Source organism: Tamandua tetradactyla, chromosome 4 (genome assembly GCF_023851605.1).
Source record: "Tamandua tetradactyla isolate mTamTet1 chromosome 4, mTamTet1.pri, whole genome shotgun sequence".
Classification (NCBI taxonomy): domain Eukaryota; kingdom Metazoa; phylum Chordata; class Mammalia; order Pilosa; family Myrmecophagidae; genus Tamandua; species Tamandua tetradactyla.
Genome location: NC_135330.1, coordinates 63,460,305 through 63,514,382, shown reverse-complemented (window position 1 = coordinate 63,514,382; position 54,078 = coordinate 63,460,305). Strand labels below are relative to the sequence as shown.

At 38.1% G+C, this 54,078-nt stretch overlaps 2 protein-coding genes, 1 long non-coding RNA gene and 1 pseudogene across 7 annotated transcripts; 3 read left to right on the top strand and 1 right to left on the bottom strand.

The window, feature by feature from the left end:
- The first annotated feature begins 3,117 nt into the window (after positions 1 to 3,117).
- LOC143680270 (Krueppel-like factor 3) lies at positions 3,118 to 5,782 on the top strand (annotated as a pseudogene).
- Positions 5,783 to 7,810: 2,028 nt separating this feature from the next.
- RAB29 (RAB29, member RAS oncogene family) lies at positions 7,811 to 13,887 on the top strand. 2 transcript variants are annotated; one of them, XM_077157579.1, is made up of 6 exons: positions 7,811 to 8,066; positions 8,186 to 8,432; positions 10,369 to 10,440; positions 11,075 to 11,256; positions 11,559 to 11,680; positions 11,979 to 13,887. In XM_077157579.1, the coding sequence occupies exons 2-6, from the start codon at positions 8,309 to 8,311 to the stop codon at positions 12,091 to 12,093; spliced, it is 615 nt and encodes a 204-aa protein (XP_077013694.1). In that variant the 5' UTR covers positions 7,811 to 8,066; positions 8,186 to 8,308; the 3' UTR covers positions 12,094 to 13,887. The 2 variants fall into 2 exon arrangements, with proteins under 2 accessions (XP_077013694.1, XP_077013693.1); XM_077157578.1 differs by having other exon boundaries at positions 8,181 to 8,432.
- Positions 13,888 to 26,810: 12,923 nt separating this feature from the next.
- NUCKS1 (nuclear casein kinase and cyclin dependent kinase substrate 1) lies at positions 26,811 to 53,156 on the top strand. Of its 4 annotated transcripts, none has more exons than XM_077157574.1 (9): positions 26,811 to 27,127; positions 37,950 to 38,011; positions 38,486 to 38,612; positions 43,496 to 43,545; positions 45,028 to 45,133; positions 48,429 to 48,484; positions 50,504 to 50,656; positions 51,375 to 51,524; positions 52,662 to 53,156. In XM_077157574.1, exons 3-9 carry the CDS (start codon positions 38,497 to 38,499, stop codon positions 52,859 to 52,861), a joined length of 831 nt encoding a protein of 276 aa, XP_077013689.1. In that variant the 5' UTR covers positions 26,811 to 27,127; positions 37,950 to 38,011; positions 38,486 to 38,496; the 3' UTR covers positions 52,862 to 53,156. The 4 variants fall into 4 exon arrangements, with proteins under 4 accessions (XP_077013689.1, XP_077013692.1, XP_077013690.1 ...); XM_077157575.1 differs by lacking the exon at positions 26,811 to 27,127 and adding an exon at positions 27,505 to 27,787; XM_077157577.1 differs by lacking the exons at positions 37,950 to 38,011; positions 38,486 to 38,612 and having other exon boundaries at positions 26,816 to 27,127.
- Positions 33,403 to 40,550, bottom strand: LOC143680950 (uncharacterized). Its single transcript, XR_013174264.1, has 3 exons — positions 40,496 to 40,550; positions 34,885 to 34,930; positions 33,403 to 33,586 (listed from the first exon to the last, which is right to left on the bottom strand). It is a non-coding gene; the product is annotated as an uncharacterized LOC143680950 (long non-coding RNA).
- Positions 53,157 to 54,078: the final 922 nt, after the last annotated feature.

Sequence of the window (54,078 nt, the reverse complement as noted above, 5' to 3'; positions counted from 1 at the left end):
CTTAGCAGATACAATCAGCTACAGCTGCAATCAACTGACTAATTTATTAACCCAGCCTTTTGGTTTACTAGCCAGCCACGACATATCCTTGCAGGATTAGTCAAGCCAGTGTTTGCCTGACCAGACAACTGGGTATCATCCCCTGGCCAAGTTGACACCAGAACCTAACCATCAGATTCTTTAAAAAAAGTCAATGTCATAAAAAACAAAAAGGCAATGCTGCCAAATAGAACTTTCTATAATGATGGAAATAATCTATATTTTCCGTGTCCGGTTGGTATACACTAGACAAATATGGCTAACGCGCACTTGAATTGTGTCTAGTGCGACTGAGGAACGGATTTTCTAATGTATTTAATTTTAATTAATTTAAATTTAAACAACAAAACATGGCTACTGGCTTCTGTATTGTACAACATGGTTATAGATTAAAAGAAACTAAAGAGATATAACAACCAAATGGAATGCCTACAAGTTGATTGGATACTGCATAAGAAAGAAGAAAAAAAGAGATGAAAATATTTCTTGAGGGGGACTATAGGAAATGTAAAACTCAACCGTTTATTAGATGATAATATTGATAATATTGAACTAAAGTTAATTTACTTAGGTTTTGTAGGAGAACTTCATTATTATTTCAGTTGTATGTTGAAGTGTTTAGAGATGAAGGGTCTGCTAGTTACTTTGAAATGGTCCTACCCAGGCACAAAGAGAAAAAGGAGATGTGGCAAGATGTTAGTAATTGGTAAATCCAGCTGATGGACATATTCATTGAACTCTTTCAAGTTTTCTATAGATTTGAAATTTTTCAAAATAAAAGTGTTAAGAAACCTACAACATCCACATGGGTCCCAGGACCAGATAAGTCCTGAAACCTAGAGGATCCAGCATCTCCACAACATCAGCTAGTTCTATTGCTCTACCCTATACTTTGGATAGCCCCTTCCAACATGAAAATGTTCTATCCCCTAAAGAGTGGAATAGAACGAGCAAAGGGGAGTTATACAGAGAAAGTCGGGTTTAACAAATGAGTATGATTGCTGAATCATATTGATATTTCTTTTAGTCTCCAATATCTTAGAGCAGCTAGAAGCAAAAAGTTAAAATTGTTGAATTTTAACCCATACCAAACTCTGAAGTCTGTTCTACAACTAATTGTTGTGCTATACGTTGAAATTTATTGTTTTTTTTGTATATATGTTATTTTTCACAAAAAAGGAAAAAAAAGCCAATTGTGATGATAAAAAAATATTTATTCCTTTTAGCCTCTAATGTTCTGGAGCAGCTAGAAGGAAAAAATTGAGCCCATGACAAACTCTGGGATCTCTCCTGTAACAACTTGTTGAAGAGTACTTTGAAAACTATTGCTTTTCTCTTTCTTTACTTTGTATATATGTTATATTAAATGATAAAAAGGCTAAAAAATCAAAATTTAAAAAGTTGATAAGTAAAGGGTAAAAAAGGGAGAAGCAAATACCGATAGGAGATGTGATAGTAACAGAGCAAGGCTGATCAGTTTCTCCAGTTTCCAACACATTGTGTTTCTAACATGTATATGCAAATCAGTTGTTTGGCACTCTGAATGTGTTTTCTCTCCCTTATTAATAACTGTCTCTCTGGGAAAGTACCATCAGAATTGCATGTTATTATTGAAGAACTATGCCCCCACCTTTACCAAATGAATGGCCATTCCTTTTATAGAAATTCTATGACTTGGGGGCGCACTAGTAATTTGCTAATCTTCCCTCTTACATCTTCACTCCCCACATTTTCTGATTTGGGAAACTAAGGGTGGTTTCTTCCCCCACATGACCAGGGCTAAATCCAAAATTTTGTATTTGAATACCTGCTTTCAAAAAATAACAGAAAAATAAAAAAATTAAAGAAACAAACAACAACCACAAAATGAATCCCTATTTCCTTCTAAATATATTGATAGCTTATGTGAGATAATTGTAAGCTGGTAACATGGTTAAATAACCAAAAGTCAAAAAGATTGTAAATACTACAGGTGATCAATAAGGGAAATGGTCATCCATAAAGTGATACTTAAGTCAGGCCTTAAAGCAGCATTTCTCAAAGTGAAATCTGGCATAAAATTCACCTAGGTACTTGCCAAAAATGTGGATCCCCCTGGGACCTTACCACAGCCCTGTAAAATCAGAATGTCCATATATAGCCAATGCCCCAGGTGAGTCTTAAGCACTTAAAGTTTGAGAACTTAAAGTATGGTGTTTCAGTTTGCCTAAACTGGTAGAATATAATATACCAGAAATGGATTAGCTTTTACAAAGGGAATTTATTAAGTTACAAGTTACAATTCTAAGGCTGTGAAAAGGTCCAAATTAAGACACCAACAAGAGCATACCTTCTTGGAGGAAAGACAGCTGGCATTGGGGCTCTTCTGTCACACCGAAAGGCACATGGTTACATCTGCTGTCCTATCCTGCCTTCTGGTTTCAAATGGCTCTCTCAGCTCCCAGGGGGCCTTCTTCCTTCTCCCCAGGGCATTTTCTTTCTCTCTTAGCTTCTCTAAACTCTCAGTTATCATAAAGGACCTCAGCAAGTGGATTAAGACCAACTTTAAATGGGCAGTGTCACATCTCCATGGAAACAACTTAATCAAAAGTTCTCACCCCACAATAGGTCTGCACCACGAGATTGAATTAGACATGTGGTAAGATCAGATGGGTGCAAAGAAGCTTAAAAGGCATTCAGATAGGCACTCTGGACAAAGAACAAAAAAGCAAAAGTGAGATGGACTTTTCAAGGTATAGGAACCTCAAAAAGCAAATGGCAGAGTGGCATCTGCATCCTGTGACTCCTGGAGTTTGGGCCAGGAGCCGAGGGGAGCCGGAAAGTGAGGCACGCATTGCCGGGGCCCGAGCCGGAACACAGCATAGGCACCTGTGGAGCTGAGCTGTACTGCCCTTGTTGCTCAGGTGCTCATCCTGGTCCCCTGTGGTCACCACAGCTGCTGAGACTGGCATGTGCTGATATTACTGCATTTGCAGGGTTCAAGGAAACCTGGAGCCAGACCTTTATTTCTTGTCTACTACGTTCAGCACCATGGTTCTCAAAGCCAAACACCAGAGCACCCAAGAAGGTTTAACATGAATGGTCATGTATGGCATACTCTCTGTTAAGCAAGAGGCCACAGACTCAGGGGAACCTGCTGCCATCCCCTCCTACATGGGACATGACTCCCAGGGTGTGAATCTCCCTGGCAACGGGACAGAAATTCCAGGATGAGCTGGGACCTGGCATCAAGGGATTGAGAAAACCTTCTTGACCAAAAGGGGGAAGAGAGAAATGAGACAAAATAAAGTGTTAGTGGCTAAGAGATTTCAAACAGAGTCGAGAGGTTATCCTGGAGGTTATTCTTACGCATTGTATAGATAATGCATAAGTTTATGGTGTATTTTCAGTTTATGGTGTATTTGAGTGGCTAGGGGGAATTACCTGAAACTATAGAGCTGTGCTCCAATAGCCTTGTTTCTTGAAGGTGACTGTATGAAGATATAACATTTATAATGTGACTGTGTGTATTAGCTAGGGTTCTCTAAAGAAACAGAACCAGCAGGAACCTCTGCAAATATAAAATCTATAAAAGTGTCTCATGAAACTGTGGGGATGCAGAGTCCAAGGTCTGTAGGGTAGGCCACAAGCTGGCAGCTCCAATGAAGGTCCTCAATGAACTCTCAGGAGAGGCTAGCTGGCTGAAGCAGGAAGAGTGATCATCTCTTCTGAGTCCTCCTTAAAAGCATTCTGATTAGCTTAAGCGTCACTCATTGCAGAAGACACTCCCCTTAGCTAATTGCAAATGCTAAGGGAAAAAAAACACGTTAAAAGCCTTCTGGTGATTAGATTAAGCATCACTCATTGCAGAAGACACTCCCCTTAGCTGATTGCAAATGCTAAGAAAAAAAAAGAGGTCTGTGACCTCTTTTATTTTTCCAGTTAAGCATTTATTTTTGTTTTTGTTCTTTAAAAATTGTTTATTGACAAAACAACATACAAACATAAACATTCTTAACATACAAACATTCCATACATGGTGTACAATCAATGGCTCACAATATCATCACATAGTTGTACATTCATCACCATGATCATTTTTAGAACATTTGCATCACTCAGAAAAAGAAATAAAAAGAAAAAAGAAAAAAAACATACCCATACCATACCCCCCTACCCCTCCCTCTCATTGAGCACTAGTATTTCCATTTACCCAGTATATTTTAACTTTTGTTCCCCCTATTATTTGTTTACTTTTTTATCCATATTTTTTACTCATCTTCCCATATTCTAGATAAAGGGACCATCAGACACAAGGTTTTCACAAGCACACAGTGTCATGGTCAGGTTCATTTCTCAATTTCACCAGATAATGGTGCCCAGTTGTCTGGTCAAGCAAGCACTGGCCTAATCCTTACTACAAGGACGTTTCGTGGACTTAAATCATCGGTTAGTTGATTGCATCTATGGCTGATTTAATCTACAGTTAACAAAGGGGACTGTCTTCTGCAATGAGAAAATCCAATCAACTGGATGTAATCCAATCAGTTGAGACCTTTAAGGGAAAGCTGTCAATTTCAGCAGTCAGAAGACAGAAGTTTTATCTCTACTTCAGCTGGCCAGCCTCTCCTGGGAATTCATTGACCATTGTTGCCAATTCTTGGCCTACCCTATGGAATTTGGACTCGTGCATCCCCACAGTTGCATGAGACACTTTTATAAAATCTCATATTTACCGTTATCTCCTCTTGGTTCTGTTTCCCTAGAGACACCTGACTAATATACCATCTAATCACATTGAGCCGATAAAGCCCAACAAGTATGGAGTCATTTTCTTCACACTGTTACCAGATGAGTTCTTCCAGATATCAGAAGGCCTTTTGCACAGAATACAGTTGGAGCCATTGGACCTCACGGTGAATAAGCAGAGCTCACCACATGTGGCTGGGAGCTCCCTTCTCCCACTGAAATTCCCGTCATCATACAGGGGAGCCTCATCTGGGCTGAGCGTGCCCTCGTCTAGTCCAGTGATGAAGCAGTACTCACCGCCTCCACCTGGAGTGCAAGCCCTTTGGCGTGCCGCTGTCCATGCCATGGTGCTGGCTGCTGCCCTCTCCTGGTATGAAATATGAAGCCCAGTAACACTGCCGGTCATACAGCCTGTCATGGTGCAACCCATGTATTTACATACGCCACTCACCTACAGCAGCTGCTCATGGTCTGCTTGTCGGAGGAGATGGAGAATTTAAATAGTAGCATGTTAGTACCTATAATTGAATTGTACGAGAAGCCTACATTACAGAAAAATAAAAATAAAAATAGAACCTGGGATTGAACCATAGAGGAAAGATTATTATCCTGAAAATATGTCACCCCCTTTAATGAACTCAGTCCCCCACCCCCCAAGCATTGTTGCAAGAGAATCATCCTTCAGTCATTATACAGCCTGGGAGGAGAACTTTACCTGTGGAATCTACAGATACCCAAAGGAAATGGAGGACATACAGATGTGATTATGATGTATGCAACAAAGCCTACATTAAAAGGTCTAAATTGAAAGTACACAGAAGATTATATACAGGAAAAAAAAACCTACAAATGTACATAGGAAGGATGTACATGGAAGGTTGCACGGTCTGATGAACTGACAAGACATTTCCAAAAACATACTGGAATCAAACCTTTGCAGTGTCCAGACTGTCGCCGTAGCTTCTCTTGATCTGACCATCTTGCCCTACACAGGAAACACCACATACTAACTTGAATGCCACCGTCTCCCACCACAGTATGACTCCCCACTCCTGGCTCTCTCTCTGTCCTCCCTCCAGGCATCAAGCTCATTTTTAAAAATTTATATTGTACATTTTATTTTTGGCATTTTGAATAAAATATTATCATTGTTTAAAATATATATATAGGGACCTCACCTTGTTGGCGGGAGGAAATGCCCATTTGAAATCAGTTGAGATGAAGTTAGTTAGATATAGGAGGCCACTGCATAGGAGGTGGCTCAGAAAGGTTGGCCAGTTTTTTGAAGACAGATGGTAGACCTTGAAGGAACAAACAATGCTGTTTCAGGAAAATCATCCTGGCAAGTGGTATAGAATGAACTGAAGAAAAACTTGAGTCAGGGAGACCAATGAACAGAATACTGAAGTAATCCAAAGCGGCACTAAAGCGGCACTGGGTATGGAGTAGAGAGGATGAATGGGAGAAACAGTTTTGAAGGAAGAACAGGTAGGATATGTTGGTTGATTTTAAAAGGGAACATGTGTAAAGGGACATGTGTAAAAGGAAATGTTAATACGCTTGAGGTTTGAAGCCTGAGTGAAGGGAAGAAATGATGAGGTCTGTAACCAAAATAGGGAAGTTGATAAAAGGAGCAGTTTTTGTGCTCAAGATGTAGTGAGAGGGAGGCTATGGCAGGTCCTCCAAGCGGAGAGGCCTTCTTGGCAGTTGGGCATAATTAATTAGAGATAAAGACATAAACAAAGTCAAGACAAGGGCATTTCACTAAAGTAAAAAGTTTTTAGAACAGGTTCAAGGACCAAGAATCAAGCTTTCACCTAAGGAAAGATGGGAGGGTGAGAAAAAACATGAAAGTGAAAGGTGAACATCAGGGAGGAGGAAGGATGACTACGAAACAACAGTGTCACAGAAGCCAAGCGAAAAATCGATTTTAAGGAATGAGTGGTCACAGCAAATAAAAAAGAGAGCAAAGGCCATTGGAAAGAGGCCTGAGACATCTTTAAAGATAAAGTAACCTAGCCTGACCTTATGTATCTGAAGGAACAAACATTTTGGGTTAAATAAGGGGTGAACCAGGCTGATGTTCTTTCCTTGCAGAAGGTAAGTGGTGGCCACTCTACCAAGAGACCTAAGCAGGATTTCGTGATGTAAGGCCCCTGGGCCGTTTTCCCATTGTCCTGCTGCTTCCACTTCTATTCCTGGAAAAAGCATAGAAAATGCAGCTCATTTTGCTTACCATGAAGCTCATGTCCTCTTACCTCCTGCCTAAAGGATAGGCAAGTCAGAAAACGTACAGCTTGAAAATGAAAACTATTTGCAAAACTGTAGTTTAATAGCGATTCATGAGCACATTAGTAAAAAATGGAGCAGGACTCCCAGTGTGCTCCAATTAGCTTTCAGCTCAAATGATATATTCCAGCTCAAATGATATATGTGATATGAGTACTACAGCTAGAATAGTGATTGTGGAAGTGAAAATGAAGAAGTTTCTTGGGGTTTTTTGTCTGTATTTTTGCTGTGGCTAGCTATTAAATGCTACAGCTTTGGGCATTGGATTTTTCTAAGGGTGGGTGTCTTCTCTGAAACTGCCCGGTATTAGGTCATATGGAAACTATGAAATCTAGTCTTCATATTAATACGGTCCTGAGCTTGCTTGTCTATTTGAAGGAATAAGAAATGGACTTCACTCGGAGCATGAGGGATAAAAGGTGAACTTTTATTAGTGGAATAATTCATGGAATTTTTAGAATAAATTTTAAGCTATGTTCCTTAAAGCCTTTCAAAATATGAGAACCATCTCCGGGCAGAATTTAGGCAAGTGAGATCACGTCGAGCAAACAGCCGTGGAAGGATCTTTTCATCCAGAATTAATTTCAAATAAGGTTTCAAGAGGGGATGAGTGATTCTGGGGTTTGTAAGCCACGAAACTTTTCGCAGGCTTTTAAAAACATGAATGGGGCAGAAACTACATTTCCCAGGAGGCTTTGCGGACGAGCGTCCGCACTCAGATAGTTCTCTTCCCGCGAGGTGAGGTGGGAAATGTAGTGCTGCAAGCGACCCTGCACGTGACGCGTGTGCGGAGGGAGGTGGAAAGTATCGTCGTTCCGGGCGGGCCAGGGTCTCGGAGTCGGCGTGTGGGGTGCTCCTTCTCCCGGCTTTTAGTTTATGCACCGAGAGGAGGGCCCCCGTTTTCTGGCCTCAGCCGTGGAATGAGCTGGCTTGTTGCTCTGGGAAGTGCCTGTGGCTGAGGCACCGCGGTGCCCCGTCCATTTCTTGGCAGCCGGGCCGGAGGGGAGAAGGTGCGAACCCGGGGCTCGGAGCCGGCGCCTGCGCCCCACCCAAGTTGCGGCCGCGCGGGGAGGAAGCGCGTATAGGTTGAGTGCCAAGTTTCCTTTTTTTTGCTTTCTCGTCAGAGCAGTCCCAACGGGCGATGGGCGAGAATGCCCGACTTCAGTTTGAAGAGGGTCCGAAGAGAAAGGTGTTAAAACAAACGACTCCCCAACTTCGCGCTTCCCTAAAACGCACACCCCGCTAGCCCGTCATGGGCAGCCGAGACCACCTGTTCAAAGTGCTGGTGGTGGGGGACGCCGCAGTGGGGAAGACGTCGCTGGTCCAGCGATATTCCCAGGACACTTTCAGCAAACACTACAAGTCCACGGTGGGAGGTGAGAGCTCGATGAGGGAAAGAGGGCTAGAGTGAGCGGGGTAGGAGCGGTGGGTGGTGAGTGGCGTCTTTGTGCCCTTCCTCTGGAAGGGTCAGGAAATACGTGTCCTAGATCCTGCAGGAAGTAATTGCTAGATGTTTGATTTGCTTGCTTCATTAAGATTTCCCAGTTAGGTTTTTCCAGCCTGGGCCCGCTGCCCGGAAAGAGACAGACAAGGGGAAGGTGTGAAATTGAGAAATGGGGAAGGGAGGATGCCACTGTGAGCAATTCCTGCGTTTTGCGGGCGAGCCGTGAACTCGAGTCTTCTCCTGCAGGCTTTGAAGCTATGACGGAAAAATCATAGTAAGCAACAGAGGCAGCCGAGACCCTGGGCCTAATTGGGCGCCAGCTGGGACTGTTGTCCTACCTACCATGGGAATTCCCGCCACCTGTTGAAGAAGGAACAGAAAGGTGTTTAACCTGTCCTTGAGGGGAGAACCTAGGACACTAATCTGATCTGACCCTCTGTAATGGAATGCCTAGGCAGGGGCCGAGACCCAGAATCTCTGATGGAGAGCCCCTGGGCGGCAGAATCAGATGCTTGCCAGCCTGAGCTGCCTGTTTGCGGTCCATTTATTGCTTACATTTATTGCTTAGAGACAACCTAGGAATTTTTTGAAGAATGCAAAATATGCCACTTCTCTGACCTATCTTCCCACCCCTTTCCCCTGAAAGGAAGGAAGGGGACACCAAGAGTTAATTCATTCTTTCCTAGGTGAGGCTTTGAACTCAACTGTTTTTTTTTTTCAGAGGTAGAGATGCCTTTTCCTTAATTAAAAGTGTTTAGCTGAAAAGAGATGCTGAAGGGGCAGAATAGTTTAAGCATTTATCTCTGTTAAAAGAACTTTTGTAGAGGAAAAAAAAAGTGTACTAATCTGAATGTTCATATGGAATTAAAATTTTTTCCCAAGCATTTACATTGCAATTAAAACATCCCTCTTTCCCTGGAAGAACATCTAGTAAAATAAAAAGTTTAAAATCTCAAAGAAAATTTCCTAACCACTCTTTGCTTCCCCTTCTAAATAATACGAGTTTCCCTATCTCATGAATTTAGGTTAAAAAGGTCCTACTAATTAACTTTTAGCAGTTGCTCTAGCTTGCATTTAGTAAAGAATATAATTGACTCCACTTTTTTCCCATTGCTTATTCTAAATTTCCTGTAACTTTTATTTCTATCACAGATGTGGAAAAATATATGTCCAAATCTCAGAAAATATCTTACTTCTCTCCTTGTCAGAAAGCTTTCCCCCCTGGATTGCTTATTCAGTCTTAGCTCATGGACTCTTCACCTCTAATGAAGATTGTACAGATATGGTAACAGATTTCAGCACAGCTCGTAAGCAGTATCCATACAGTGGTTTTTCTGGTTTTTTGCTTTTTGCCCCTGAGAATCCTGTCTGGAATAATTCCTACAGACTTATGGAGGATGTAGAATCCCCCAGGTGTGTTTTTCTCATAATAGAGTTGGAGTAGAAAACAACAGTGAAATTGAATGTGGAAGATGCTGCAGTGTCCACACTTACATCATTTTCCCCTCCCTTCCCATCAACCCTTCCATATTTAAAAGAAACTAAATTTCCCAGAAATTGTTTAACCTGAGATTAGGAGTTGTTTACATGATTACTACCACACCCCTGTACCCAGCCTTTGAGACAAGTAGTATCAAATAAATTGGTTTGACAGGAGAGTAAAAGCTGGAGACCCCTTTGGAGAGTGAATAGGAATTATCTGTCCCACTTAATGCCTGAGTGTGGGCTCTCCTTGACCTATTGAGGACTCAGAAATAAATGAGATTGCAGTTGTGTGTCCCTGGGCTTGTAACCGCATATTCCCTGGGTTTTTCCATGGCTTTATTAAAAGTAAATGTTATTAAAGCATAATACATATATATTTTCAGTGGATTTTGCTCTGAAGGTTCTCCAGTGGTCTGACTCGGAGATGGTGCGACTCCAGCTGTGGGATATTGCAGGTGAGCTGGAACAGCTAAATAGGAACAAGGAAAGAAATTTAGTTTACCCAGCAAGCTTGCAGAGAAAAAGTGGAGCAGCAAAGCCTGACTTTTTTTTTTTTTCTGAAACTGGAACGATTGAGTTGCTTTCAGGATACATAAGCTGAAAGTTTTGCCCCTGAACAGAGGTAGAGCATTCTGTGTGTGGCTGGAGCGGTTGGCTAGTAAGGTGGGTGGATTGTCCAGACCACAGGAAATGCTTTCACTGCAGGATAAGGGTACTTTTTCTAAGTTTTCAGCTGACCTTGGTGAGAAACAAGATACCTAGAAAATAGGGACAGTAATAATAGCTAACACTTATATACTAAGAACTCTTCTAAGTATTTTATATTCACTGACTCCTTAATCCTCATAATAACCCTATAAAGGAGCAACTACTTTTATCCCTACTTTATAGATAAGAAATGTGAACACTGAGAGCTTACTTTCCCCAGAGTCACATAGATGGTAAGTAGTAGAGTGGGGATCTGGACTCTTAACCATGATGCATACTATCCCATACCACAATGAAGGTAGAGAAGACAGGTGTCAGAGAAGGAACTGAGACTGGCTCTCAGGATCACCTCCTCCGGAGCCCTCTCCTCTCCCTGAACAGGACAGGAGCGCTTCACCTCCATGACCCGGCTATACTATCGAGATGCCTCTGCCTGTGTTATTATGTTTGATGTTACCAGTGCCACTAGCTTCAGCAATAGCCAGAGATGGAAACAGGACTTGGACAGCAAGCTCACACTGCCCAGTGGAGAGCCCGTGCCCTGCCTACTCTTGGCCAACAAGGTATGTGGTCAGCTTAGGAAAATGGCCCCTGACCTTCATCTGTGGTCAGAGAGTAAATGTATTTAAAATGCTCTCTGGTTCTGGATGCCAATTTCCCCTTCTGAAGTTGACAGAATCATCCCTTTCGCTTTTTGAGGGATGTTAAGGATGGGACTATTTTTGGAAAGAATGTCCACTGTAGATTTTAGATGCTGGTGTTCTTAGCCATTGGTCGTGGAATGTTTTAAAGTCGCAGGTATTTGAGCAATGTTCTTATTCCCAGGAAGTTTATGGGGTTGCCTTTTATTTATTCTCTCTGCTAGTGTGATCTGTCCCCTTGGGCAGTGAGCCGGGACCAGATTGACCGGTTCAGTAAAGAAAATGGTTTCATAGGTTGGACGGAAACATCAGTCAAGGAGAATAAAAATGTTAACGAGGCCATGAGGTGAGTAGTTCATGCTGTTCTGGGCATAGGCATGTGGGCTTATGCACCTTCCATGCCAATCCCATGGACCCTTTTTGTTGGTTGGTTTGTTTCTGAGAAAACGAGAACAGATCAAGCCATTGGAGTGCCAGCTTCTGAAGGTCAGGGATGCTGTCTTCCCTCTTGAGATAACTGGTGACTAAGGGACGCTTAAACCTGTTACTTTTCTGAATGTTGTCTGTGATAAGATGGACAGGGTCTGCCATTTCTCCCTTTTCTCCAGCCAGCTTCTCAGATGTATTTTTTGTTTACTTTTTAGAGTTCTCATTGAAAAGATGATGAGCAATTCCAGAGAAGACATCATGTCTTTGTCTACTCAAGGGAACTATATCAACCTGCAAACCAAGTCCTCCTCCAGCTGGACCTGCTGCTAGTAGTTAGTTTGACTTCTTGTTTTTCATTCCAGTTCTAGGAATCCCTTCTATCTCTTGCCTTTGGTTGCCCATCCGAAGTTTTATTAAGTCCTTTTGAACTGTCTCCTGATTATCCGGTAAAGAGACCCATCAACATTCAGAAGAGACACCTGGGACCCATGTGCATTTCTGCATCTCTTGGATGTTTGCTCTGACCTGACTTTGGTTGATGTGGCCAGTTAGTGCCTTCTGTATAAGGAGGATTATCTCATCCCTCAATTTGTTATCTGGAGTTTTGGTGGAAGGAGTAGATTTAAATTATGACTTTAAAAAATCATATTTTTCAGTTACTTTTGAATTTATTTTTCCATTTGATAGATATTAATATTATGATTAAGATTGAGAGGAAAACAAAATCAAATATCATTTCCCAAATTCCTCGTAACTCATTGCTTTCAGAGGCTTTCTCTCTTGGACTTTGATTTGAACATATGATTCGGGGTTGCAGAGGAGGGGAGCTGGACATCAATGGGTTTTGGGCTACTGTAGGTGACCCAAAAGTCACTATTTTCGAAGCTTCTAAAGTCATAATTAGCTTTCTCTTGTTTGGCTCTAAGAATAGTCATGCTTTTAAGTTACCTGTCTTGTGTGATGAGAGCATTTCTCTCCACATCATGGTTTCTAGTATCTAGTGTGAGGGCAAGGTTTGCAGGTTTCTGGGTTGATGTGCCTGATTCATAGTGCTACAAGTGATATAACTTGGCTATGGTGCCCTGAAATAGATCTTTCCTGGCACCTCTTGGAATCTGAATGGAAGAAGAAGTTAACAGAACTAATTCGTGTGGGATCACTTTGGGTGGCTAGCACTTAACCGCTATGGAAAAAATATATTATCTATAGGAACTGGCCTGGGGATGGAGAATGGATAGACAGAAAATCATTAGGTAATTTAAGTGCTAAATTGGGTAGGGTTTTTAGTACCAAATCACTTTTAGACACTTTAATTTGTTAAATTAACTTTAGAATGGTGATTTATAACCTACCTGAAGTTATGAACACTCTTAGGAACTCAGAGACCTAAGGTTCTCTGATAGACCTTAGATAAGCGCCTTTAGTCAGTGACTTCCAAACCTGGCTGATAAAAACCATCTTAGATGTTTGTAAAAAAAAAAAAAAAAATTAGAAAATAAAATGTTTAAAGTATCCAGGTTCTAACCTCTGAATCAAGTTTCCAGAAGCTAAGCCCATGAATTTGTTTTTTTTTCCCCAAAGCTCCTCAGGTGATTCTGATCAGCCTGGTTAGAAAAACCATTGCTATGTCTTCTTAGTGAAGGCATAGATGACCAGGCTTTTCGCAGTCTCTATAGTCTCTCTTGGTGATTCTGTTACACATCAGACTTTGAAAACCACTGTCCTGTGAGACCGGGTGCAAAGATCAGAAAGGGAATGGGGCCAGACCTTCAGAGTTGTTATTATTTTTAATGCCAAGTATAAATTTTGCACAGTCTTTTGAGACCTTAAAATATCATTTATATTACCATTTTTCAGTTAGGGTTGTTGTATTTTTTTTTTATAAATTACTTGAACAGGTAGAATTTTGACTTGACATTCTCTTTTGTTCTCACAACAATCAAAACTCTGACCTCACCATCAATAACAGTGAAATAAGAGAGCCAGGGCTCAGGTAGGGTTTTGATTATGATGATGCTAAACAGGAGTGGAGAAACTTAACTCCGTTTATGTGAAAAGCCAGCTGACTTTTATGAACTGATGTGGACCCCTGCAAAATCACAAATAAATGAGAAATAAATCTTGTATTCATGGTAATTATTGGCCTTTAATGTGCGTCTGTTGAGGTGCTCATTTATACTGATAGTTCAAGCATATTGTGGAAATAGACTTTTTTTTAAAAAAAATGCCTTCTTTAAAAATGAAGGTAAATATGACTGTCTTTATCTGTAAATTCATTAGTTCCAGTGGCCAAGATCCAATTACCTAGTCCTAATTCATTATTTGATATAACAAGCCAAATACTGCTTAGAAATGTGACCATTTTTAATAAATTGAATCTGCTTTCTTTTCTCATGTGCTGACTCAGGTTTTACCTCCCTTTCCAAGCATTTCTAGCGGCTGGTCTGCCAGCCCTTCTGGATTTTCTTTCCCAATTGGTGAAAATTGTAGACCTGAAACAAATTAAAGAGGGAATTGAAATATAACTAATTCCTCTCTGTCCCTTTTTCCATAAAGAAAAAAAAGGAAAGCGAATCTGATAAGGAAGAAGAAAGTCTGTTTGTAAGTGATAGCATTTGGATGCTACCTCTTTGGTAAAATTATCGGGAACGTGGATATTTTTGTAGTCCTTCCCAGAGAAGTTTCTGTATTTGAAACAAGGTGCTCCTCCAGCTTCTCAGCTGGTCTCTAACCAAAAAGAAAACATACGTATTCCCTACGGGGTGTCAGGGACCAAAAGAAAGGCTGCAAACAGCTGTGGGATCATGACTGCCTTTGCTTTCTACTTTGAACAGAATAACTGACCAGATAAGCAAGGAGAGATCATAGATGCAGGGAAGACTCCTCAGCAGTAAGTAATGGTTTGCTCTTTTATCATTAGGAATGAGCCAGAATCACTCCAAGATTAATTCTTAATTCACTTTCCCTAGCTATTGCTAAAGTGTGATTGGTTTCCTCATTTTTCCTATCTCCAAATTTAAGTAGCCTGTCCTCAGGACACTGTCCCATATCACATGATGCTTTTCCTTCCTTTTGTAGGCAGTGGTGTGATTTAATGACATGACCTAAGGCCTTAGTTAGAGAATGTAAAACATCTTCATGGTATTCTGTAAAACCCAGAATTTGACCAGTTGCTCAAGGAAATGAAGCTCAGTACCATTTTCCCCTCCATCTCTCTTTGTTCAGTATGTACAGAAAGACTCCTCAGTGGTGTGACTTATGTATTAAAAGTAAGTAGCCCCACAGAGTTGCAGGTTGAAATAGATAAGAAGCCACTAGAAAATGATATCGGAAAGAACTCTACATGTATTTTTGATTCCTCCATAAACAATAGAGACTTTTGAAACTTTATCTATACATAATCTTTGTTACGAAAATCCTGCCTTCTCTTTGGCTTTCAAGCATAATCTAAATTATCTTGCTTTACCTGCAGTTTCTATATAAAAATGATATAACTCTTGATAGTATTTTACTATGTGATGTTTTTGATACCTTTTCTTCAGGCTTCCTTTGATTCACACTCAAAGTCCAACTGATTGAAACCAATTATATGCTTTTGGGAATAAAGAAGAGAAAGCAGATAGGAAGCAGAAGGAGATGAAATAAGCATTTTATGATTCATCAAGGAATGAGCAGAGCATCCCAGCAGCATTGATCTTATATAGAGCTCAGATCTGGAATTGGACACTAGCTTTGAAGTAAGGAGGTGACAGAGTAGTTGTTCCCATTTTATGTTTGAGGGAACAAACAAAATTTGACTGATGGAAAGACAGCCAGTTGGATTTGCAGCAAAGCCAAGATGTAACTGCAAGTCTAATTCACTTAGGTTTCTGGAATAAGTTTGGCCTAAAAAACCTATTTTAAAATAAGCCCAGACATTCAGAGAAGTAGAACTGACCCATTTCTGATTTGAAACTCTTGGTTTGTATTAGATAGCTTTTGAGATCATACTCATGTGTAGGAAAGAGACATGCATATAATTAAATTTGGGGACAAATTAGGTACAGTGAAGAGCATGTAGTACAAACATGCCAATTTTATTATTGTAAAAGCAATAAATTTCAAAATACATCGCAACAATTAGTTGTAAAATGAATTTAAGAGTTTGGTATGGATTACAAGTCCACAATTTTAGGTTTTTATTTCTAGCTGCTCTAAGGTACTGGAGACTAAAAGAAACATCAGTATAATTGTTCAGCACTTATACTGATTTGTTAAACCCGACCTTCTCTGTATGACTCCACCATCACCTTTGATCTTTCTCCCACTTTTTAGGGGTATTTGGCTATTCCCATTTTAACATTTTCATGTTAGAAGGGACTGTTGATAATATGGGATAAGGGGATGGAACTAGTTGAAGTTCTGGAAAGGCTGGCCCCTCTGCATTTCAGAACATATCTGATCTAGGGACCCATCTGGAGGTTGTAGGTTTTGGAGAGTTACACCAGTGAATTGTACCCTTGCACAATCTTATATAATGCCCTTGGTATTCTTTTTTTTTTTTAACATGGGCAGGCACCAGGAATCAAACCCGGGTCTCCGGCATGGAAGGCGAGAACTCTGCTAGTGAGCCACTGTGGCCTGCCCCCCCCCCCCTTGGTTTTCTTTAGGATTAGCAGGAATGGTTTTGGTTGGGATTTGGCAATTTATGATAGTAGCAATGTCTAACTGAAGCTTGCATAAGAGTGACCTCCAAGTAGCCTCTCAACTCTATTTGAACTCTCTCAGCCACTGAATCCTTGTTACTCTTCTTTATCCCCTTTTGGTCAGGATGGAATTGCTGATCCCAGGGTCCCAGGGCCAGGCTTATCCCTGGGGGTCATCTCCCATGCGGCCAGGGAGACTTTCATCCCTGGAGTCATGTCCCATGTAGGGGGAAGGGCAATGATTTCACTTGCAGAGTTGAGCTTAGAGAGAGAAAGGCCACATCTGAGCAACAAAAGAGGTCATCAGAAGGTGACTCTTAGGCATACCTATTGCTAGGCTAATATTCTCCACTATGTATGTAAACTTTACAAGCCTCAAGCTCAAGGGCTGAGCCTGTTGATTTGGGTGTCCCTAATGTTTAGCACAGTATCCAGGGTTTCCCCAGTGGTAAAGTTTAATAGTCCCGTAATTTTTCTCCCATCCTTCAAGGGACTTTGCAAATACTTTTGTGTTAGTGTTTGTGTGTGTGTGTGTGTGTGTGTGTGTGTGTATTCATCACCATGCTCTTTTTTTGAACATTTCAATCACTCCAGAAAAAGAAAAAAGAAAAAACTCATACATACCATACTCCTCATTGCTCCCTCTCATTGACCACTAATATTACAATCTACTCAATTTATTTTAACCTTTGTTTCCCCTATTGTTTATTTTTTATCCATATTTTTTACTCATCTGTCTATGTTCTAGATCATCAGACACAAGGTTCTCACAATCACACAGTGATTGTAAAAGCTATATAATTATACAGTCTTTTTCAAGAATTAAGGTGAAAAAAAAAGAGGAATATCTATTTAATGCCTAAGAATAATCTCCAGAATAGCCTTCTGACCCTATATGAAATCTCTCAGCCACCAAAACTTTATTTTGTCTTGTTTCTCTCCTCCCCCTTTTGGTCAAAAGTCTTTCTTATTTCAATGATGTCGGGTCCCAGCTCATCCCCCAGAGTCCTGTCCCATGTTACCAGGGAGACTTACACCCCTTGGAGTAATGTCCCACATAGTGGGGAGGGCAGTGAGTTCACCTGCCAAGTTGGCTTAGAGAGAGAGGCCGTATCTGAGAAACAAAAGAGGCTCTGCCGGGATGACTCTGGCATAATTATCAGTAGACGTGGCCTCTCCTTTGCAGGAATAAGCATCATAGGGGCAAGCCCCAAGATTGAGGACTCAGCCTATCGAACTGGTTGTCCCCACTGCTTGAAAGAATATCTGAATTCCCCAGATGGGGAAGCTGAATATTTCCTCCTTTCTCCCCAGTCCCCCAAGGGGACTTTGCAAATACTTTTTTATTCTCTGCCCAAATTACTCTGGGATATATCAGGACATCACACTAACCTGTACAAGCCCACAAGATCTCACCCTCTAGTCAAGATTTCATATAATTATGGTGTTCAAGTAAACCGAGTATACAAGTTAAATTAGATAATGTGCTACCCAAAATATAAATTTTGCACCAAGTAAACATCTCTCCCTTTGATCTCACACAGACGTTGAAGTTTGAAAATATGTGCCATATCATCCTTTACCCAGTATTCTAATTTACCTTAGTCCTATCCAGATCACAGGGTCTTTATTTTAACAGCCATTCCATTTTCAACAGTTGCTGCCAGTAGCTACATCTAAATTGCAAGTACTCTCCTAAGCACTTCACATGGACGATTTTATTTTCACAGTGACCCTATGACGTGGGTATATGTGGAAACTGAAGTACCCAAAATTAAGACTGCTCATGATTAGGCAGCCAGTAGCCAAACTGCAATTTTTAACACTAAGCAGCGACTCCAGAAACAGGACCCTTTACTTACACTACACTGCCTTCCGTTTTGTATGTATGTGTTTTGGTGGTGGCATCCTTGGAGTCTTTTCATGTAACATATTTTCAGTATGGTGGAAATAAAGAGTAATTTATTAAAGAGGTATAAAAATGTTCTAATACTTCTATAATGAAAGATGACAAATCAGCTAAGGAAAATGGAGAAAAGAAGAAAAATCCAAATCATCCATAGCCCCACAATCCAAACAAAACCTGTATTTACAATTTGAAAAATTTGCTTTCAGCCCACTTTTTTTTTTTTTTTTTGCATGGGCAGGCACTGGGAATCGAACCTGGGTTTCCAGCATGGCAGGCGAGAACTCTGCCTGCTGAGCCCTCGTGGCCCACCCTCAGCCCACTTTTTTTAGTATATTTTTATTGACAAATATTCACAAGCATACAGTCCATACATGGTATACAATCAGTGGCTCACAATATCATGACATAGTTGTGTATTCTTCACCATAATCATTTTTTAAGAAACATAACCACATACAAACACAAATATTCTTACCATATGATCATTCCATTCTTGTTAATATAATCAATAATTCACAAAATCATCACATAGTTGTATATTATTCATCATGACCATTTCTCAGAACATTTGCATCAATTCAGAAAAATAAATAAAACGTATCATGATCATTTCTTAGAAATTTACATCAATTTTAGAAAAAGGAATAAAAAGAAAACAAAAAAATTCATACATACTATACCCCTTACCCCTCCCTTTCATTGATCACTAGCATTTCAATCTACTCAATTTATTTTAACATTTCTTCCCCCATTATTTATTTATTTTTAATCCGTATGTTTTACTTGTCTGTCCATAAGGTAGATAAAAGGAGCATCAGACACAAGGTTTTCGCAACCACACAGTCACATTATACAATCATCTTCAATAAACATGGCTACTGAAACACAGCTCTGCATTTTCAGGCAGTTCTCTTCAGCCTTTCCATTACACCTTAACTAAGCAGGTGATATCTATTTAATGCATAAGAATAACCTCCAGGATAACCTCTCAACTCTGTTTGGAGTCTCTCAGCCATTGACACTTTATTTTGTCTCATTTCTCTCTGCCCCCTTTTTGTCGAGAAAGTTTTCTCAAACCCTTGATACCAAGTCCCAGCTCATTCTAGGATTTCTGTCCCACATTGCCAGGAAGGTCCTCACCCCCGGGAGTCATGTCCCACGTAGAGACGGGGAGGGCAGTGAGTTTGCTTGTCATATTGGCTGGGAGAGAAAACTTTTTTTTTTTTTTTTTTAACATGGGCAGGCACCGGGAACTGAACCTGGGACTCTGGCATGGCAGGTGAGAACTCTGCCATTGAGCCTCCTTGGCCCGCCCCTTCAGTCCACTTTTTAACACAAAGATTGTTTTTCATAATTGTATTCACATTTAAAGAAAACACTTTTGATGCCACACCTTTTGTGTATCCAGTGTTGCAGTAGGAGTTGTGGGAGATGTAAACCCATATGCCATAGAAGGTCAAAGAAGGAGGAGGTCAAGGAAGGTTTCTTAAAGAGAAGTAGGGCCTGAGTTGGAAAGAAAGTGAGGAAGGAATGGCATTGCATTTCAGGTTAGGAAGAAGGCAGGTGTATTAGTTAGGGTTCTCTAGAGAAACAGAATCAACAGGGAACACTTGCAAATATAAAATTTATAAAAGTGTCTCACGTGACTGCAGGAATGCAGAGTCCAAAATACACAGGGCAGGCTGTGAAGTCGACAACTCCGATGGATGGCCTGGATGAACTCCACAGGAGAGGCTCACCAGCCAAAGCAGAGATGGAAACTGTCTCCTCCGAGTCCTCCTTAAAAGGCTTCCCATGATTAGATTTGGCATCACTAATTGCGGAAGACACTCCCCTTTGGCTGATTACAAATGGAATCAGCTGTGGATGCAGCTGACTGACGTGATCATGATCTAATCCTATGAAATGTCCTCATTGCAACAGACAGGCCAGTGCTTCCCCAATCAGATAAACAGGTACCACAACTTGGCCAAGTTGACACGTGTCCCTAACCATGACAGCAGGTCTAGAATTATTAGGGAGGCTTGGGAAGTAGCCTGTAGACCAAATGGTTCATGTTGTGGAGCAGTGGGAAATCAGGTAAGAAGATTTGTTGACAAGCATTGACTGAGAGATCAGTGATTAATCAATAGTGTATACCTATCATTTATGAGGTACTTTATCAGTAGTAGAAGAAGAGGTCCTATCCAGGAAGAGCAATTGAGAAAGAAGGGAGAGAGATGTAAAGAACTGCATCTCAGTACACCAGGTACCAAGTTTTATAGTGATGGAGGACAAGGAGGGAGGTCAGGGAAGTCCTTATGGAGGAGAAAGAACTTGAATAAGAGTTTGCCAATTGAGGACTGCAGGAAGGAGTGTATTTCAGACAGATTTAAGGTGAACAGAAGCTTGGGGGCATGTAACAAACAGCAGAGCTTGCTTAGAAAACAGTGGGTGTTCATAATGGCTGGAGCTTGTGGGGGTGGGCAGGCACCCTAGGATAGAGGGGCAAAATGTGGTTGGAGGGAGGGCCAAATTAAGGAGAGCTCTGTATGTCATACTGAGGCATTTGGACTTGATCTTATAGTGAGGAACTATTAAAGGACTTTTTTTTAATCTTTTTTTTTCCTTATTGTTTCTTAAAACAAATTCATTATTTTTCGGTTCTGTAGGTTAGAAGTCTGACAGTGATCTCACTAGGCTAAAATCAAGCCCCACAGCAAGGCTGTGTTTCTTTCTGGAGGCTCTAGGGGAGAGTTTTCTTGCCTTTATCAGCTTCTCAAGGCCAGCTTCATTCCTTGGCACATGGCCTCTTCCTCCAAAGCCAGCAGTGACTGGTAGAGTCCTTTGCACATCTTATGGCTTTGACCATTTCTGCCTCCTTACACTTTTACTGTGATTATATGTGACCCACCAGATAATCTAGGTTAATCTCCCCACCTCAAGGTCCACTGATTAGCAACCTCACATACTCACAGGTTCCAGGAACTAGGATATGCACAGTTTTGGGGAGCCATTGTTCTGCTTTCCACAGATGGGAAAAACAAGGATTAGAGCAGTTAAAGGTATTTGCCCAGGATCACAGAGCTGGCTGGGAGTAGGGCCAAGACTAAACATAATTTTTTGGGGTGGTGGTGGTACATTGTCTGGGAATCGAACCCGGGTCTTGCGCGCGGAAAGCGCTAAATGTAATTTTAAAAATCAAAATAATACATTTTTTTTAAAGGAGATTGAATTCTCTTGTGATTTCATCTCTCAAAGATAACATGACAGAGATTTTGAGTATTTTTACAGATTTTTCTCTACATAAACAGTCCCAACTTTGTGCAACCCCCTTCCTGTCTCTTTTAAAAACAAGAACAGACTGGTATATGAATTCCTGGAAATTTTTTTTTCCTCTTTAATATATTTTCTTATCTTCCCACATACCGTTCTCATTCCTTTTCATCACCGCATAAGAGTCCATTGTATGGCTATATCATATTTATGTAGCCAGTCCTCTATTAATTGATATTTGGGATATTTCCTTTTTCTCTACTGCAAATAGTACTACAAATTAACATCTTTATATTAATGAAGTTGTGTGAAAACTTCCTTAGGAATTCCTAGAAGTGAGTCAAAGAGTATACACACTGTAAGTTAAAATATAGTGCCACATTTCCCTCCAAAACTGTACCAATATATACTCCCACCAATAGACATGAGGGGCCAGTTTCCTCATGTCCTTAGCAAGACTGTTTTCAATTTCACCAATATTAGAAGTAAAAAAATAAAAAAATAATCATTTTTTCTGTTCTTTTTCTTATGGATGAACATATTTTTATTTGTTTTGATTTTTTTATTTCTTCTGTGAGTCACCTATATGTATCCTATGTCTGTTTTTATTTTTTTCTTTTTCTTAGTGGTTTTATAACAGCTCCTTTATGTATTAAGGATATTGCAAATGTATTGCAAATACATCTGTCAAATGTGTTGCAAATATTTTTCCAAGTTCATAGAAAGATTTTAAGGAGTGTTATATTTGTGGTGAGAAATTTCTCTGTTGGTAGTTTCAACATTAGAATAAAGAGGTTAGACTTTATTATGGAGGCTGTATGGAGCTACTGAAAATGTGAGTATGAGAATGACATAATGAAAGCAGTGCTTTAGGAAGTTAGTGATATCTGTGCATCTAGCACAGATTATAGAAAAAGGAGAGAGAAAGGCTGTTATGACAGCTTAAATATCAGTGATGAGCGTGGCTATGGCAAGACAAAAATGTAGTTAAGAAATGTGATGAAGAGAAATCAAGACATTTACACGTTAAAAACTAAAATAGAGGCATGGTGATAAAAATGGTAGCAGCACCAAGGATTTGAGCTCAGGTTACTAGGGGGAGGATGATATTGCTGATAGGGAGGGTGGGGTCAGGAAGAGAATGTAGGTAGGGAAGATGATAAGTAGTGCATACATAAATTTAGTTTGTGGGTATCCCAGAGGAAACATTCCCAATAGAAATGTCTGTGAGGCAGGTAGGGATGCTGGGCTGGAACCCAGAAGAGGCAGAGTGGCTGATGACAGTTGATGGAATCACACCCATATTGGTGATAGCTGGAGTAGATAGATTCTCCTAGGAATAGTTAGGAAGTAGTAGAGAGAGAGACAATACCTTGGACGTCCACAGTGTTGAAATATGATTGTCATCACTTCTCACTGCCTCCTTTTCTCCATCTGTGAGCTGTTAGCAGTCTTTGTTACTGTTGTTCCTAGTGTTCAGGGATAGTTATATATTTTTGGAGGAATAACCAAGCTGTTGAAGTTTGGGTTTTTCCTTCAGTGAAGGCCATGTGATCCCCTTCTACTTCCCACAGTGTTCCGTTTTATATGTACCTACTTTCAGACACAAGCCCATTTGTTTTTCTCTCACTATTATGCCAGCCTAGTGAAGTAGACAAGGGCCAATGTAATTATCAATGTAATTATCTCTCTGTCTCAGAGAGACTTGCTGAAGGTCACCTGGGTAGTAAATCATGGCACTAAGTCTCGGAAACAGATATTCCTGATTACAAGTTTGGTGCTCTTTTTGTTACACCTCAGGGCTTCCCTTTTCAGCAATGTTCACATCATAGTATTTGTCGGTGGCTCACATGTATAGAGCTGTCTTTCCTTCAGTGTTACAATGACAGGTTTTCTGTGGATTTTACTGGTATTGAGAAAAATAGCAAGTGGTTACTCTTTTTTTTCCCCCCTTCAGTTTAAGCTGGATGTCAAGTTGTATATTTTTACTTTCTTTAGTAGCAGAAATTCACCCAAACTTAGTTCTTAGCATTTTTTAAAGTAGAGAGGAAGATTGAAGCTTGGAGTAGAAAGAATTGTAATTGAGCAAATGAGTTTGAAAGTTTAAGTTGACTTTAATACCAAAAAATACCTTTTTAGGCTGTGACCAGAGGAAAAGGGATCATTCTTACTAAACCCAAATGTTATCACCAAGCAAGCAGCTCAGTCTTTGGGAGTCTTAAAGAGGCTAACCAAAGACTCATGGCTGTTTTGCCCCATCCTTTCTTCTGAGAATGGAAGGACAGAGAGAGTCAGCAGGTTGGAGGTAGTAGTTAAAAAAAAAAAAAGAGTAGAAGAAGCTTTTGTTAACTTTCTGAAAGAGTCTTCAAAGGTAGATACTTTTCCGTGCTCCAGTGTGTGGAAGCAGTGTCTGTGTTTAAACCTGTGTTTCAGTTTGCTAAATAAAGCTGCTAGAATGCAATATACCAGAAATGGGTTGGCTTTTACAATGGGGATTTATTAGTTTACAAATTTACAGTTCTAAGGCCATGAAAATGTCCCAGTTAAGGCATCAACAGGATGATGCCTTCTCTGAAGAAAGACCGATGTCATCTGGGGTTTCTCTGTCACATGGGAAGGCACATGACGGGCATCTACTGATATCTTCTCTGCCGGGTTTCGTTGCTTTCAGGTTCTGGCTCTTTCAGTTTCTGTAGGTCCTTGCTTGCTTCTCCTGGGGCTTTTCTTCCTATCTGAGCTCGCTCTCTGGGGTTCTCTCTTAATTTTCTCTGTCCTTTATCTTCTTATAAAGGGCTCCAGTAAAGGATTAAGACTCACCTTGAATGGGGTGAGTTACATCTCAATTGAAACAACCTAATAAAAGTTCCACCCACAACAGGTCTGCACCCACAGAATGGATTAAAAGGATATGGCATTTTCTGGGGGTACATAATAGCTTCAAAGCAACACAACTTGATTGGCTGACTTTCATCAGTTCACATAACCAGAAGTGCCTGACACAAAGTGCTCAAAGATTTTCATAATATTCCCTGCTGCTGTAGCGTAGCCCTTGAAGGAAATGGGTCTTCTTTGTTAGAGATGTGGAAGAATTATCAGCCTTACCAAACAGGCATTTCCACTTAACTGTATTTAATGTTCACAAGAGAGAAGGAAATGTCTACTTCTCAAAGTATAGCTAAAGATCATAGCGGAAATTAAGCATTGGGTTAAAAGGGCCATTAGATTTCCAGGGAAAAGGAACAACTCTGCCTTCCCTGTCTCCTTAGTCATGAGCTTTTTTGTTTTCATAGTTTCTCAAAGTTTAAGTACAGTAGTAAATTGTTCCTTCGGAGTTATCCAACAGTACTTTTAAAGTTTAACCCCTCAGATGACCAGTGTCTTTCTTCCGTTCTAAAAAACTTGCTGTGGTTGAGACAGGTGTCCCAGGCAAATTTTTTGAGGATGGGCTAGATAGAAGGAACTCGCCTCTGAGTATGCATTTCAGGTTCTCTTGGCAGCCAGGGCAGCAGTGCTAGGCTTCTTTTAGGCATAATTCTGTTGTCCACTAAAAAGTAAATTGGAAGTTCAAGTCTCATTTCCTTCCCAGAGATAGTTTGTTGAAATAGCAAGTGAATAAATGAGCAAATGGAGGGAAAATGTTAGTCAAAGCTCAAGGGAGAAGAGAGGTAGGTAGAGCACACACCTTGAAAGGGGGAGGACCTTCATTTAACGGCCATCTGCATATTGGCCTTAAAGCCCCAGGCCAAAGCCTGGAAGACTGTTCTGAACCTTCCATTTGCCTGTACATGCTAACTATGGCGAGTTCCATTCATTACCTAAGAAATGAGTGTAAGAAATCCTCTGCCTATACCACAATACCAAATAACGCTATTTGCTAAAATAATAAAATTTTTTCCTAATAAAACAGCCATCAGTAAAGCCAGTCAGTGATTCCTGCACCATCCCAGTCATTCTGACGGTAATCTGGATGACAATATACTTAGTCAAAACATATCTGGGGGAGAGGAGGTGGAATGACATATAAGGGGCAAAGGATAACTTGTTGAATGCTTCACTGGTAGAATGTGCTCTTCTCTTTCTTAGAGAAGCCAGATTATACAAGGGGACACATTCAGGAAGCAGATAATGGTGTTTAATTTTTGTTGGCTTTTTTTTTTTTGGTTGTTAAGCTGCCCGTGGTTAGGATTGAAGACTGTTCACAATGGTGAGGAGAGCCTTAGTTGCTCTCATAGGAATCAACTGCTAAGACTTTCAGGTAACCAGCAAATGTTCATGGATTTAAATTTTAATTATCTGAGTTACCCTCAGTTATTTGATTTCAAAGAGTCCAAACTATCCCTTCCCAAACCGCCCCTCACCATTAGTTCATTTCAAAATAGAATTTAGCAAACACATTGTGCTTACCATGTGCCAGAGACTGTCCTGAAGGCTTTTCATGTATCAACTCATTTAATCCTAATAATAACCCTGTGTTTAGGTACTATTATTACCCATTTTAAAGTTGAGACAATTGACACACAGTGAGGGAAAGATGCAACTATTTAATGGTGGACCTGGGATTCGAACCGTGACACCTTGTGGCCCCACAGCTCAGGCTCCTAATCTGATACTGGGACTTTAAATGACCCTGAAAGTGGGTCTCAAAGTACAGACTGGAGGAGAGGCGTGAACGGGGGCGGGGTGGGGGGGTGAAGTTATCCCCTGATTACGATCTCTGTCTCTACTCCAGTAGCTGGTTAGGGCCCTGAGGGGCAGTGCTGGAACCGGGGGAGGGGAGGGGTTTGGGGGTTTAAGGTCAAATTTTTTGAACCTATAGAATTTCCCTCCAATTTTGAAGCAGCCCCCTAGTGACGAATCTGCTGCATATCCCACAGGCTCCGCTCTCTTCGGAGTTTCTGGATGAACAAGGCAGGCAAAATGCAACACCATTAAATTAACACTGAGTGGTACCGAACCCTATATAAATCTTCTTTTCTAGTCGTCCCAAGTTGCGACGCAAGACGAATCTGCAACTGGGGAGTGGAAGCCAGGGGGCGGGCCAAGCAGCGACCATTTTTGTTTTGCGGCCGTGCGCTCTCAGAACATCTTGACTAACAGGACCCCACGGTGTAGGCGGAGCCTATCAGGGAGCAAGGCGGGGTCGTGAAGACGTGATGATTCAAACGAACTAATGAGCTGGGCGCATCTGGCAGGAATCGCCAATGAGCGGGCGGGTTAGGGCGGAGCGCACATGCTCTAGTGTGTTCGGTTGCACTGCAGCTTTGGCGCATTTTCGGCTGGTTTGATTCATCCATTTTGAAGAGACGGGGGAACGGGGGGCTCGTCTGATCAAGAGGCCCTGAATCAAGGAGCGGCGGAGTTTGAGAAGCCAGCAGCTCGGGGTTCGGCGACAGCGGCCCCATCGGCCGAAGTTCGGGGGGGGTGGGGCGCCGAGCGCGCGGGGTGGGGGGGGGTCCTGGTCTTTGGCTTCTCGACTCGGTCCTGTTTCGACAGCGAACATGTCTCGGCCTGTCAGGTCAGTGCGGAGTCCCAGGCCTGGAACGGGTCGGAGGGGGTTGGGGGAGAGTGGTGAAAAAGCGGGGGCAGAAACCTGGATTCGGCCCTCTGTGGTGCCACGCGCGGCCTCCTCCTTTTCGGGCCCTGCGCGCGCCCTTGAGCGTGGGGGGGCCTTGCTGGCGCGCGGGGCTGCGCGGGGGTGGCGGCCGCGCGCCCGTGCGCCCGTGCGCGCGCTCCTCCCCGCCCCGCGCGGTTGCAGGGCTTGGGGCTGCTCCGCTGCCTCCCCCACCCGCCGCACTGGAGCGGGCGGGGTATTCCCTGAATCGCCAGCGGTCGGTGGGGGAGGGGTGTGAGGTCAGCGCCCCCAATGAGGCTCCGCCTCCTCGGGGCCGGCCCCTCGGACCCCGTGGGGAGGGAGCGGTGGACTAGTGCTCGACTTCCCACCTTAAGTGGAGAAGGGCGGAGGCATTCGTTTTGCCCTGGTCCCCCTCGAGTTGGCGTAGGGTTGGGGAAGGCGGGTTCGGCCCTCTTTCTCTAGCGGACGGGGGTGTTCCAGGCAAAGGGGGAGGGGCGGCTCTGCCACCCCGCCCCGCCTCCGTCCTCCCGGGTCGCCGCAGGGCCCCGCCTCCCGGATCAGGCCGTCCGAGGGCTAAACCCGTTTTTTTCCCCTGCGGCAAAGGTGAGGGTTTGGGACTGAGCCCTGGAAAATAATGGGCTACTGCCTGTCCCCTAACTTCGGAGTTTTGAGAAGGTTAACCCCAAAGTTTGCTCTTTTCCTCCGACTAAAAATGTCCTTCCTCGGCGAAATGTCCTTACTCAGGGAGGTGCGGGTTAACAGCACGACTCAAATCCCGTGTGGTTCTCGTTCCCACTACCTCTTCTCTCCCCCGGCGTACGTGTCGGTATAGTTTTGCAACCATCTCTTTCCCCCTACGAATTTTAATAGTAAAAGGGCTAGTGTTAGTTAACTACCAGGCTCTATTCTCAGAATTTCAACAAGTTTGCTCTTCTCCAGTGGATGGTGGAATTGTCCTTTGCCATCCCCCCGGCCATTGTATGGAATGTGCCGTTTGTGGAGGGGTGTGGTTTGGTCCAGTCTGTTAAGGCCTTAAAAAGGAGAGCTGTTGTAAATAAATAAAAGTTCCTCGACACTTTTAACGTAAGAAATTGGTTACTTCCCTTAGTGTTTGCTAGGTAAATAGGTAAAGGATTAGTTTAACAATGTAGGGGAGAGGGAGTTAAAGCCTAAAAATGTTTCTATTTGGGACGATGGAAAAGTTTTTGGGAAAAAAAATGTTTTAGCAGTTGCTGTTCCCTTTCTTCATTCCAAACTGTGGGAAACAGAAGCATCTTGACTCAGATCTGTAAAGAGAGGATTGGGGCCCCGGAAAGGGTTTTGTTTCACCCAGTTTTACCCTGCCTAGATCATTCAACTCCAATTCCGACTGGTCGTGATGTGGTGCCGCATACTCGTATAGTAGGGTAGGGGGTGGGGATGGGAAGAGTGAGCTAACTACTTGACCTTCTGCCTTCCAATTTCAACCTGCATATCATCGGTCACCATGGCCACCGGGAAAGTTTGCTTGCTTTTTGGTAAGGAATCTGAATAGCTATTTCAGATTCCAGTATGCATACTTTTTATTGGCACATAAATTAACCAATTTATGCCATCAACTTGTGGAATATTTTCTTTAGGATTAAGTCAAATAGACAATATTATAATAAAGATTTGTTTTATCTGGATTAGATATTTTGTCTCTTGAAAGTAATTACTATGTGGTGAAATTGGACGGTTATTTTTCTGTACCTTTTAAACTTCACTAAGTTTTGATGACTTTCTATTTTATTGTAGTGACTTTATTAGACTCATCTGCCTGAATTTGTGTTCCCAAATAGAGGTATTGGCACATGAACGAACCTTTTTATTCAAAAACTTGGATTTTCGTATCACAACGTGGAAATAAATATATTAAGCACATTCAGTTTTTTGTGAGACATTGGGATTTCTGCACAAGCTTATTTCTTACTCTGTTAAAAATAATTTCAGCCTGTTTATTTGCTACTAAGTGAAAAGTGGGCTTTTGTCACTTTCAAATTATTAATTTTCAAAACAATTTGATTTCTGGTTTTCCATATTTTAGTGATAAATTCTCTTCAATGTAACTTATTTAAAGAAGTTTTTAATATACTCATGACCAACAATAAACAAAGCAGAAATAATTAAACTTGAGTTTGGTGGTTTGTTAAATTTTGCAATAAAACAGTCCTGTCTTAGGAAAGTGTTTTCCTTTCAAGGTGTAATTGGAGAATCTATGTATCCTAGGGTATTTAACAAAAAGTTGACATTGACGCGGTTTAAGAACTATCACCCTGGATTTTTTTTTTTTTTTTTAAAAGCACGTTCCTGGAAAATAGTGCCATAGTGCATCTTTGGGAATGTGTTTCTACCCTTAGGCCTATATAATAATGATAGAAAACTTCTGATTTTCATTTTTACTGTATCCTTTTTTAAAAAGCTTAATATTAACCTAAGGATTTAAAGAGCATATAGAAATGTAATAATTGTGCCTTGGCACCAGTTTCCCAATGAAGCAAGTGGTGGACCAATCAGCTACAACATTTCCACAAAAATGTGTGTTCTAGCACGTTATCTATGTAGCTTTGCTCATACAGGATTACTATTTTACAGAGTGCTCATCTGACTTACTGTATTGTATATAGTATGAGTGCAAGTATTTTAGGCCTTGTGTTAAAAATGATAGCATAAAATCGTTTTTGGAGCTAGAAAGAAAAGTAGGCAAACTCATTTTACACGTGACTTAACTGGAACCTGGAGAAGTGAAATGCCTGCATCACACACTAACAGATATCAAGGGTTGGCCTAAGAACCTAGATTCCTTAATTCCCAATCCTGCCCATCCCCAAACCCTGCTTCCCCATAATAATCACTTTACCCATTACCTGATAGATGTTATTATTAATGTTGATTAGAGAACATAGTTTGTGGCACTTTTAACTTTTCAAGTACTTTCCTGATTCTTATTCTTGGAAGGAAGGAAAATACTATTATTTGTATATAAGACATGAGAAAGAAAGCTCAAGAAAGAAATATACTTAACTTGTCCAGACTAGAAACCAAGTTTCTTGAAATTCAGCTTGGTATGTTATCAGATATCCTCCATATCGAAAATGATACAAGTCACTTAGATTAATCCTATTTGCTTCTTTGTAACGTAAATGTGCTTACTGTGTTTTCTTCTTTTGTTTAATGGTTGGGGTAGTAAGAACCTTTAACATTGAAAGTTTCGTTGTAAAAACATAGGCTCTTACGGATTTATTTTAAATTACTTTTATATTTTTCCCATTTATATGTTGAAGAGTAACACATTTCCTGAAATTCTAAATTGTTTTCATAGAGGATATTGTTAGGGATTATTACCTACGTGTCACTTTCTTCCAAAAAGACATAATCCCTTCTATAGACTACCTTTAAAGACCATGCTGCCAACAATATCACTTAATAATTTGCAATATCTGAATAACAGGGAAAGTTAATTTTATAAGAACACTAGAATATTCAGTGTTTCCCAACATTTTAAAATTAGATTGAAAATGATAGTTTCTATCATTTGTTACTGAACAAACATTGAGAATGAATGCAGAATGTAGAGTTAGACACTCTTATGGAGACCTTATCTAGTTTTATCTTCACTACAGCCCTGTGAAGGTTATAGTTTAAACCCCTTTGTGGCATATGACAAAAAAGCTTTAAAAATACAGTATTCAAGGCCATAGGGCCATAAAATAGCAAAGCCAAGATTTGAATCCAGATCTGGACACAGCATTTTTTTTCAATGGTACCACTTTTTCTTTCCTAGTATTTGTCATGAAGATGGTCAAATGTGTTTTATTTAATCTCTTCAATGGTGAGTACCTTCTTTAAACATTGGTTTTGGACTCAGTATAGGAAATATTTTAGGGTAGGAAATATTTTAAGTAAGGCATTGTTGAACTCAGTCTAAAATTATTAAATAAAACTAGAAAGAACTTCAGAGATTTAGTCCATGTCCTTCAGTTTACCAGTGACGACTTTAAAGCCCAAGGAATTGAATGTAGAGCTAATAAAAAAAGCTAGATCTTTGACTGCAAAAGTTTTGGCCATTCTCCTTTCTATTGGATTTATGTTTATTTATTTGTTGCCACACAGAATTACAAGTCCACAGTCCTAGTGTAAAACCCTATGTGCATGGGAATTTTCTTTTTTTGGAAGAAATTTCTGAATTTTAAAGGCAACGAGGTATATATGGTGATGTACCATTACCAGCAAGTCAAACACATTGATGATCATTGTATTGAAACATGAATTTTCATGTTTCCATTAAGGACTAGAAAAAAGCCTTACATTGTTCAAGTCAGCTCAGGTTTTCACACAATATAAGTTATAAAATTTCTGTTTTCAGGCCTTTGGTATTTCTAGATTGTGTAATAGGGATTTTAGGATTGTAGGTATTTAACAATAAAATTCCCTTTCTCAAACTTCAGTTTTTAAAAAATAGATAAAATCCATTCCAAACTCAATAGTCCTATTTACTGAATAATTTATGTGCTAAATGTTCTGCCAGGTGATTTCAAAATCTTGCAGCAACTCTTCAGGCACACTGTAGATTGTCCTTATTTCATGTGTGAGGCAGCTGAGGCTCTGATGAATGATTTAGCCTAAGTTAACATAACTTGTAAGGATTGATGATAGAAGTCAAATCCATGTCTGGCTAACCCAAGGCTGATGTGATGTTCCCTATGTGATTTACTGCCATGGGGTGTTAATCTTTCTCAAAGTGGTAGTGTGCTGTGGCTTTTTTGAGGGGGCCAACAGTTCAAAGTGGAGAGGATTAACTCAAAAATAGAGTGAACATTAGGTGGAAAAATGGAGAAAAGGGCAGTATTTTGGAAGGAATACAAGTTTATGTGAAGAAATTAATGAAAGATACATCTGAGTGGAGGAAGAAACTGAAGTGATTAGTGTGAGGGTATTTTAAAAATGTGAGTAAGTGACATTGTTTTAAAAATTTATATATTTTTAAATGCTTAGGCATTTCTCCCTGACTAAAATGAGTGAATAGACCCAGAAGCCACCTAACAGGACTGTACAAGAAAATTACAGGTTCATTTTGAGTATAAATGTAGATGCCAAAATGCCAAACGAGATAATAGATAGCTGAATCCAATGTATATTGAAATACATCATGATTAATTAGGGTTTGCCCCAGGAACAAACCTTAAGAAGATCCATCACTGTGTTAAATCATATTAAAAAATTAGAAAATTGATGGCATTTAAATAGGCACAATACATTATATAACTCAGTACATTAAGATTAGAATGAAGTTAAGATAAATTAAAATTGCAAGGAATTGATTTCACTTGACAGTGGCTACAAACTAAGATAAGGGGCTGAATTTATAGGTTTAAGTCTCTGTGATAAAACTCGTTATTGGGGAGAAGGTAGCATGGCATAGCAAAAGAAACCCTGGGTATCAAGAGACTTGGGATTTCAGCATCTGCTTAGCAATCGATTTATATGATGATGTTTAATCCCATTAGAAAAATGGTATCTCGCACTTACATGACATTTAAGAAATTTCAAAGCTTTTTCTGAGAAGTTTCTTTCAGCTCTAAAATTACTGTTCTGTAATAAGGAAGAGGAAACTAATTTCCAATAAGGGAACCTTCTTTTTTGTCTGTTTTTCTCAGAAATGTAAAACAAGGCCATAATGTGTAACTACAGAGCACCATTCGTGTTAAAAGCTGTGTGAATTGTGACCTGTTGTATGATTTGCAGTCAGCACAGCTAGATAACTTGCTTTGCAAACTTTAGTTGCTTGAACTTAAAGTTACAGAGTATGCTGTAAAAAGTTGTCTGTTTGCATTTTTTTTTAAATTCTTGCTGCAAAGATAGAAATTAATGTGGCTTCATTACTCCGGGTTCAGAAGTGGTAGCTTCTTGGTCACGTAATCTTGGGTCATTGAGACTAGAGATAGTGCCTCGAAGGCCCCGGTATTGTGCAGAATTGGAGGGATTAATTGTAAGACCACTTGGCCAAATTGTGGCATCCCATTGTTCTGAAAACTCATTATCTAGATTCTAGGAAGTGGAAGTTTTTGTTACAGAATTGCATTGCTGTATTTCTATATAATTACATTCTAAACAGCCATTTGACTACCAAGTACCAGTGTTACCATATTCTACTTTAGAAATATCTAGGTGAAAGGAATACAAGCTGCCCAAGAGTGTTTCAACTGGGTTTAAGCATATTTTCAGATGCTTCTAAGTATATATCTATTTTTTGAATTGGATATGATCCCTGAAACATCGTGTACCTGTTAGTAATCTACTAAGCAAGGTGATCTTCAGCAAGATTTCTTTCCCAGCCACCTTTTGTTGGAGTGTATAATCCTTCATTTATCAAGATCAAATGGCCTAGAAGATGAACGATTTAAGAAATTAAAAAGGAACTCGGACCATGAAAGTAAAAAGCCACCTTACTATTCATTGGGTTGGGATAACAGGCACAAATAAAGACAAGCTATCTTTCTTCCAAAGACACATTGACATCTGTAAAGATAATCAGTCCCCTTCTTTGAGTGTTTACTGCTTTCTTGCTGAGAGATTTGATTCTCCAAAATCAGAGACTATTGGAAAGTTTGCTCCTTAAAATTATATCATAAGAATGAAACTTGTTTTGTCAGGAAGATTGGAGTTATTTTGACACAGAATTAACCTCAATTTGTAAATCAGATGAAGAGCTTCAGATAAGGGGGTTGCTGGACACAAAGTTCACCTACCTTAACTTTGCAAAGAATGGAATCAAGATCCACTTTACAGAATAGACCTAGTGTTCTCCCCTTTTCACACAGTCATGCTTTCCTTTTAGCCTGTTAAAATGCTGCTTCATTCAAATTTCAGCTAAACCCCTTACCCCCAGTTCTGTAATAACTCTTCCTTTGTTTGGTGAGATGTCCTAGACTTCTGGTGTGCTGTCTCCTTAGTTGTAATGAGTCAATAATCCTGACTTTGTAGGATTACAGGTTTATCTCTAATAATTGGGTTGACAATTTGGAAAACCACTGGGATTTCTGACACCCTCTGTGCTGCAGACCAGAATTTAATTCAGCAATAATGTGCACATCTGAGACCCTTTCAGTTTCACCTACTTGAGGTTTCTCTGCACTTAGTTTTTTAGGTTTTGTGCTAAATTGTTGAGGAAAATCTAGCCTAGCACATTTTTTCACCTTACTACATTCGTTAAAAATGCTATGTGTGTGGCTTTGAAGGAAAATACTTTCCTATATGGAGAAAATATGGGGAACTGAATATGGTAAATTGTGAAATAACTTGTCCTGGGAATGAGGAATACCATATAAGAATTAATATGTGTTCATCTGGACTAAAACATTTGGAAGTTGATTAGAAGTGTGGGGGGGGTGGTTGTTACAATTCTCTAATAAACATATGTGCTTGGTTCATTATTCAGAAATCCTTTACTTCCTTCTGCAGAAATTACAAACTTTTCCCATTTTTAAAATGCTAGGAGCCCTTTTCTATATATGTAATTTTTTTTCTTTTTTACATTCTTGTATCTGGTGACTTTGTTTTTGAATTCCATATTTTAAATGTAATTAACAGAATGAATCACAGTACATTCAAAACAACATCTATCTTAGGTAAAAGTAACTTAAGGCTCAAGATAAATGTAACATTTGTAAGAAATTACCTACCCTGAGTTAAGATATCCTGACCTGGAAGAACTGACATTCTTGTATCCTGAAAAAATGGCATAGAAGAATGGAATGATGTGATATTTCAACTTTTAAAGAGGGTGAAATAGTTGATATGCAGAAAATTTAATGACATTGGTCAGTTAGATTTGTGAATACTTCAGAAAGTTTGAGAGGTGGCATCAACAATGATGTTTGTAGTGTATAGGCCTGGTGAGTTTGGGTTGGAAAATCGACGTTACCACTTGTGGTCATAGTACAGTTATTTAGCCTTTCTGAGCATTAGGAGTCTTGTATAAAATTGAAATAATGTCAGTTAGCTTCTCTTGTAAGATTGTAAGTGAAGTATCTGACAAGGTACCTGGCTGCTGTTGTAATTAATATTAATAATCAGTATGGAGTCACAAAAACACAGATCAATAGGTTTCATAAAACTGACAGGGATGTCTCAAACATTTGGTTCAAGTTTTATTTTTAAAAAAATTTAGAGATCAAGGCTAAGCAGATTAGTTTAATGCAGGACTCAAATCTTTTAACATGTGAATATTCTTTTTGAGTATTTAAGGGGATGATGATATCTAAACTGATCTAACCAGGAAACCCATGAAAAACTATTTGACAGATCACAAATTGGAAAATTTTGTAATGAGAAAAATGATTTTTAATTGAGGTTATAAAACAAACTTATACTCTTATAATGATGTTTTTGCTTTTAGTTAACTGTGTTTTATCTTGTGGCTCCTAGGGAGATTTTGTTTGAACATAAAGGGTTTATTGCCTAAAGATTTAACTACTACTGACTTAAATGAATTCATTTCCTTGTTTAAAAAAATATTAGAGTGAAAGTACTGTAAAAGTGCTCTTGTTAGTTTTTCTTTTCAACAGGGCTTTTAACAAAGCCTCACATGAGGTCCTTGTCGGTAAGATAAGAAGTCTTAGGCAGAATGATAGTTCAGTGTGAAGGGTTTCTCTCAGTAGCCATATCTAGAAAGGGCTGATTAATAGATTGATGTTAGTCTGATAGATTGATGTTAGTCTGGAAGCGTATTTCCAGTGGTGCCTTTAAAATGCTTTGTTCTTGGACTGTCTTTTTATTGAAGACTTGAATGAGGACACTGATGGCATGCTGATTAAATTTGCAGATAATATGAAGTTGAGAAAGAAAATGTGTTGAAATCACTGTCAGGATACAAAAAGATCTTAGATTTTGGAAAGGGAGATCCTAGTATTGGAATTGCAGTATCAAATCCAGTGTGTGATGTAATGAGTCCAAAAGCCAAATGAGGTCTTGGATTGCATCAGTAGTAGCATAGCATAGACTCGGAAGAGGAAGCTCATAACCTAATCTGCTCACACAAACCACCAACACCACCTTTTTCTAACCATAGGTTTAGGTTTAGGTTTAGTTTGGGGCCCTTCTTGATAGACTTTACTAAATTGGAGGTAATGTGGAGGAAAGAACATCATATAAGTAGTGTTCAAGGAATTCTAATACTTAGCTTCCGAGAAAAAAGTAGTGGAAATTGTCATTGAAATTTTAAGAGACTCTCTTTAGAGAAGGAATTAGATTAGCCTAGAATCCCAGAAGTTACAACTGTGAGTGGATGTTAGAGGCAGATTTCACTTGTTGTGTAGAACTTGTTAGTTATTGCAGTTTCTTAGAATAGGCAGCCTTGGGGGATCATGAGAGGTTCTCGCGCATTTCTTTCTAGGATTTTTTTTGACAGGATACAAGCTTTCAACATGGATGAATTAGATTGTCTAAGGTCCAATAGTTCTAGTACATTTATCACTCCTGGTGCCATCGTATTTCCCTACCTCTACCCACCTAACTTTGATAGGCCTTATGAGTGCTTAACCTTGAAAAAGTGATTTATTTTAATAAAAAATGCAGTTAATATAGGAAGAGATATCATTCTTTTGGGGCTCTGGGTCAATAACATTATTTTTTTGTAAAGGTAAAACCAAAAACACTCAAAATATTTTTTGCAATTCACTTTTTTTATTCTAAAGCATGGCTCTCAAAACTTTTTCATGAGGTTCCAATAAAATATACACTTTGCATTGCAGTTCACTACACACATGAACAAAGATGCCTAGAACAAGTTTCAGGAATTTATGGTTAATTAGGTGTCATTTTTCTCTCCCTTTCTATTTTTTGGTTTTTCTTTTAAAATGCTGATTATATATCAGTAAATTGGTTTTAGAACCCAGTAGTGGGTTTTGACCTATAGACTGAACATTAGAAGAAATTTTGGTAGGGGAAAAAAAACACTGTTCTACAAGATCCTATAGGATTCTGATGAAGTAAGATGCTTACCACCTAGGTGATTGGTGAAAAGAGCTTTGTTGCCTATTTTGGGTTTTTCAAAACTCAGATTTGGAAAGTGCTTTAATGTCTAATAAGAAACTTGTTAAATTCTAGGACATTTGCAAGGTTTTTTTTTTCCTTCCCCACATTGGCCATAACGATACACCGTCTTCAAAATAAAATGGAAATATAGTTGCCTTAATTGAACTAATGTTCTTTTGACTTGAGAAAGTGATTTAGTGCTGTTAAATAGTTTAAAATTTGGGTGTGTCAATAATTAAATGTGAGTTTGTATTTGAGTTTCATTATTCAGTTTTCTTCCTCTACCTGAAGCTTGAGACAGATCATCTCTCTATATTGTGATGTGAAGAATTGTAAAGAGAGCTGGATTTAGGGTCTCAGTTTTCTCATCTGTAAAGTTAGAGGGGTTAAATGGGATAATTTCAAAGGCAGGGTAATTTCCATTTTACTAAAATTTTGTGATCCTTGACTCTTCCGAGTGCTGGTTTATTATACCTCATTTAACAAGAATATTATTGTTTGGGTCTCAGTTGCTACTATAAGAAAGGAAAAGCATATTTGGTCAGACTTGTCAATATTTAGTGGAAAGAAGCTGATTAAGAGAAGGAAGAAAATATCCTATTGTTTATAAACTATTTCGTAATATAAACTATCCATGTTTAGTGCCAAACAGATCTTGTAGTGTTATTTTTCTAATTTCCCACTTGACCTTTCATTTTTACACTTTAAACAGGTGAGGGCCTCCTATCTCATAGCCCTTGGGGATCATCCAGGATTTGGTTCATGGTGACCAAGGTACATATATAATATAGGTATAGACATTATATTCAGCTTTTAAAATAGGAAACAAAACTGAAGTTTTTTTGTGTTCTGTATTTTGTATTTAAGTGTTTGTTTTCCTTACTGGATTACAGTAGTTCTCTTTTCCAGTGCAACCTTTTAGATGTTTTTAAATCAAGGTCCAGTTGGTTTGAGTGATGGATATTAGTCTAGAATAACTTAAATGATGGCTTTAAAATAACTATTATTGGTGCTTTCTTTGGTTTAAATAATAATTCGAAAATTTTACCATAAGGTCGAAAATAGCTTTAATATAGAAATGAGGTATTTTGATATTGTATGTTAGTGAAGTGAGCAAGAAGCCTTTTAAGATAATCTTTCTTCATGAAAGTAGAACCACTACTTTGACATGCAGCTTTTAAAATTGAATGGCTTACTTCTCATATCCAAATAATTAAGTGTGTTAATTGTGTACATTTGAAATTGCAGTGGTATTCCAGATGGAACAAGTTAGCCTTCAGGCAAATAGTAATAACTGCTGCTTATTGGATAGATGTTCTGCGTCTAGCACTGTGCCGACTACTTTACCTACATTTTCTCACTATAACCTTGAGAGGTAGGTTTTGTTTTTCCTATTTTACAGGTGAGGAAACTAAAGCTCAGTGAGGGGAAGTAACTTGCTCAAGGACCAATCAACTAGTAAGTGGCTTAGCCAGATTTTAAATCTAATCCCCAAATCTGGGTTTCTGACCGCTAGGCTTTATTGAAGTTTTGCGTTGTCCTTCCAGTTTTTGCTTGTTATTCATTTTACACAAAGACCTAGTTTAGTCTTGGCATTTAATTTAAGTAATGGTATTTTGAGAAAGTAAGAATGTTTGCTGGTTTCTGCTAGAAATAGAACTTCCTGTGCTTAGACTCAAATATTACTATTAAGAGTTGTGCTTCTATCCTAATAGAAGCTGAATTTCCAGTTTACATGGCAACAAGTTCCTCAGAACTATTTCAGCCTAAGTAAGGTAACTCTCCAAATAGTATGCTGTTTTCAATAAACAATCTATAGAAGGCAGTATATAGTTTAAGAAATGAAGCACACTATTCTGTCATTTTAATGACACTGGTTACACAGATCATTTATTTAAATTATTTTTTCTTTTCCCGCTTTAGCATTTAAGGATAGGTTTCTTTGGTCATGTACCCTTAGTAAGACAAGATTGCTTTTGCAAGGGGTCATGGGCAAGCTCCAAGAATCGAACCCAGGTCTCTGGCACAGCAGGTGAGAATTCTGCCACTGAGCCACTGACAGACCACCCACAAGATTGTTTTTTACACTCATATTTTGTTTACTCGAATTTTATAGTTCTTATGAAAAATGACATTTGTTATGTAAGATGATTCTAGGCATTTTCAAATAATTGAAAGTTAAAATATTTGTGTTTCAAAGGAAGGACTGGCTTTTCAATTTACCTTCTCATATAATGTCAACACAGTCTACAGGGCATTTCTATAGTTCTTGTTGAAAACAAGCATGGAAAAAAGAAGTACTAAATAGTTGCCTTTTGAATTTCTTAGGTTTAAAAGAACAAGTTATTTAATATGGAAGAAACTAAATTTTCTTTTGTCATGAAGGGCAGTTGAGAATTAAATGTCTGATAGATTCAAGTCTCTAGTCTTGTAACGTCCCTCTCTCTTGCTGCCCCTTCCTGCCCTAATCCTGCACAGATGCCAAGTCCATTCACTCCTCCAACATACTTCTTCAATATGATATTCCTAATGTACAGACCATCTCTGTCCTCAAGAAGCTCAGATTTAGTAGGAAAGACAGACATTGCATAGATTATATAGTATCAATAAAAGATTAAGTGTGTTGAAAAGAGGTGAGGTTATATCTGAGGGGAGTGGGAATGAAAAGAACAACATTTCAGACCAAAAAGCAACTGCATCAAGTGGGAGGAAACAACATGGTTGGAGGAACTACAAACTTCTGGGTTGCTTAAGAGTTAAGTGGCAAGAGGTGATATCTTACAAGACTTTACATAGATTGGATATTATCCTATAAATTAGACTTACGACATCGCCCCTAAATTGGTCCTTTTTTCCTTTCTATCTCGTTTCCTAGGTTTTTTTGGTTTTTTTTGTAATGTTTTTGCCTATATATGCAGTCCATGTGATAAAAATATAGGTAGTCCCAAACTTATTTTGGGTCAGCTGTGAGGCATGGTTTAATGTAAGTGATCTAATAAAGAGGAAATTGGGTTTTTGTTATCCCCCCTTTTCTACATATGAACAAAAGTTCAGAAAATATTTTGTGTCTAGTTTTACTTTGCTTTGAGATAAGATGCAGTAGTCACCTTCAAGAAACTCAGATTAGTGGGAAAAAAAATGATATAGCAATCTATATTAAGATGTGGAGAGTACATAAGGATAATGGACTGCCATTGAAAAATTAATCTTTTATTAAACTTTAATAACAGTTTTATTTAATTTTATAGAGCTACTCACTTTTAGATCTGTGAAGCTGCTTAAGTCATCACTTCCAAAGGAGTAGGAACTGAGGTCCAGAGAAATTAAGTGACATGCTTGAAGTTCTAGAATCAGAATCCAGGATTCCTAGTAGCAAATTTTCTGGTGTTTTTTGTTTTTGTTTTGTTTTGCTATATAATATCATTCTGGAATATTTCTTTTCTTTTTTTAAAGCTTTTTTAAATTGGAAAATCTTCATACACATACTTCCTATACAATGGTATACAATCAGTGGCTTACAATATCACCACATAGTTTTGTATTCATCACCATGATCATTTTTTAGAACACTTGCATCACTCCAGAAAAAGAAATAAAAAAAAAAAAAAAAACAGAAAAATTCATACATACCATACTACTTAGCCCTCCCTTTCATTGACCACTAGTATTTCCATCTACCCAATTTATTTTACTCTTTGTCCCCCCCTATTTCTGGAGTATTTCTGATGATAGATGGTTAGAAAGTTCTTTATGTGGAACCCACACTTAATCTGATCACTAAAGCTAAGCAGTTTCTTCTACTCTTTTCATGTCAAAGCCCTAAAGTAGCTAATATGTTTTCCCTTTTACAAGTTAAAAATTTACATTTACTCAGTTCTTCATATGACATATCCTTCACTGTTGGCTCGCTTACATATTCTCATAGTATATATCTACTTATATGTGGCATCCAGAAATTGAGTAACAGTATTTTAGTTGTGATCCCACCAGCAGATGATAAACTGGAATTTTGTCTCAAGGTCAAAACCTGTTCTTCATTAGAGATTAAGTAGGAAAATGGAAATCAAGATTTGTTCAATATGTTAGATGCCTTACCTGAGTAGGAAGCACTTAAAGATTTTAGAGTCGAATAGACACGTTTGTGAGGCTTTCATATTTTTCCATTTATGCTCTCATTGTTTAAATACCATGAAATGGATTGGCTTAAAAATGGGAATTTAATAAATTCACGGTTTTGAAGCTAGAAGTCCAGAACTGAGGCATCAGCAAGGCAAAGCATTCTCCCCAAAGACTGTTGTGTTCTGGGGCAGCACCAGTACTTGGGTCCTTATCTTTTCTGTCAAGTTGGTAGTCCACATTGTGGCATCTTTTCTTTTCTCTCCTGGAATCCATTGACTTCAGTTCCTCATTTCCCATGGCTTTCTCTGTCTGACTTTCACTCTGCTTATAAAGGACTCTAATAATCAGATTAAAGCCCCATCTGATTCAGTTGTGCCACATTTTAACTGAAGTAAACTTTTTAATGGATCCTACTTACAAGTCCAGATCGATTATGATTAAGAATGTGTTTTGTTTTGTTTTGTAGGATGCATACATCAGTCTTATCTCACTCATTAAGTATCTTTGAACTCAACAACCAGAAGATAACCCAATTTTTAAAAATGGGCAAAGGTCTTAAATAGACACTAATCCAAAGAAAATATTCAAATGTTTGATAAGGACATGAAAAGATGCTCAACATCATTTGCTATTAGGGAAATGCAAATCAAAATCCAGAAGACACCATTTCATACTCATTAAAATGGCTGTTATTTAGAAATGGAAAATAACAAGCATTGGCAGAGATGGGGAGAAATAGGAACCCTTGTGCATTGTTAGTGGGAATGTAAGTGGTGCTGGCACTGTGGAAAAGAGTCTGGCAGTTCCTCAGAAAGTTTAAATTACCATATGACATGGCAATCCCACTTCAAGGTGTATACCCAAAAGAATTGAAAGCAGGAGCTTGGACAGGTATTTGCACACCATTGTTCATGGTGGCAATCGCAAATTACCAAAACATGGAAGCAACCCAAGTATTTATCATCCAATAAATGGATAAACATAATATACATATATAATGGAATATTATTCAGCCATAAAAACAAATGAAGTTCTGATACATGATACCACACAGACGAACTTTGAAGATACTATATTGAATGAAATAACTCAGACACAATAGGACAAAAATTGTATGATCTTACGTCCATGGAATAATCAGAACATGCAAATTCAGAGTCAGAAATTAGAATACAGTTTACTGGAGTTGTGGAAGTAGGGAATGGTTGTTAGCTAATGCTTAATTGCACAGTTTTTGCTCAGGGTGTTGGAAAAGTTTTGATAATCAATGTTGCTGAATTATATACCTGAAAGTGGTTAAAATGGGACATTTTATGTTGTATATATTGTCATAATAGAAATTTATAAAAAACAAAACCCATGAAACTGTTCAACAGACAGTGAACTCTAATGTAAACTGTGGACTTTGGTTAGTATAATAGTATTGTTTCATCAGTTGTAACAAAGGTACCACACACATGCTATGGTTAACTTTGTTAACATTAATATTTGGAAAAATGTGTATAATGGGAACTCTACTATTTTGCATGATTTTTCTGTGAATCTACAACTTGCCTAAAAAAGTAAATAAATTGAAAATAGAAGCAGCTTTTGAATGGCCAGTTAGTGTTTATTCTTCCTGGTTTGTATAAGGCTTAAGTTAATGTTGCTGTAATTCTTTTGAGCATTCTAATTGTTATATTTAAAAATTGCTTTTACCATGAAAAAACTTAGTAATAACTTTATCAGGTATACATGTGTATATGTGTATAGGAAGAATAAAATTAACATTTACAATTTTGGTTTGTATATATGCAGTATCTTGCATATATAATGAGTATATGTAGTGAGTTAGCTCATTTTACTGTTTTATGTGCATGTGTTTTGGGAGATGGGAGGTTGTTTTATGGTAGGGGGGATGGTATTTGAGCTGTCACTGAGGTGAGCAATATGAGAATTGTAGTTTGAAATACTTTGCCTTACATTACACTTCCCTAAAACAAAATATAAAGTATTTTGGCTGAAAGTGGAAGCTGTTGAAAAATAACTTTCAGAGAGCTACTTCTGATTTTGTTATTAAATAAAAGGGTGCATCCCAGATATCTTAGAAAAGTCCTGTATTTTTATTATCTTAATTAATTAGAGGCTCTCTTTCTACAGAAATAGGAAGGTCGTTGATTATTCACAGTTTCAGGAATCTGATGATGCTGGTAAGTTTTATGAGTTGGACTGACTAATTGAAGAATCGCCAGCTTATATACTTTTTTATCATACTTTTGGAACTTTTTATTTTTAGAATATTTGTATGTGCAAATTATATCAAGATTTGTATCAACCAAAACAAAAGTTGTACTTCCATGGATTTTAACTTCTCCTTGGTAAATCATTGTTCATAAACGGTTGATCTGGTTTTGGAGTCCAAAGTTTAAATGTCCATTAATTCCAATGCATTGTTCATTACTTAAAATATCCTACTATGATCACTGTAAAATTTATACATTGTTTTGAGGTTAAGTTTTTTTACCAAATAAAGCAACTAAAATGAGGGTCTGTTTTGTGAAACAGTTTTGATTTATAAACTAATTCATTATAGAGTTATATATCTTAAATCTTAGCCATGAAAGTTTCTTTAGAATGTGTTCTTAATCTCTTTATTACTTTCCAGATGCATGTACCCTTCCATTTTCTTCTTTTTCTTTTAAATCTAATTGCCATTATAAAAATAATGTGTTCTTTGAGAAAACTTTAGAAAATATAGAAAAGTATAAAGAAGAGTATAGAAAGGACTATAACCCCATCTCCCAGAGTTAATACTAATGTGTGCTACATGCCAGGAATTGTTCAAAATGTTTGTATTTACTCATTTAATCCTTAGAACATTCCCGTTAAAAATGGTATGTTCTATTACTATTTATTTGCAGAGTAATGCCCAAAGTCCCTAAGACAACTGACCATTTTAACTTTTTTTATTAACTCAAAAGCCTTTTTTTTTCCTTTTAAAAATGTGGTTGAGTTGTGGTGTTTGTTTTTGTTTTGGCCTGGGCAGGTACCCGGGAATCAATCAAATCCAGGTCTCTGGCATGGCCGGCGAGAACTCGATAGTTTTATATTCTGTCTTCCTTTTACAAACCAAAGACTTGTATTTTTCTTGTGTTATTGAAAGTTATTTGAAAAAATCCTATTCAGAGTTGTATGATATTCCACTAACATATCTAACCATTCAATAATTGCTAAATATCCAGATTGCTTCCAGCTCCTCACCATTATATAAAAGTGTGCAGTAAACATTTAAAAATAATCACCTTTTAGGGTATTTTAGGGTAGGGTAATTTTTTAAGTTTTATAAGGTTTTTTAATTTGGAGATATTTTCCAGAGTATGCTATATTTAAGACATTGCTTTTTTTTAAAAAAAAGATAAGATATAGAATTACCAGAGATAATTGGCTCTAAATATATTTAAAAATGCACATGAGAACTAGAGAGTAATATGCAAAAATGAACATAGTTGAGTTAAGGTGGTGGCTGGGATGGAAAATAATTTAAATTTTAGAAATGGAAGAAAAGTATTTGTGAAATCCTGTCCCTCTTGCCACTTAAATAGCATGAAAGAGAATTAGCTCAGTGAACATAGTGGTAATTTTTACACATAATCCATAATATAATTAATTGAATTTGAAAATACTTTGTTTAGATGAAGATTATGGAAGAGATTCAGGTCCTCCGGCTAAGAAAATTCGATCATCTCCCCGAGAAGCTAAAAATAAGAGGCGATCTGGAAAGAATTCACAGGAAGATAGGTAAGAGGCATTGTATTTTCCATTCATCTTTACACCGTCACTACTCTGAGATGAGGGTAGTCTCTGATTTCTAAATTAGTAGACTCTCCATATACTTTGGGGGTGTACTTATTGTCCACTTAGCATTGCTTTACATATTTCATATTGAGGTGGGCAGTACTACTGGGTCTAGAGGTACAGCATCCTTAATGTCCTGAGACTTACTCGAACTCAACCTGGAATCCAGGGTGATCTCCAGGAATGCCTTTGTTGCCGCCTCAAACCTTGAACACAAACAGAAAGGTAAGGTATATGATTTGTTACATAAGATTAGTGTTGGCATTTTCATTATAGTGATAGCAAAAAAGTGACCTTTCTCATTCAGTCACGCATCATTGGCAGAATCAGTTTGCCAATTTGATAAACTAAAGCTTATCAAATCTAAGTTGTATATCTGCTGAGTCTTACTGTCTCATGATCAGTTTTCCTTTGATTAAATAATTCAGTCATTTTTAGTCAGTTTCCTTTCCCTTGGTTTTACAGTGAGTTCAGATGAGTTCTAATTTTTAGTATAATTTTGCCTTATGAGACTAGGATACTGTTGCTTTCGCCTCTACTCCTAAATAATACCTATACACGCACACAGCACAACTCTCTGAGACCTTGGTGATAGGGATGATAGCAGCTACCATTTATGAGTGAATGTTATGTGCCAATCTCTGTGTGTGTCCTTTGCATACTTTTTCACTTAATTCTTAGATCACCTCTGTTAAGAAAGGGGTTCTGTGATATAGCCAAGATTACCCAGCAGATGGCTCTGAAATCATGTGTGTTGGACTCCAAAGTCCATTTTTCTACCATTAGGCTATACCACTTCCAAATAATACTATTAGGAATAAAAGAACCAAAATATTTTTATTAGTTTTTCTAAGATATTTACCTCAGAGCAGTAAAATCACTGTAGTAAAATAATAAAACACAGGCACAAATCTCTATTCAGAATTCACAGTGCTAAAATCTTAGAAATAGCAATATTAAATACATGAGTTTAGTGTTTTCTGTTTGTATTGCTAACCTCTGGTATTTGCTGGAGAATTTCAGAAACATACTTTTGAGGAAAAAATGAGACAAAATTATACCATGGGAAGTTAAGTCTTCTAGAATTTCATAGTTTATCCTCTAATCCAATTTTACATAGCAGCCCAACTTTGAACTATCTTTGATTATATTTGTTTATTATATTTCCTTGAGGAATTGGCTTCTTCACGGCCTGGTAAAATGTCTCATTGATGTGATATCTAGCCTAAATTTTTTGTTGTTGTTGGAATAATTTGGTTTAACTATTTTCTGTTAAGTGTCAGGAATGATTGAGATAAATACGATAGTTTTTTGTTTGTTTGCTTGCTTGTTTGTTTGCCTTTTTTAGTGTCTTATATGTTTACTCCCTCATACCAATGCTGTTGAATTTTCTTTTGGTTTCCACCTAAAAAGTTCAGCTGTAATGGAGTTCAAGAATTTACTCAACTAAGTCTGTAGACTCAGTAATGAAAGAACTAGAGAAAATAGTATAATACCTAGTCATTGTGATAGACTTGTAAAATAAATGCTTATTTTGCATAAAAACATTTGTAGAGAACAGTCTTAGTTTTCAAATTATAAAGTGTTTGGACTCAGGTTTCTTAGTGAAGAAGTATGTTTTGTATTCTCTTTTGTTTATGTATCTGAAGTTCAGTATTTTTTCTTTGAGAGTGGTCTAGATTATGGGAAATATCAGAAGAGACTTACAAGACCTACTGTTTGCAAAGGGAACCTCTGAAGGCAGGTGTTTTTGGCCTGCATGTTCCTTTTTTGTCAAAACTTGTCATGGAATCAAAATTAAATAAAAAGATTGTTAATAAAACCATTTAACATACAACACGAATATTCTTAACATATGAACATTCCACACTTGGTGTGCAATCAGTGGCTCACAATATCATCACATAGTTGTATATTCATCACCATGATCATTTCTCAGAACCTTTACATCACTCCAGAAAAAGAAATAAAAAGAAAAAAACTCATACATACCTTATCCCTTATCCTCCCTCTCATTGACCACTAGTATTTCCCTCTACCCAAGTTATTTTAACATTTGTTCTCCATATTATTTATTTTTAATCCATATTTTTTACTCATCTATCCTTACCGTAGATAAAAGGAGCATCAGAACAAGGTTTTCACAATCACACAGTCACTTTGCAAAAGGTGTATCATTATACAGTCATCTTAAAGAAACATGGCTACTGGAACACAGCTCTTCAGTTTCAGGGACTTCCCTCTAGCCTCTCTAATACACCTTAAACTAAAAAGGGGTTGGAATCATAAACATTTTAACACTGAAGAATACCAACTCATTCAACTAATTGATGACAATGAAATGCTAGAACCCAAATTGCCAAGTGAAGATTTATGAGAACTTAATATTTGTGTCTTTGTGACTTAAAAATTGTTACAAAAAAATACTTTCATTGAAACTCTGAAGCTCTTACTTTATTTTGTAGTGTGATCTTGAGATCACTCCTCATATCACGGAGACCTGTGGTTTTTTTGTTTGTTTGTTTGGTTGGTTGGTTTTTTGCATGGGCAGGTACCAGGAATCGAACCCGGGTCTCCGGCATGGCAGGTGAGAATTCTGCCACTGAGCCACCGTCATGTCACTCGAGACCTGTGTGTTTTTGGTACATGGAAATGTTGGAAGCAAAAAATATTAGGAGATAATTACTTTATTGATTTGTTTTCATTTTACTTTAAATAAATTTTTATGCCTATTCTAGGTTATGTAACAACCCACTACCATTTAATTATTGTATTTTAATGGGGTTTTTTTTTTTGCATCTCTACTTAGAAGTGATACCTATTTGTCTAATTTACCACCATCAACATCACTTTATGTAATTTATTTTTAGTATTTTTGTACACTGCCCCTGTCCAGTGGATATTTTTCTTGTTAAATATTCTTATGAACCAGGCCTTAACCAGAAGTGAGACATTTTCTGCCTTGGATTGAGAGACATTCTTCTGTGTGGTATGGAGGTAGGGTGGGAGTGGGTGGTATTTAGAAGTTGTATTTCCAAAGTAGATAAAATTGTGTTTATTTACCAGTGTTCCTGCAGGGTGGGAAGTAATGGAAGTGATTTTACTCCTCAGCACCAGTTTGAACATTAAATACGAAAAAGATATTCTTCAGTATTCAATTTAAGTCAGATATCAAAGATACTTATACTTTGACTCAAGGCTTTTTAAAGTATTTGTCTTTTACCTTTTCCCTTTACAGTGAGGACTCAGAAGAAAAAGATGTAAAAACCAAAAAGGATGATTCTCATTCAGCAGGTAGTAAACTATTTTTGATATAATACATGTAATATAATTCTATTCATATGTTTATTCATTGGGCATTTTAATAAGCTGGTTTTATATTTATATGTGAGTTTATATATTTACAACATGTTACATATATTGTAAATACTGGGGATTACGAAGATGTCTCCTTCAAAGAGCTCATGATGATCCTCAATCTTGTAGTATATTAGTCACCTTTGAAGTTCTTCAAACTACATATGCTGGGTCCATGATTTCTGATTCATTAGTTCTAGGTGGAACTTTGGGGGCTTTGTTTTTTTTTGTTTTTGTTTTTTTTTTAACATGGGCAGGCACCAGGAATTGAACCCGGGTCCTTGGGCATTACCTGCTGAGCCACCGTGGCCCACCCAGCTTTGTTTTTTTAAAAGCTTCTACAGATTATTCTGATGCTTAGTCAAAACCACTTACATGAACAAATACGAGACATCAAACTAATTGGATAATAGAAATACGTATAATATTAGGTGAAGTGGAGGTATTAAAAAAAAGGGAATGATTGACTCTGGATTGCAAAACAAACAAAGGTTAGTTTCAAGCCCACTCTTAGTTGGAAAGTAGTCCTTTGAAACAGTAGCCATAAAGAAAGATTTTTGGTTAGAATCTTAGCTTAAAAGAATTCATGTGTATTAATTAGGAGTCTCCATGGACAAAGAAATATGTTAAATTCTGATGAAATTTAACTTTCTAAGAATTGAGAGTTTTATTGTCTCCTATTCCTAACCACTTTAATTTTGACCTATGTTCCCCTGCTCTTGCCTTCCTAGAGCTGTCTTTAAATGAGATGCTGTTTAGCTAAGATAAAGAGTATCAACAAGGTTCCACTAAATTCATTGCACTGAACTGTTTTGCATTCCTTCTTGTTAAGTCTGCTGGCTATCTGGCTGCCTAAGTTGAACAAAATTATATTAACATTTTGCACTATCAAATTGTATTATATATATTATGTGTATATCTTGTGATAATATAATATACACTTTGATTTATCTGCCTGGTAGACCCTATTTGACTCTCTTGCATATGTTAGTTTAGTGAGCACTGCAAGGTGAATAACTGTACTTGTTAAACACAGCTCCTACAGGTGGGTATAGTTTGAGGTCTACTGAGGTCAGCTTTATTCTTACTCCCTGTCTGTCTCTAGATGAGGTTTTTGGCAGTGAAAGTGAAGACTTGAGAAGCGGTCATGGCAAGGCCTATAGGACTATGAATGTTTCCAGAAGAGCCAAATCATAACAGAACAAGGGGCCTCAAAGTCCAGGAAAAGGGCTACAGGTCAAGACTAATACAAATATATCTTGGTCAAAAGCTAGTGCTGGCAGCCTTTCAGCCAGAGTCATTCGCAAACACAGCTGTGTGTTGAATTTTTTTTTTTAATAGACTGTAGTCTGTGAACGTGAAGTTTTTTGATGAATTTGTATAGAGATCTTTAGCTAATTGAGCTAAATATGTGGTTTAAAAATTGTCCTCAATCCCTTCTAAATTGAAACAACCACACTTCTTTCATTGTAAAGGGTAGTTGTTATTTTAGGGTTTGCATGCTAATATAACTTTTGTTTGTATCTTAGAAGAAAGATCATTTTTTTCCTCTCCTACTATTTAAATAAACATTTTTCTGACCTTCGTTTCTTAAAAACAGCTAACATAGATTTGAATGTAATTGAGAATTTTATATCAAAGTGTTGATAAAGTTTGGCATGTTTTGGAAAGCTTGTATTCACACCTGAAATCAGCTTTATTATTGGTGGGAACTCTATGCCTAAGTTATCTTACATATGATAGTGGGTACATAGTCATATTCAATTTTATCCTTTGTGAATTTTAGCTTTCTTTTGTGTGCTGTGTGGAAATTTTTAAGATTAGAATTTATCCCCTCTAAATACAATAGAGCTGCAGGTTCTATATCACATATTGGCCACTTTATGTTGGCCTTTTATTTGCATAAAAAATGCAAAATTCTTTGATCATTGCATCATGATGACTTTGAAATTGCAGAAGACAGCGAAGATGAAAAAGATGATCATAAAAATGTACGCCAGCAACGGCAGGCAGCATCAAAAGCAGCTTCTAAACAGAGAGAAATGCTCATGGAAGATGTGGGCAGTGAGGAAGAACCAGAAGAAGAGGATGAAGCACCATTCCAAGAGAGTACGTAAAGTTGGCCTGGGTACTTTGGTCGTGATTGTAATTGTGGCTTTGATTATTTTGGTGTTTTCTGGGGTATTAAATGTTAAAACCAGTCCCTTAAATTAGGTAGACTCCCTCACCCTTTGAGGAGATGACTGTTTGATACCCATTAATATTTTTAAAGTTTGAAAGAAGTTCATGATTATAAATTGTCCACTGTTTTTAATGATATCATGTATATCATCTGTACTCACATATTGAATGAATAGTTGTTAGAATAGCAGTTATATGTGTAAGTGTTTCACTTAAGTGGTTGAAATTTATATTTCGGCCTAGGGGAAGGGGATATAGACCTCCACCCCACCCCATCAAATATTAATAACAGATTTTAGATGTTTCACTGATTACTCAGGGTAATTATACATATGCTTGCTTTGTATACAGTTTTCTTGTGGCATTTATTCATAGTTGGACCAGAAACACCAGGTCTGTTCAGTTTTTATTCAGATTAAGTCTTATCCCTGCCAGTTTTTGACCTGTTCTTCAAATAAGTCAGTTGTGCAACACTTCATGTGAGAAACCCATTTTACTGGTTGGGCCAATGATAACAAAATTGGTAGTTCAGCTACCGGTAGAATCTAAGAGTGTTTAACTCCCAAATCCCATCTTCCTGTCACTCTTAGTACTCTCCCTTTGTTCACTTAAAAAGTCAGATCTGGAAATTCTTCTTTCACTTTAGAAGATTCTGGCAGCGATGAAGATTTCCTAATGGAAGATGATGACGATAGTGACTATGGCAGTTCTAAAAAGAAAAACAAAAAGATGGTTAAGAAGGCCAAACCTGAGAGAAAAGAAAAGAAAATGCCCAAACCCAGGCTAAAGGCTACAGGTGAGCTCTGCAGAAGTGAAATTAAATTACTGCTTCTAAAAATTTCAAGACCCAAATTATTCATTATTCACTAATACTTAGCATTGGCCAGATACATAACAGGAATAAAAGAATTCCAAAAGTGTCCTGTATTCTATACCTGGAAGTATCTCTTAAAGTAGATTAAGAAGAGAGAGAGATTTCTTACCAAACAAAACTGGTCTGGATTCCTTGGGTGTTTTGAGTTCCAAGAGGCCATTTAATAGATTGGTCTTACTGATACAGACTCCAGTGCCTCCAGGAGTCGGGTGAACTTAACCCTGTTCTTATTGCTCCCATATATAAGCAAGATTTGGGAATGACCTGTCTGTGACAGGCACAGTAGTCCAGACACTGCATCACTATGGCTGATAGTGCAGTTTTTTTCCACTGCTGTTACAATCTCATATCTCAGTAGCTGGTGAAGATGAATTTATGAAAAGGCACAAACTTAAATGTAAATTAATACAACATTTAAGTTCTGTGTTCTGATCATCCCCTGTGCTATCAGAGTAAAACCACACTTTAAAACATGAACTAATTTTTGCTGAGCTCTTGTAGTTTCTGCTGTCTGTCCTTCTAATTGGAGTTAGTTGTCATTAAATTGCAGGACTGAATTTGCTTTTTCTACATGTCATTTTATTCAGGCTAATGAAACTAGTGATTTTTGAGTTTGTTCCTCACTACTTACTCTTGGGAATGATGGAACTATCAAGTTACTTGATAGCTTCACCTTCTACTCAGATCAAGTCATATCCTTCCTTCCTTTTGATCTTTTTTAAACATAAACAAGTGTTAGTCTCAAGCACTAAGGATGATGCATAGTTTCTCTGTAGCATCATGTTTCTTCATTATAAGCATTACTGTTATATGACATTATAGCATTGGTAAAAATGATTGGAAATCACTACAGCATACTGCAGTAATTTATCATGACAGGTTTAGAAAGTGAGATAGATTTATCTAGGGACATGTGTTACCTTAGTACCCAACTCAGTTTTTTAGTAAGGTGGGTTTTTATCTTTATAGATTTCATTATTACATATTGTTTTACTTCGTAGCTAATTTTTATTAAAGATATTTTTTCCTCTTCCCCAAATTGTATTTTTCTTTTTTCAGTGACGCCAAGTCCAGTGAAAGGCAAAGGGAAAGTGGGTCGTCCCACAGCTTCAAAGGCATCAAAGGAAAAGACTCCTTCCCCCAAAGAAGAAGATGAAGAGCCAGAAAGCCCTCCAGAAAAGAAACCATCTGCAAGCCCCCCACCCGAAAAATCTGGGGATGAAGGGTCTGAAGATGAAGTCCAGTCTGGGGAGGATTAAAAGTGATGATGGTTTGGAGAGAGATTTTATTAAAAAAAAAAAAAGAAAGAAAGAAAGAAAGAAAAGGAAAAAAAAAAAGAAAGAAAGAAAGTAAACCTACTTAAAATAGAACATGGTTTTGGCTATGGCTTGACTTACAGGCTTTGAATGCTTTTTCCCTTTGTTGATGCATTTTCTCTTTACTTTTTCTTTTTTTTCTTAAGAAAACCATTGTATGTTTAAGTTACCTTTTGTCTGTTGGTCTTCTCTTTGCCACCCCTCCCCTCCAACCCCAATGAAAGCCATGTCACATTAATCACTGGATTGACTGTTTCATCTTTTTATTTTTAATGGAAGGTATACCACAGCTGGAAAGCAATAAGATTTGTGGTGAATACTATAAAATTTTGCCTTTTGCTAAATGATAGCGAGGTAAACAGTAATCAAAAAGTGTATAAGAGTTTTAGTTAAAGATGATTGCTTCTTCCTCCTGGACTTTTTAGAAAATCAGTTGTCACCTAATATAAATTTATATGTCTATATACATGAGTATAGTTGTCTAAAAATATCATGACTTTAAACTTCCACTGATGAGGCACGGAGGAGATAAAAATGAATTCTGAATTGTTACTAAAAGTATTCATATTTTTTACCTGGGTAAGGGGTGGGGAGTTGGGTTACCTGACCTTGTTTAAGGGTATGGGTTTTCTTTATTATTTCATCACTTGTTATCTCAAAGAGACTCGGAGCCAGTGATCCTTTTATCCTGCCACAGTCTTTAAGAAGCTTAAAAAAAAAAAGCGCCAAAACTGAAATCACTCTTGATTTCAGATCTCATTCTCTAATGGTTCATGTTTTTAAAATATATATGTATCTATCCTGGTTTTTTTTTTTTTGATAAATTTATCAAGGATCAAAAAAAGAAAAAAAAAACCCTAGAATTTAAATGGCAAGACCAAGCTATATATACATCACAGTGGATTTCTTTTCAAACTGACAATGTTTGGGTTTTAAGCAAATAAAGTATCAGTTAACGCAAAACTCAATCATAAAGAGTTGAGATTTTTCCTTTATGAATAAAAAAGAATTGAAATTCTTTTCTGCCAAAAAAAGATCCCATGACCCTGGGGGATAGAATATTTTCCTTTTCATATCCCATCTTTGCATTTCTTTGTAGAAACATAGTGTAAAATATATGTCTCAGCTTCCTGCTACTATGTAGGACACCACGCACCACT

What these genes read in the sequence shown, in the direction of transcription:
- NUCKS1 (XM_077157574.1), top strand. Translation starts at nt 38,497, where the DNA reads ATGGAACAAGTTAGCCTTCAGGCAAATAGTAATAACTGCTGCTTATTG. An exon ending in GGATGATTCTCATTCAGCAG is followed by an intron (nt 48,485 to 50,503) that starts GTAGTAAACTAT and finishes TTGAAATTGCAG; the next exon opens with AAGACAGCGAAGATGAAAAA. An exon ending in TGAAGCACCATTCCAAGAGA is followed by an intron (nt 50,657 to 51,374) that starts GTACGTAAAGTT and finishes CTTTCACTTTAG; the next exon opens with AAGATTCTGGCAGCGATGAA.
- RAB29 (XM_077157579.1), top strand. Translation starts at nt 8,309, where the DNA reads ATGGGCAGCCGAGACCACCTGTTCAAAGTGCTGGTGGTGGGGGACGCC. An exon ending in CTACAAGTCCACGGTGGGAG is followed by an intron (nt 8,433 to 10,368) that starts GTGAGAGCTCGA and finishes ATATATTTTCAG; the next exon opens with TGGATTTTGCTCTGAAGGTT. An exon ending in CCAGCTGTGGGATATTGCAG is followed by an intron (nt 10,441 to 11,074) that starts GTGAGCTGGAAC and finishes CTCCCTGAACAG; the next exon opens with GACAGGAGCGCTTCACCTCC.